The 72,089-nt window shown below is 33.4% G+C and overlaps 1 protein-coding gene and 2 long non-coding RNA genes across 4 annotated transcripts; 1 reads left to right on the plus strand and 2 right to left on the minus strand.

Moving 5' to 3' along the window:
• The first annotated feature begins 25,697 nt into the window (after positions 1-25,697).
• LOC18433372 (ferritin-3, chloroplastic) lies at positions 25,698-28,802 on the plus strand. 2 transcript variants are annotated; one of them, XM_088874331.1, is made up of 8 exons: positions 25,698-26,378; positions 27,364-27,447; positions 27,544-27,604; positions 27,690-27,777; positions 27,925-27,986; positions 28,095-28,160; positions 28,252-28,315; positions 28,488-28,802. In XM_088874331.1, exons 2-8 carry the CDS (start codon positions 27,398-27,400, stop codon positions 28,547-28,549), a joined length of 453 nt encoding a protein of 150 aa, XP_088730457.1. In that variant the 5' UTR covers positions 25,698-26,378; positions 27,364-27,397; the 3' UTR covers positions 28,550-28,802. The 2 variants fall into 2 exon arrangements, with proteins under 2 accessions (XP_088730457.1, XP_006843521.1); XM_006843458.4 differs by having other exon boundaries at positions 25,698-26,299.
• Positions 28,803-51,889: 23,087 nt separating this feature from the next.
• On the minus strand, positions 51,890-52,829 carry LOC148781070 (uncharacterized). Its single transcript, XR_016061146.1, has 2 exons — positions 52,689-52,829; positions 51,890-52,570 (listed from the first exon to the last, which is right to left on the minus strand). It is a non-coding gene; the product is annotated as an uncharacterized LOC148781070 (long non-coding RNA).
• Positions 52,830-57,898: 5,069 nt separating this feature from the next.
• Positions 57,899-61,382, minus strand: LOC148781071 (uncharacterized). Its single transcript, XR_016061147.1, has 2 exons — positions 61,134-61,382; positions 57,899-60,725 (listed from the first exon to the last, which is right to left on the minus strand). It is a non-coding gene; the product is annotated as an uncharacterized LOC148781071 (long non-coding RNA).
• Positions 61,383-72,089: the final 10,707 nt, after the last annotated feature.

Genomic DNA, 72,089 nt, shown 5'->3' on the forward strand with positions numbered 1-72,089 from the left:
AATACAAAAAGAAAAGGAAAAACACTATGAAAAGATGACTTCCCGCCACTTTTTTAAGGACCATATAAACTCTAGGTATTAGAAAAGTTTCCACTCCTAAAGTATAAGAAAAACCAACCTTTAACCGCCACACAATAAATATTAAAAAATTAAAACCCAAATAAAAGATAAAAAATATAATTCTCGAATGTCTTCTTTGATCACTTTCTATATGCCACACTACTACATACACGAAAGCTATATATGCTACCATCTCCCAAGTGTATAATCTGAATGTATGATGGGGATGACTTAATTACATTGTCATGCCTAAGCTTTGTTTTATTTTTAGTTTTTTCTACAAAACATATTGGCACAAAATTTGCCATGCCCTTCTCAAATTGGGCATTATGTCTGGAGCTCACATAAAATAAAAATAATTTAAATAAAATAAAATGATCAAAATGTCCTGAAAGTTTCAAATTGGGCAATTAATATTTGCCAAGCCTAACTTATGGCATTACGTCTGGAGCTAACATAGTCGTCTATTTAGAATGGATAACTAGGAGAGGGGAAACATACATAATTTTCCTATTCTTGGTGGTATACAAAAAGGTTTCCTAATTCCTTGGCTCAATTCGTATTTCATGTTAGGTTTGGTTCGGTAATTTCATGTAAATATTGGGGTAAGAAAAGGCCAAGGGAATGGAGTAAAAGATTTTCCCGGTTTCTTAGGAGTTTAAGGGCCTGTTTGATTACAGGAAGATAAACTTTTTCTGAAAATTAGAAGTTCTTTTTTGTTGAGAAGAAAGAAGATCTCAAATGAGTCATCCCAATATTCCGGGTTCAACTCTTCTCAAGACCTAGACGACTAGAATCTTAGGGCTGTAGCACAACAACAATTGTTTGTTTGATAATATTTTAGAATTTAGATCCATAAGATTCGCCTAGTCTACTTGAACTCGCCCCGATTCTTTTTTCTAAGCCTCTTTTATCAATGTTTGTAGTGTGAAAATATCTTGTCACTACAACAATCATGCAATACTCCTTTTACATGTATGCAGTAAACGGAAATCATGATTCTCGAATTAGATGGTAGTGATGAGAAATTGTCTTTAGCATCTAATCTCCACCATCCAATAAAATATTAAATTGTTCTTGGTGGTGGATTTCTAAGGAGGAAAGAAATAATCAACGAAAGATTAAACTTTGATGATAAAAAATGAGAACCATACCTGAGAAACTTGCAAGTTTCAGGCTCCTGAATACAATGGTGGCTGTTAGTGAATAGCATCCAACCCCTCATTGGCTTTCTGGGAGACTGGGTTAGTGGACTGTTGAACGGGTCATGTGAGCTGGATTGTCTATCATTAAGGATGTGTGCTGGATTGTCTATCATCAAGAGATAATTACACTTGTTCAACGATTTTCTTCCTATTTATACTCCTATATATACGACATATATTTGACTCTTATTTGTAAGGGCGGTGTTGAGAGGAGAATATAATAAAAATGATACAATTCTCCTCACCGTCGTTGTTATGGTTGAGAACTCCTCTAATTACTTTTGAGTAGGGCTATATCCAATGAAAACACACATTTTGAGTAGGCCAGAGAGGGCCTATATCCACGGTGAAGGGAGTTGTATTCTAACTCACATGACCCGTTCAACACTCCCCATCAAGTTGGTGCATAGAAATTGAGGGTGCCCAACTTGCTAAGACTAGAGAGAAACTTGTCTTTCCCGAGAGCTTTGATGAAGATATTTGCAAGCTGATTTTCGCTTTTAACATAAGGGGTACAAATAACTTTGTCTTAAACCTTTTCTCTGACAAAATGACAATCAACTTCAATATGTTTAGTTCTTTCATGAAAATAGAGATCAGTAACTAAATCGGCTTAGTTGTCTTGAAGCCCAAGTATTGGAGAAGAGATTACAACCAAATAAATTCACATGTGATAGAAGCCATGGCACGGTATTCAGCCTCAGCAAGAGATTAGGCCACCATATTTTTTTTTTTTACTTTTCCAAGTAACAAGATTTCTACCAACAAATGTACAAAAACCTGTGTTAGATTTTCTATATGAGGGACTACCTGCCCAATCAGCATCAGTATAACCCTCTATATTTTCATGTCCATTTTTCTTCTTCCATATTCCATGTCCAGGAGTAGATTTTAAATATCTTAAAATTCTGTCAATGGCATGTATGTGAGATGTTCTGGGAGCATGCATGAATTGACTCACCATACTGACAACATAAGTGATATCTGGCATGGTAATAGTTAAATAAATCAATTTTTTAACAATTCTTTGATATTGTCCAATGGCTTGAAGGGGTTCACCATCGTCAGCTGTGATTCTATTGTTTAATTCAACGAGAGTGTCAACCGGTTTGGCACCAATTTTTCTTGTTTCCCTTAAAAGATCTAAAAGGTATTTCCTTTGAGAAAGGAAGATACCTTTGTTAGAATAAGCAATTTCCATTCCTAGAAAGTACCGTAATTTTCCCAAATCCTTGATATCAAACACATGATAAAGATAATTGTTTAATTGAGTGATTCCTTGAACATTGTTTCTGGTGACTATAATGTCGTCAACATGCACTAAAACAGCAACAATTCCAGCTGAGTTTCTTTTAATAAAGAGAGAAGAATCCATTGAACTCCTAATAAAACCATTATGTGATAGAGCAGAGCTCAACTTGACATACCAGGCTCTAGGAGATTGCTTTAGGCCATAGATTGCCTTTTTTAATTTACATACCAGACCAAAATCTTTCCTATGATGTCCTCATGGAATCTCCATATACACTTCTTCTTCAAGATCGCCTCGAAGAAACACATTTTTAACATCAAGTTGAAAAAGAGGCCAATTTTGGTTTGTAGCAATTGACAGTAGAACTCTGATGGAATTCATTTTGGCTACAGGTGCAAAGGTTTCTTTACAGTCTTCACCATAGGTTTGGGTAAATCCCTTTGCAACCAGCCTGGCCTTATGTTTTTCAATAGTTCCATCACTCTTATATTTGATTTTATAAATCCATTGATTAAAAATAACTTTCTTCCCTTGGGGTAACTTGACTAGTTCCCAAATATGATTCTTGTCAAGTGCCATAAGTTCTTCATTTATAGCATTTTCCAAACGGGTATGGAAGAAGCCTCTTGAAAGTTTGCAGGTTCCAGATTAGTAGAAACATAATTGAGAAATGAAAAATATTATTGAGAAACATTTGAATAATCAACAAAATTTTCAATAGGATGAGTGGAAACATGGTAAGTATAGAAATCATCATACTTACTTGGAGGTCGAGTGTTTCGACGAGGTCGGCTAGCAGCTGGGGAAGGAGAAGCCACGAGAGAGTGAATTAGGTGAGGTTCATCTTGAGGTTATTGAGTAATTTCAGCATCTTCACCTTCATTCTCATAAGCAGGATTGTTGTTTTCACCATTATTAAGTACATCAGAACTATCAATAGTGATGTTGGGCAAGATAACATTCTCCCCCTGAACCTGATTTTCCTTATTTTGAGGAAAATAATGTTCATTTTCTCTAAAAAAACATCACTAGAGAATAACTTTTTTATTCACAATATTGTAACATTTGTATGCCTTTTGAGTAGGGCTATATCCAATGAAAACACACCTCTTTGCTCTTGCACTTAATTAATCAACAGTTTGATTATGCACATAACACACACATCCGAATATTTTAAGATGTGCCAAGGAGGGTTTCTTGCCTCTCAAACTCTCCACAGGCGATTTGCTGTTTAAAAATTTATTTGGCCATCAATTAATTAAGTAGCAAGTAGTGAAGACGGCATCTCCCCAAAAGTATATGGGCATATGTGTATGAAACATCAGAGACCGAGTTACCTCAAGTAAATGTCGATTTTTACGTTTAGCAACCCCATTTTGTTGGTGAGTACCAACACAAGAAGTCCGATGAATAATTCCCTTCTCTTTGAGATAAGTGGAGAAAGTACAATTTACATTATCAGAATATATATTCTATTCCATTATCAGAATATATAAGAGCAAAGATGTGTGCTTTCATTGGATATAGCCCTACCTGAAGCAATCTCCTAGAGCATGGTATGCTAAGTTGAGCTTTGCTCTGTCACATAATGGCTTTATTAGAAGTTTGGCAGACTCTTCTTTGTTTATTAAAAGAAACACACTCGGAATAATGGCTTTATTAGGAGTTTAGCAAACTCTTATCTATTTATTAAAAGGAACTCAGCTGGAATTGTTGTTGTTTTAGTATATGTTGATGATATTATAGTCACCAGAAACAATGTTCAAGGGATTACTCAATTAAAAAATTATCTTCATCATGTGTTTGATATCACAAATTTGGGAAAATTGAGGTACTTTCTGGGAATAGAAATTACTTATTCTAAAAAAGGTATCTTCCTTTCTTAAAAAAAATATGCTTTAGATCTCTTAAGGGAAACGAGAAAAATTGGTGCCAAACTGGTTGACACTCCCGTTGAATTAAACAATAGAATCACGGCTGACGATGGTGAACCCCTTCAAGCCATTGGACAATATCAAATAATTGTTGAAAAATTGATTTATTTAACTATTACCAGGCCAGATATCATTTATGTTGTGAGTATGGTGAGTCAATTCATGCATGCTCCCAGAACATCTCACATGCATGACGTTGACAGAATCTTAAGATATTTAAAATCTAATCCTGGACATGGAATATGGATGAAGAAAAATGGGCATGAAAATATAGAGGATTATACTGATGCTAATTGGGCAGGTAATCCCTCAGATTTTTGTACTTTTGTTGGTGGAAATCTTGTTACTTGGAAAAATAAAAAACAAAATGTGGTTGCCAGATCTAGTGTTGAGGCTGAATACCGTGTCATAGCTTCTACTACATGTGAACTTATTTGGTTGAAATCTCTTCTCCAAGACTTTGAGGCATGTGGAATCCCGTATGAATCATCAATGATCACCTTGTAAGGCTAAATACTCTTGGGTGACCGATAGTGAAGTAGTACCATGAGGGAAATGTGAAAAGAAAGTGAAATAGAACATGAAACCGTGAGCTCCCAAGCAGTGGAAGGAGAGTTTGATCTTTGATCACATGCTTGTTGAAGAATGAGCCGACGACTCAAAGGTAGTGGCTTGGTTAAGGGCTTTAAGACAACTAAGCTGATTCAGTCATTTTCAGCTACTATCCACATTGCCACTAATCCCGTTTTCATGAAAGAACCCAACATATTGAAGTTGATTGTCATTTTGTCAAAAAAAAGGTCTAGACAAAATTACTTTTACCCTACAGATATCTTCACCAAAGCTCTTGAGAAAGACAAGTTTCTCTTTGATTTTAGCAAGTTAGGCACCCTCAATCTCTATGCACCAACTTGAGGGGGAATGTTGAACATGTCATTTGAGCTGGATTGCCTATCATCAAGGGTGTGTGCTGGATTGCCTATCATTAAGGGATAATTACACACATTCAAAGATTTCCTTCTTCCTATTTGTACGCTTTTGTAGATTTCCTTCCTATTTATACTCTTTTGTATATGGAGTGTATTATATTTCTATATAGTGTAAGGGAGGTATTGAGAGGAGGATATAATAAAAAAGATACTTCCTTCACCATGGATGTAGGCCCTTTCTGGCCGAACCATGTTAAATCTCTCTCCTTGACTTTCTTCCTCAATCTTTAATATGAACTTGTACTTAAAAGTACCAGCCGTTTTTCACCTTCTTACCCGCATATGGCATCGACAACATATTTCGACTCTAGTCGAATGCTTGTAGGGAGAGAACGGGGGGGGCATGCAATGGTTTTCCAAGAGAAAGACCGCAAGTCTATAAGACCGCTAGAGGTCGGTGATAGCGAGTTTCGCAATCAAATCGGCGCAAAGAGCTCGGCCATTCAATCAGGGTCAGGTCGGTGATAGCGAGTTTCGCAATCAAATCGGCGTAAAGAGCTCGGCCATTCAATCAGGGTCAGAGAACTTAGTTCTGGAGTAGGTCCTTAAAGAACAAGTGATCTTTCTCATTATAAATTGAACTGAGTACTATGTAAGGGAGGACTGCTTATATATTTGATAAGTAGGATGTGAATTTCCTATAAGAAGTCTCTACATTAGGGAATCAAATGTAGAGTAAGTCAAAAAAAATTCCCCTGTTTATGACTACAAAAATGTAAAATTCTTGTTTTCTTTGGGTAATTAAGGGCCAGTTTGGATGTCAAAGAAAAAAATATTCACAACAAAAACAAATGTAAGTTTTTTCCACCTCAATTGAAAAACACTCTCGTCTTATTTTATTATGTTGCTAAATCGTTTGGATGTCTAATTTCATTGATTTGTCAAAAAAAAAAAAGACCCTCTATCCCATCTTGGTTCCCATCTAATCTGAGAATCGTTTCTTCGAGGAATTCCTTTCTCAAGCTACTAAAAGCATGGCAACACTTGTTCCGATAGCCGGAAGAGACCATCCTATTCGCAATTTCATGGAGCTTTGAGACCACTGGACCAAACATCAATGATAAAACTATAACTAGTCAAGCTCATATTCAGCCTCGCTCTCTCTCTCTCTCTCTCAAGCTCATTCTCAATCTCTCACTAACCCATGGAAACTAGCTCTCTCTCTCTAACCCATTCCGACCCACTCTCTCTCTAACAAGGACACCATGGTATAACCTATTGAAGCCACTTTCTCTCTCTAACAGGGACACCATGATATAACCTATTGAAGCCACGTCTCTCTCTCAACTTGTGGAGGTGACAATGGTGGCCATGATTGTTTCCATATGACAATGCCCTAGATGATGCAGAGCAATGTGCCGTCATAGACTCAGCAGTTGTTTCTCACTCCAACTCTAAATCGAGCCAGAGCAAAACCCTAGCTCTGATGGGCAATCCCACTAATTACCATAATCCTACTCCCAAAACCCGCACTATACGTTCAATCCCATATCAATACCAAACGCCTGAGGCCAAAGGCTCAAGGAAATCTAGATTCAACTACACAGTGGAAGAAGATCAGAGAGAAGGTGACGTGCTGCAGGAGCAGTCGATTCCTCATCGGCCTCACAAGATGATGGGATCTGATGCTTATGGAGGGTTTCAAAGCCCTGGGTCATTCAATGGAGGAACCCAAGCGATTTCATGGTGGCAAAGGCTCTGTGATCTGCATTTCTAGAGAGCTTAGGGGTTACAGGGAGGGGAAGGAGAGAGAAAGGGTGGGCAAAGGCTCATGTTTTGAACGGGTGAGAGAAGGCCGCACTTTATGACTTTGAATTTTTTTTTTACCGTAAATTTTGCCTTGATATTAAAGAATTTTTTATTTTAATTTAAAAATATTATAAGTTTAGGTGGTTGTCCAATCGAGTTAAATCTCTTTTATAAGATTTTTGGATATCAATCCAAAAATATTACAATCTTAGATACATCCAAAATGGCCCTAAATATGTAAAATTTTTCCAATAATAAGCATTGAGGGCCATTGAGACCATTCAAATTCAAATATTAGTATTTTTATAATGAAACATGCTTGTACAGTAATGCAAAGAATAAGGGATCGTATTTCTTTCTTTTTTTTTTCTTTTTTTTTATAGAAATCTAAATCATATCATTATCCTCATTATCCAAGCCTTATCCCAACTAAAAATCAACATTAAAAGATGCCACTTGAGAAATTTGATAATTTGTTATAAATTATTTCAAGAATGAGAATTTCAATGAATAAATTAGTCATGTATGTTATAGGGGTCCTTCAAATTTAAGAAAATCTCATAGATGAAATTCATTTATGTTATTAAATTTTAAGAAAATCTCATAGATGAAATTAAAAAAGCGTCTAAAATTCAAAATTAAAAATAATTTTTTAAAACTAGGTCACTATGTTTGTTGTAGATATGGCATACTTTATTTTACTTGTTTCAGAATTTTTAACTGAAATTTATGAAAAGAATAAGTTGTTAGTCACTTCATAGGTGTCAAGAGCAATGAAAAGACCAAATCATGAATGGAATGACGGACATGGATGTGCAGCATCAATTTTATTATTTTTTTAGAAATCTTGAAAATGGAGAAATAGTAAATCAACAGAATCGGCATAATTTTAAATCAACATGCCATTTAAATCAACATTATATTTAAAATTCTAATTGAGAAAATTTGAAATAGGAAAACACAATGGGCATAATTTTAAAATATAATTCTTTGATAAAAACCACAAAATTACTCATACACTATCTTTGAAGGGTAAAAGATTTACCTTTAAAATGGTAAGTTCTGTTAGTGTATAGATATCTCGTGTTAGTATTATATATCAGTATGGATAGGGATATCTCGTATTAGTATTGATATACATCATTATGGATACATAGCAATATAGATATGCATAGATATGTATATGTATGGGTATATATATCTTGATAAGATTATGTGTCATTAGTCCGTCATTATCAATAACTGTTGGTGTCTATCCAGAACTCTTACTAGCCGTATAATTCTCGATGTCTATCAAGAACTGTTACTAGTCGTATAGCCGTATAATTGTTGATGTCTATCAAGAACTGTTACTAGTCGTATATTTATACGGGTCTTGTATTATTAATCAATAAAGAGAGAGTTCTCTATAGTATTTTGAAATAATCTTCCATGGGGGCCCATGGTTAATTTTTTTTTTTTTTTTGGCCAAAAGGATTCCAGCAATGAAAACAAAAAACTCAGGCAAAGATGGAATTAACCTGGCTTTGATACCATGTTAGAAATTGTATTTTTGTTAATTTGGGCCCTTATAAAATATTTTTTCTGAATACCGTAGAAAACTCTCTCTTTATTGATTAATAAAGAATATACAAGACCCCGCATAAATATACGGCTAATAATAGCTCTGGATAAGAGTCAACAGTAACAATTATGGATAAACATCAATAATTATTGATAATTTTTAACTAATCTTACCTAGATACCTAATAATCTTATCAAGAGATATATACCATATAGATACATATCTATACTATGCTATGCTCCTTTGCATCCATAATGATGTATATCAATACTAACCTGAGATATCCATATCCATAAAGATATGTACGAGTAATGATGTATATCATTACTACGATGAGATATCCATACGCTAACAAGTTCTTGAAATTAGAATAGAAAGAAGAAAGAAAAGCTCCGTGCCTTTTTTTTTTTTTTATGGGTATATAAAGGAGTGTATTTGTTTTCAAGCATTGCAAAAATGGAAATAAAAATTGGTAAAAAAAACAGTTTAAAGAGAAAATAATTCATAATTAAAATTTGAAAAGTTAAGAAGTTGATTTTCTAAATTTTTAATTTTTAATATAATTATAAAAACAATAATAGATAATTTTTCAAAACTACCAAACAAAAGAACATTTTTTTAATAATAATAATAATAATAATAAGGCTACTTCATTGAAATATTGTAATAAAGAGTTCCTTTGAGAAGACCACATTGAGGTCACAATAATAAGATAATAATCAAATTTTTAAAAAAATCACCTATTTCATATTAAATCTTTCAGCCAAAGCTTTTGAGAGGATAAACTGTATCTACCTAAACAATATTTATAGATAAACAAAGGTATTTTACTAGATAATAGATTTAACTTTCTACATTAACATACTCCTAAGTAGCTATAGTGCACCATAGTTTTTGTGGCATAAAATAAGACAATCAATCTTGAGCGCAGCTATGAAAGTTGCATACCAGGATGAGAGATATATTGAATATTAGTTAATAGTAGTGGGCATGTCCCAATGAATCCAAAACTGAATGGAGTTATTACCTTCTTGTCACAAAACCCAATTCGAAAAATCGAACCAGACTCAGAAACCGGTAAGGGCCAGGTCCGAGCAACTGGCAAATCGACCGGTTCAATCGGCTTAACTGGACAAGGCCCCGCCAGTTCAAAAAATATTAAAAAAAATAGATAAATAGAAAAATATATTTAAAGCATGATTAAACAAAGCACATCCAAATTAAGTTGAAAAGTAGTAAAAAAAATTGACGTTAAAAAATTGATTTGTGCTCAAGAGTATTTTTGAAAATTTTTTAAAAAATAGGAAAATTTACAAGTAAATATTCACGACCAAAAACACTTTCTAATTTTTTCCAAAACGCTAAAAAAATAATTTTTTTGGATTTTATGTACTGTTTTTAAATACCAGGTCCGACCACCTAAACCGGCCAAAACCGGTTCCAGTTTGACTGGCCGGTTCCAAGTTGAACTGGCCGAGTTTGCAAACACTGATTTGGGCTTCCAATTAGGGCTATGTTTAGAGATAGATAAGCTTCGATTTGAGCAAAAGAATCGATGAAAAAGAACCAAAGAGAGAGAGAAAAAACAAATACAAAAAGAGAGCAAAAGAACCAAGCAGATGGAAGACAAAAGAAAACAATGCAGAGAGAGATGAAAGCATCACCACATAAGATAGAAGAATAAGATATCCAAAAATAAATAAAGAAAGTGTTGAGGAAGATCGTACCGAAAAAGTAAAAGGAGCCTTGAGGAATTGAAGAAGCAACCAGATGATCATAATTGTAACAATGTAATTAGGGCTCTCTTTTTCTCTATAAGTAGGGTGGTTAATGAAGGTCATCGCATGAAAGAGAATTATGAAGCCATGTTTTTAGAAAGATGATTTACTTGATGTTGTTTTCAGAGGGTCTCTTATTTATGGGGTATGCTATCCTATGATACAGAAAAAGCAAATCCCCTCAAATTGAAGATCACGTAAATCTTATAATTATTCTTAATTGGAGTTGGAGAGATGAGTACCACGTAGATGGATCTATCGGTTTCCTCTTTATAAAAGTTAGTTTTTGTTGAAATTTTCTCTTTTTAAAAGTTTTCGAGTAGTTTTTTTATCTAAAATTTGATATAGTTTTTATCTCTAAAATTTTAATATACTCTCTCTAAAATTTAAAAGTTGATGTAGTTTCTCTTTTAAAAGTTTTGAGATATTTCTCTCTCTAAAATTTTTAGATGCTCTCTCCCTCTCTCTCAAACTTTAAATTTGAGATAGTTTATTTTTAAAAAAATTGGAGATAGTTTCTGTCTAGTTTGTCTCTCTAAAATTTTAAGATACTCTCTCTCTAACTTTAAATTTGAGATAGTTTCTTTTTCTAAAAAATTGAGATAGTTTCTATCTTAAAAAAAATTGAGGTACTTTTTCTCTCTAAAATTTGAACATTTCCTTCTTTACTATTTTAATATGCTTTATCACTCTAAAACTTCAATTTTGAGATATTCTATCTCTAAAAAAATTTAGATAGTTTATCTCTCTAAAAAAATTTGAAGTACTTTATCTCTTTAAAATTGATATAGTTTCTTTCTCTAAACTTTTAATATACTTTATCTCTAAAACTTAAAATGTGAGATAGTTTCTCGCTATAAATTTTTTGATATAGTCTCTCTCTCCTTTTTTTAAGAATGTTACACTATTTTGATATAATCTCTCATTTTAAAAAAGTTCAGGGTATTTTCTATCTATAAAATTTGATATAGTTTTTCGTACCTGTCACGTACTAAATGCACGTTTGTTGAGTCATCGGCCCCCAACCCCTGGACTTGGGTTTGCTTAAGCTGGTTTTTTTGGATGATTCTCTCTCACTCTCAATGGACTCCTGGACTTGGGTTTGCTTAAACTGGTTTTTTTGGATGATTCTCTCTTACTCTCAATGGAGTCCTGGTTTTTTTGGATGATTCTCTCTCTCTCAATGGAGTCCTGGACTTGGGTTTGCTTAAGCTAGTTTTTTTTATTGATTCTCTCTCACTTTCAATAGAGTTTTGACCGGTCTTTGTAAAATTGAATTGGAATGTTTAATGAGACATGGGCCTGGAAGCGGTTTAACCGGCCTAACCATCAAACCGACTGATTCAACCGCCTCATTCTGGTAAGTCCCGGGCGATAAAAAAAAAACGTCGAAAAAAATGCAAAAAAAAATCTACTAAAATATGAATAACATATAAAGAATGATTAAAACAAGGCATATTCAAATGAAGTTAAAAATTAATGAAAAAAATGGATTTTAACCCATTTTATATTTTTCAAGATAAATTTTTAAAATTTTCTAAAAAAGAGGAGAAAGTGTAAAAGTAAGTATTAAAGACCAAAACAATTTTTAAAATGTAAATAATATTTAAAAAAGTATTATAAATCAAATTCTTTATTTTTGAGAACTTACAGATATATTTTTTTATTTTTAAAAATACTAATTGATCACCCTAACCGTTTAAAACCGAAACCGATCACTGGCCAGTTCTGATCTAACCAGGCAGATAGCAGTTAGATGGGGTGATTTTGCTAAGAATGGTTTTCACCCAATTTGTGGGTTTGCTTAACTTGCCCAAGAAAAGTTTGTTTCTCTCACGGTCACGTATCAAACCATGAAAGACATCTCCACATTTGCGTGCACTTAAACCATCAAACACATCTCTACATGTGCGTGCACTCACATAAACGAAAATATTCCACAATTTACCATGAAACAAACTGGAAACATAAAACCAACTCAACCACTGAATCTAAACAAAAAAAGTTCGAGAAGTAAAAGAAGAAAGGAAAAACAATAATTTATATTCCTAATTATACAAAGAATAGATAAACAAAAAAATTACGGCAACAAAAATATTGATCGATATTCATAAACAACAAATCATAAACAACAAAAGAAGTAAAATTGTTTTAACTAAGGGTGCGATTTGTATAGAGCCTAGGCTCTGAACAATCAAATTAGAGCCTACCTTCAAATAGTGTCGAGAAATGTGGTTTCAATACTGGATATTTTTTTGATAGCTTTAAAATATATTTTCATATTTATTTATAAAGTTTAAAGCTTCAAAAATAGTGTAGATCAAGAGATCTATGAAAAGTTGGAAATCGTGAAAATTGACGGTCCAAAATCTTGAAATCCAATTTTTTCTAAGGTCCATGCAACTTGATGTCAGATTATCAATGTGAGGATATTTGTGCATCAAAACTACATCTTCTAGTGAAATTTTCAATATAGGCTCTAATGTGATTGTTTAGGGCTTCGGCTCTATATAAAATTTTCCCTTTACCTAAAAGTTGTTGTTTGTATGGAGCCAATGCTCTAACTAATCAAATTAGAGCCTAGCTTCAAATAGTGTCAAGAAATATGGTTTTGTGATAGACTTAAATTATACTTTGTCTTTAGTAATAAAATTTAAAGCTTCAAAAATAGTGTAGATCGAGCAGGTATATGAAAACTTGAAAATCTTGAAAATTGACGGTGCAAAAATGCATTACAAGGTTCACTAAACCTGAAAGGTGTGTCTATGTGGAACTTATTAAATTTTAATTTTTTTTTTTTACTTTTATTCTAAATACCTAAATTCCACATATAGGAGCCACATTAGAATATTACATTAGAAAATTAAAACAGTGCCTTATATAGAGCTTAATATCTTTATTTTTTAATGTCAACAAAAATAAAAACTATTAAAAAACTTTAAACTAGTATTTCATTACAATTTTTAACAAAAAATAAGTTCCTAAAAATTTACAGAATTTAAAAAATAATACTAAAGATAAATAAAAACTAATTGAAAGACTTACCGAAAGATGTCTAGACTTACCTTACCCGAACTTGGTACACCCCAGATCCGATTCCCTCACCAATAGAAAAATAATATATCGTTTCTATTTTCTTTCTTCAAAAATAGATGCATCACCAATGGCGCCGTGATGTCTCTCTAAGCTAAGCTTCTTTTTACTTTCTTCAAAATAGTTGAGAGAGGGTCACTTGCCTCCTATGATTAAAAAGAGGGGGGCACGTGACTTCAAATGGTCTTGGAGTGAGAAGATATTGTGGAGTAGATAGAGATTATTTGGGCGTGAGATAAAGATAATTGCGAGAAAGATCTTGTATAAAGTTTGAAATACGGTTTTTTTATATAAATATAACCATAGAAATCTATCTTTTAATTTGAATAGAATTTCTATCTTGAATAAGATTCCTTAAATAAATCTAGCAACTCCTAATTTGAATATGATTCATTAAGTAAACTCCTATTCAAAATACAAATTAACTCTTAAACTTTATTTAAATTTGAAATTTCATCTTATCTTTAATTTAAAATGTGAACAATAAGATTAAAACATATCAAAGAAAAACAAAGTGGGGCTTGATCCCCTCCTAAAATAATTTTTGTGTGCCAAACTTTCTCCAAAAAATAAGGCATGCCAAAGTTTGTTTTAATAATATGGGGTTCTCCTCAAATATTGGCGTGCTCACCTTTATGGAATAACCATGATTAAAAAAACAAGTATCTTCTTATCTTTTATTCTTAAAATAAAATTTGAAAATATTACTCTTAAGTAAAAAAAATAAAAAATAAAAATCTCTATCTTTTTTATCATACAATTCCCTAGACCTTTTTTATCCTAAATTTTTTATCTCAAAAAACACTAAAATATCAACCTCTCCAAACTTTTTTTTTCTCTCAAAATTCTCTCTCTCAAACCCAAAATTACAAACTATTTTTCTCTTTCAAAATTTTCTCTCTCTAAAACCAAAAGTTAGAAAAAAATTCCCCTCTATTTCATTTCTTTCTCCTTTCTCTCTCTAAAACTTATCTAATGTATTTTCCCTGAAACTACTTTTCTTGTCTGAAATTCCTTAAAACCTCCACCACCTACTCTACTTTCCCCTCTCTCAGCAACTCCATGAAGATTTGATTTTTACAGCACCCAAGTAATTATGATGAATAAAAAAAAATCTTAAATTTCATAGGGACAAACACAGTGGGGGAGAGAGACCTCACAGCCAGCCTCAAGTGCAAGCTTAAAGAAACCCCACGAGGTTGAATGTTTGGAAGCAGATTCAGAGAGCTTGATTTGAGAAACCCAGTAAGAATGTGAGGATAACACATTGAGTTTCTTTCTTGCAATAGGCTTTGAGGCATCAGGGGCAGGGGTGTCGCCCTTTCCTTTATTGGTTGCTGTTTTCTTGGCCCGAGTTTCTGAAATTGGAGTTATTCCACCACCCAATTTTGATAAAGGGCTCGCAATGCTTTTTGAAGGAACAGAGAGCCTCCGAGGTGGTTTTGTAGCCTTTTCTTTGCCTGAAAGGTCGAGCACGCTCACATTTTAGACAGGTTTCTCCCTGAATAAACATTGAAGGAAGAGAGAGCAGTTAGCCTTTTGCTTTGAAGTAAACATATTGAGGGATTATTGTTTCCTTCCTATTTTTCCACTAGATTCAACAACATAAAGATGTGTTTTTAACTGTGTTTCAATTTTGATCAGGAGAAGGGAATCAATGGATACACATATCAGAGAGAGAGAACAAGTCCACATAGGGATAAAAACTGATTCTTGAAACCATGTCAAAATTTTAATGGGCATAATCACGATTTTAATATTAAGTTTAGAAAGTATAGGGATCACCGCTTAGTTGCAGAGGATACTTTAATATCAACCTGTGATTTATCCTCCTTTGCTTTAGTAGCTGAACGCAGTGGATAAAAATTTAAGATAATTTTTTGAGAGACAGAGAGAGGAGGAAGCGATGACGTGGAGAGGGAAATTTTTCGACAGCTTTGGGTTTTAGAGAGAGAAAAAAAAAGTTTGGATAAAGCGTTATTTTACAGTATATTTTTTAGGCCAAAGCTTTAAAGATAAAAAAGTTATAAGTAATATTTTCAATTTTTAAATTTAAGAAGATATATAAATTAAAAATAAGAGGTAAAAGGATATTTTTTTTTAAAAAAAATGAGGTGTGGCCTACTATTGCACTGTCACGTGTTCCCATAGTTACATATGTGGTTATTTTAAGTTCTCAAATTTTTATAAATATTCTTTTGAAGAAAATTACATGCCGACATAAAGTTTTAAAATTCTACACTCAAATATAAAGTTTTATAATTATAAAAAACTATTTAAAAAATAAAAAAAATATTTGTAATACCAAAACAAAATATATTAGTAATGAACTAGTACCAATGGGTCGAAACAAGCGAAACAATTAACCCACATTATATTTGCAAAACTCATGATTGGCTTGTCAAAATTGGTTAATAATCCGTGAGACCATGATTCTGCAATGTAGATTTCGGTTCCCCTTTAAAAGCAAATTTAGCAGTTGTCATCACAGTGCAAAGGGACTCTCTATGCATATGTACACGTTCCTCTATAGGGCAGCTTGTGTATATGTCGTACGAAAGTTTGTTGAGGTTTTAGTCCTTGCTACCACAGTTTTATAATCGAACATATGAGACCACACATGATCTATGGGCATCTCTTTGACCTCAACCAAGCATTACCCACTGCAAACCCTTCTCGATTATGCCACATGCCTAGGGCTAAAGGTTTTGGACATGAACATGGTCATAAATTGCTTAACCCTTAGTCAGTCAACCTACACTCCTACTAAAATGTATATTCCACTATATATACTATTTTTACAAGCTCTCTAGGCTTTTAAAAGGCTACAAATCCAACAAGACCGGTACTTGAACTTCGACCTTTAAAATCTAGGGACATGCTCTGAATGACCTAGGAACCCTTGGCTTCCACAATGTTCATGGGAGCCAATCAGTTCAAGGATCCAGACCTCGAACCGGTTCCTACCCTTCAAAAATTTTTAGAAGTACAATAAAAGATCCATCAAATGTTTGGACATCGATTGAAGAGTAAAAATGGACAAAATAAAAAAAAAAGGCCAAAAACAGTAGCAATCTGATATTTGAAACTCATAAATGTGGACAAATTTTGGAAACCCCATAGTTATCATATTTAAATATGGAAGTATCTACAAAACGCCTATATGTGAAGTTCTACAGTACTTTACGTACACCTTATCATCATCCAAAGTTCATCATACCGTCACAGTTGTCCGGTAGTATTTGAATTTTTATAATTATTGTACTAATCAGATTTATCTAAAATTTGGGTGTGTGTACATATGACCAAGTCGCACTAAAATAAAATATTAAAAAAATAATCGTCATAAACTAAAATGATGAAATTACCCCTGAAACTTTATAGGGGTATTTTGCATAATTTTTATCATTCAAATTATTTGTTTTATATTTTATTCATGTGCATCTCACTAAGGCGCACACACCTACAAAATTTCAGATCATTATGATTTGTAAAAAAAATATATAAAAAATTCAAACACTATCAGACATTTGTGACTGTGTAATGAACTTTGAACGGTGATAAAGTCATAAGTGAAGTACAATAGAACTTCACCTACAGGCGTGTTGTAGTGTTTTCCGTTAAATATTGTATCGACATAAAGTTTCCTTTGTATTTCGGGGCTTTTGGCTCTACGCGATATTCAGGCCACAGCACTCTGACTTGACTGAGTAACGGCCCTTGGCCCAAGGCTGGTTCCCAAACATTGCACTCTATGGGGTATTGGTGGTTAGGGGGGCAAAGGCTCTACATAACTTCTTAGGCTCCATTCCAACGGTTAACTCAAAATTAGTAGTCGTAGGTCCTTTACTTGGACTGGTGCTTTGAATCTTTGGCATGACAACAACTAACTTCGAATGAGCAGTTGCAGTCATTGAAGATTGAACAAATATTCTTTGAAATTGCGTGAAGCATTTGATCAAAGATTTTGTTATTTGATTAGCCATTTTCCGCCCTTTGATTAGCAGCTAGCAATCTAGGGTGGGCAATCACAAGCCTTGGCGGAGCCGCGATTGCTCCCAAATGACAAATTTCGAGTAGGCGACAATAGCCATTCACAAAGTATTGGTAGAGGGGTGCAGGTATGATGAGTTTGGGAGATCGTTTCTCCGCCATGAATGGTTCGAGAGAGACTTCAATTGTCCCGGTAAGAATTGAAGTAGAGGAGAAGGTTCCACAAAGACCATATTTGGCGCAAGAGCAGTGGCGATTTGAATTAAGAGAAAGTTCTTTCCACCCATTAGGATGTTAACTGCTCCTGAAATAGTGCAGGTAACTGCTCCTGAAATAGTTAGTGGAATGATCACAAGGTGAATCAAATATCGTTTGAAATTTTTTCTGCCATTAAGGTTCCCGTAAGTGGGTGTTTTACAAGCTTTTTATAATATCCCTGATAAAATAAAATAGGGTGCACTTGCTCCCTAGAAAATCAAGAGAATTACAATGCCACCAAAACAATGTCAAAACTGAAAAAACATAAATATGCTCTATACTGTCATAATACCAACTACTGGCTATAATCATGTGGTTCTATCACCGTCCAGTCAATTAATTGTCCATTGATGAAGAGAAAGCAGCAACCCAAAATTTATAAATTTAGTTGTTCAGTGAGATCCTCTCACCTACATCACTGTCCAACCTATTGACAAGATGGTGCTAACCTCATGGTCATGTGATTATGATGACCATGTGGACATGGATCATATTACACTCCAAGAAGAAGATCACCACTAATGGATCGAAGTTAAGAAAATTTTGGTCACCTAATGGAACCTTGATATAAGTAAACCTATAATGAATAGACCACCTTAAAAATTGTGAAGCATTTACCACTTATTTGGCAGCATCTCATGCTTTGAAAAGATCCACCAAGCCACAAACAGCTCATCACCCAAAATCTTGCTCGAATTTCGCTCCTGCTCCGACTACGGTTGAGGATGCATCCAGATGAGTCCTTACTTGATAATCCTATATACTGATCAATCCTGCAACCAAGACACAATCTGATCTTTGCGCAAGTAGGATGATATGATACTAACACTGCTAACAATTGAAAGATCTTAATTGGAGTCTAGAGCCTCAAAAAAGAACAATATGCTGGCCACTTTGATTTAGATTCCTCTGAACCAAAGGACATCTTACACCTCAAATTAAAATCACGAATAACATTATGATTTGAGTTCATTTTGGGGAGTCTGTTAGTCTATGTTGGGAAAGGATATGAACTTGACATGCAATTAGTTAAGGTAAGATGATAGAGTCCTATCTAACTTTGGCATGAAAAACAAGATGAGGGGCACGTCTTTATTCCCCCAAAAATCATGATTTGAGTTCATTTTTGGAATTAGCTCAATTATATTTAAATGAAAACAGAGTAGTTGTATGTGGTGGGGCATGTCTGGCTTCCCACATGTATTTTCCGTCGATTTGCAAACCATGTCCCAAACCACAAATCAATTTGAAACCGGTGAGGACACCCTCCCCCTCTCTCTATTCATCCATGGATTCTTGGAGGAAATCTTCAGAAACAGTAGGTACATGATGGGGAAAATGATTTACAAAAGTAGTTATCAAACAGAAGATGCCCAGAAAGAAAATTAAGCTACATATAGCAGATCCCTGTCATTTGCACCATGGTTGCTTATGGAGTTGCAAAAAACCTATCAAGCCAACTTAAATTAGGACTTATGAAAAACTGTAGATGCACCTTTTTAAACATCACACTATGGGGCAATTCTCGTGTGGTTTCTCCGCTAGAATTGCAGAAAAGAGTTATGAAAAAGATGGGAAACAGAGCTCTATGAAAAAAAGCAAAAACTTAAAATGGCATAAGCTACATGGCGTGTATCAATCTTATCAACGTTGCATAGGCCACTGCATTGGTTTGTGGTCTTTTCTAGCCGAAATTGTTCAACCGCCAGCTGAACTAGTTGGATTGGTTTATTTGAAACTGAAGCAAATATAGGAAATAATTACTTAACATTACAAAATAAATTTATGAAGTTGCCCAATATTCTTTAGCCAATTCATCTGGTAAAAAACTGGTGTATTTGAAATTGAAGCAAATATTGGAAACAATTACTTACGTGAGATTAAGGGTTCTCTATCAATGGAAGCCCAAAAATGAAGGCAACCAGATTCGTGAGGTGGAGGAGCAATAGCGTGTGGATCTTAGGTAAGCTCTGATACCATGATAAGTTTGGTAGATCTATGTATATTTTCATTCATTCCAAGAGAGTGATATATACCTGAATACAGTATCATAATCCCTTGATATTTGAGGAATGTATTGCAAGTATTACCATATATGATTTATCCATATCTTTACAACAAGGAAATTATGACAGATATGATGCATACAAATTTGTACAATAAGAAAACTTCTCAAAGGAAACATCATGAGCTAGAAAACCAGAACACCAGCTAACAATAGTTCTTAAATTACACAACTAACTCAATTACTTTTATTTTTACACCCAAAAGGAAAAGTACCTATTTTAAAAGGAAAAGTATACAATGAGACAATTTATTTTTTTTTACAAGGTGGTCATAATTAATCTTGATTATTGGATGTGAAATTGGGTGACTACATTTATTGCATTTATTAAGCTTAAAGTTTAAAAGAAATTTTCTCAAACTTTATGACATATCCAAGCTATCAAATTTCATATCAGATGGTTGTAAGTAATTGTGATCTCTTTGTATAAAAAGTAGTCTCATTGTATACAATCCTTATTTTTAAAAGGGTGCAGTTGGCGTACAGATACATCCATAGGTGTAGAGGTAAGGTGCACTTTCAAATTTTATCATGGTATATAATTTTAATGTAAAATGCTTTCAGGATTATCTTAAAATCTATTTTTATATCTAATTATAAAAATTTAAATTTAAAAAATAGTTAAAATCAAGTAGATCTATAAACATATGAAAATCTTGAAAATAGATGGTGTAGATAATATGTTGTAAAATGCACTATTTTTGAAATGTAAAAATATTTTTATTTTTTATAGTCATACATCTCGATGTCGAGATGACCAATCAAAGAGTTTTTAAACATTAAAACGACCTTTTTCGATAGATTTTTGAGAGGTATACGTAGTTCTACATTATGAGGTTGCATCCTTGTATAAATTTTTTCCTTTTTAAAATACCCCAAATATGCAAACCGACATTCTTTTCCATCAGTCATTTTCTCTCTCAAGGTTTTTAAATATTTAAAGAGTTTATCTCTTTTAAACTTAAAATTTAAATTATTTTTTCTTTCTTAAACGGCATTAAGGAACCATGACCAGAGATCATCGTCCCGGAGGGTATACATATTTTCTCCCATGTGATAAAGGGTGAGATACGTGCAAGCGCTGCTTGTTCGCTCGTGTGGACAAGGATAAGTCAAGAAGCTAAAACTTTAATGCCACGGAAAGGTTATGTCTCTTTCTATTTCAAATCCGAAGCATAAAAGACAAACTAATGACTTGTAAAATTGGGATTGCTCTCCATCATTCGTATGATTCTTTGGGAAGGCCCATGGTCGAGCACGGGTCCGGGACAGCGTGAGGCCCCGAGCTCAAGGAAGGGCTACATCATGAAATATTTTTTATTTGATATATTTAAAAGAGAAATGCTTTTTTGAAATGTTATAAAAAAGTCAAGTCCTACACTCATATGGTAATTTTTTTAGAAATTCGTGTTAATTTTAATGAAAATCATTTGAGATCTTCAAAAGATAACCATTAAAATTAGTACGGATCTCTATAAAAATTATAACATATATATGAGACTTGACTTTTCTATAAATATATGTCAAATTTAATAGTAATCCTTTTGAGTCCTACACACATGAGTGGGGGAGGATCCTCTAAGATCATTACTAAAAAAAAATTCAAGTTTGGCAAAATACAGCTAGCTCATTGTACTCAGAAAATATTTTTAAAAATATTTTGGGTCAAGTCTATAAGACGGGTTGATAATTCAAGATAATTGAGAGATTAAGGACGATATGTCATATAAAATTAGAGCTGGATGAACAAAGAGGAGATGCGCATTTAGAATTTTATATCATCAGTGCATATTATTGATATTGAAGGGAAAGTTCCAAAGGATAGTGATGCCGGGAGAAAATAAATTGGAATGATAACAATAAACAAAACAAAAGTAGAGTTTTATATGATCAGTGCATATTATTGATATTGAAGGGAAAGTTCCAAAGGATAGTGATGCCGAGAGAAAATAAATTGGAATGATAACAATAAACAAAACAAAAGGGTTGAGAGAGTAAACCCTCTCTCAAGGTTTGTAATGGAATCTACCCAAAAAATGATCTTTTCACAATATGAGCTTTACTCAATTCAATATCTTTTCACAATATCAACTTTTTTTAATGCAAATTTTTTCACAAGATCAAATTTACTCAATTATCATTCTTGATATGTTTTACAATGATGTACCTCTTCCCTTTAAATATTCAAATACAATAAATAAATAACAAAAAAAAGAAATAAAAAATTTATATAGAGGCGAAGGCTCTAAACAATCAAATTGGAGCCTACCACAAAAAGTTTACTAGAAGAGCTTGTTTTGATGCCCAAATATCCTAAAATTGCTGATCTTGACATCAAGATTTATGGATATGAGAAAAACATGGATTTCAAGTTTTTTAAATAATGTATTTTGTAACGCATTTATGGACCATCAATTTTCAAGATTTTCAAGTTTTCATAGATATTTCGATCTATTCTATTTTTGACGATTTAAGCTTTATAAATAAAAATAAAAATATATTTTAAAGCAATCACAAAGATTTCCAGTATTAAAACCACATTTCTCAACACTATTTGAAGGTAAGCTCTAATTTGATTGTTTAGAGCCTAGGCTCTATACAAACTGCACCCAAAAAAGAATCCCAAATAAAATAAAGTCTCTAGTATACTTTCCCTATCTTTCTCTCAATCTCTTTTCCCTATTTTTTCCCTCTTCCCTGTTTTCTCTCACTTTTTCTCTCTCTAACGTGCCATCCCTATTTTATCTTTTTCTAACTTTCCCATTTGAGCAAAAGATAATTACGACTTATTATTTCCAAAACAAAAATATTTTTACCTTATATTTATGTTATTCTCTAAAATAAAATGATAGACATTCCCAAAACAAGTCACGTGCCCAACTAGGTCCTCGTAATTTATCTCTTCCTATCTCTAATTAAAAATAAAAATAAATAAACTCCAATTTTTTTTTGCATCAGAAAGTTATAAGGCTAGCCATGCTTTTATGAGATAAAATGTTGGGCCGTCAAGAAACAATATATCCATAAGATAAACACAGTTGAGATGATGATGTTGAGAACTTAGATGAGATGATGATGTTGAGAAAAATAAGTGGTGAGATAAAAAATATTAGAATTTGAAATAAATACATATGAAGGAACTTAGATGTCGCTTCAATAGGTCAGAAGATGAGAGAAAATAGCCTTAAATGGGTTCGTCATATGCAGTGTAAACTTAATACAACACTAGTTAGGAAGTACGATTTGGTTCAAGTCAAAAGCTCTAAAATAACTAATGAGAAGCCAAAAAAGATGAGATAGAAGTAGTGAGAAGAGATATATAGACTTACAATAAAGTGTGACCTTTGATACAGAAAAATAAAAAAACATAATTCATATAATATACCCCAAATAACTCGATAAATCTTAAATAATAATGATAATAACTAAGCTAGGTCTTACTCCAATATTGGACCTCAACATGCTCAACCCAAACATGTCCCGAAAGAGCCCATTTCAAAACCCACACATACAGCGGGCCCATGGCATTAAAAGCCCTGTTTATGTATAGAGATCACCGTGCCTCACTTGTAAAGAGATCCTGGGTTCACTTCATCAACGTAGAGCATTTAAAAAGGGGCATCCTCCTCCCTCCAAAATTGGTATTTTTCTTTTGACCCGACGAGGCGTTTACTGTTGTAATTCACGATAAGGAGATGAGTTTTTTACTAGGTAAGGAAAATGTGTTTTTATTGGTCTCCCATATATGATATTGGGGGAGTATGAGGTCTAGCCAAATCTCAATCTCATCACTTTGACTAGTTTATTATAAGAGCAAAAAATATATTTACCTAAACAAATATTAAGAAAGCAAAAAATATCAATGTTGATCATATTTTATACTAGGGTGCAGTTTGTATAGAGCAGAGATTCTAAACAATCATATTAGAGTCCACCTTCAAATATTGTCAAGAAATGTGGTTTCAATATTGGAAATATTTGTGATAGCTTTAAAATATACTTTCATCTTCAATTATAAACTTTAAAATTTTAAAAATAGTGTAGATTGAGCAGATCTATGAAATTTTGAAAAATATTGAAAATTAGTGGTCAAAAAATGCATTACAATATGCACTATTTTCAAAACTTGAAATCCATTTTTTTCTTATGTCTATGCATCTTCATGTCGAGATGATCAATTTGTAGATATCTAAGCATCAAAACAACCTCTTCTAGTGAAAATTATGAGGTAGGCTCCAATTTAATTATTTAGAGCCTAGGCTCTATATAAATGTTTTTTTTTATACTGAGTGAATATAACATGAAAGCACACAACTCAGTGTCATTAGCAATTTTCACATCCATTATCATCATCATCTTCATCGTCAAAGCCTTTTCCCAATTAATTGGGGTCGACAACACGAATCTTAGTACACAATTATGCTCTATTAAGGGTCATACCCTCAGTGAGACCATTAGTCCTCTTTCTCACTACTCATATCCTTTTGGCCTACCTCTTGCCTTTTTTGAGCCTTCCATTTAAATTAACTAGCACATTTTAACATGTATTGCAATAGATTTGCACCACACATTGCCAGTCCACTTAAGTCTCCTCCCTTACGTTTTATCATCCATTGGTACCACATTTAAATTTTTCCAAATATACTCATTTCGAATTTAACAATTTTCATATCCCATAAACTAATAACATAGAGTAAAATTATTTGAAAAAAAAAAGAACAAATTATTAGTCGAAGCCAACATTGTTTGAGTAAAATGTATTTGCCTAATTAAGAGTGGAAAATGTTTGTGCCTAAAGATTCAAGTATCTAACCTAACAAAATACAAAATAAAGCTCTAATAATGTCCCTCGTTATCAATTTTAACTAAATTTAAATTTGATTTAAATTGAAGAAGCTAAAATCTTGGAATTAAAGTTTTATAAATTTAAAAAGTGTAAAAATTCATGTATCTAACCTAACCAATTACAATATAAAATGGGCAAGCTTTATATGTTTTCTCTACAATATAGAAGTTCTATCCTCCCCTTTATCTAACCGTCGATTTTGAATGGAGGGTTAAGATTGCCTTAATCAGAATGTCATGTTTCTACACTATTTTTTTTTTAGTTTTTTTTATAAACTATTTTGACACCAAATTTTGGACGTCCATTCTTCTATTAAACTTTCATTAGCAAAAAATATATAAAAAATATTTTTAATAAAATAAAATGACCAAAATACCTTTGAAAGGTTCAAAGGATATTTTGGTCATTATATTTTATCGAAAAAATTATTTTTAATATTTTTTATAAGTGCACCATAATGAAAAGATAACATGTGACAAATTTTATATTTATATAATTTTATAAAAAAACTAAAAATAAAATAATTTAAGATGTCATATCTAAATTCAACGATGAGTACCTCTCTTTATCAAAATTGGACGGCTCGATGGTAGGTAGAGGGTAGAACGTTTATGCTTTAGAAAAAGCGTAGAAACGCTTTACATAGAAAACCCTAATAATTTCCCTTGCTGTAAATTTTAAATAAATTTAAATATGGGAATTAAAGTTTAAAAAATTAGAAGTGAAGATATTTTGAGGCATGCCAGCGGCATAAGTGTCAGCGGATAGGGCACGAGCCAACCACGCGCTCAGACCCGCGGCGAAATCCTATCCGCCCACGTGTCGAAGGATGCCCGGTGGAGACGGAGAAGAGGTTCAAGCCTGCGTTTGACAATCTCCCTATATCTATCGTCGCCTCTCCACTCCAATCCACAGGTCACTGTTCTTTCTCCCCCACATAGTTAGGTTTTCCTTCCCTTTCCCTCTCTAGAGCTTTTTTCTCTCTCTTCAATCCCTGTTACAGAGGAATATTCTCTCTCTAGAGTATCGCTGATTATTTTTTCATCTCCGTGAGAGTTCCCTCTCTCTGTAAACGCTTCTTTCTTTAGAAGAAGAACTCGCTCTCTCTCTAAACCCTAGAAACTGAAAATCTCTCTCTATCTCCTTCTATTCAATCTCTCTCTCTCTATCTCTGTTTACGCTGTGTTGAATCCCGAAGAGTAGGATTCATTCACGGGTTTTTTGTGTTATTTTGATCTGGAAAAATGCTTCTTAGAGTTCCTGCTTTTGTTGGGGCAAACCCAAGAACCGAGATTAGTGAGAGGAGGGGGTTTCTTGCTTCTCCTACTTTGAAGAGGGGGGGTTTTGTATGTATGGGGAAGGAAAGCAACAGTCGCCCTTTGACTGGTGTTGTTTTTGAGCCCTTTGAGGAGGTTCAGAAGGAATTGCTAACTCTCGCCAGCACCCCGCAAACTTCCCTTGCGCGCCAGAAGTATGCAGATAACTCTGAGGCCGCCATTAATGAGCAGATTAAGTATGTTTCTCTCTCTTATTCCACTGTTTTTCTAATGGGTTTCTCTCTCGAGCTCTCTTTCTGCTTATGAGCAGATTAAGTATGTTTATCTCTCTTATTTGTTCTTTTGATTGTGGTTTTCTCTCTCTGCATCTGTTTGTGGCTGTTTCCGTTGTTTAATGGGTTGCTTCTTTCTCTCGCCCCTCTTGTGTGTAGGTTGTAAGTTTGCTCTCTTTCTATATTGTGGAATAGTATTTGTTGTTTTATTTTATTCTTCCTCTGTTTTTCTACTGGTTCTCACTATGGCTATTTGATTCGTTCTTTTTCTTGCTGTTTCTTGGGTTTCCCTTTCTATCTTCGTATGTGGCTTTCTATCTTCGTTTGTGGTTATGCGATTTTCTCATCGGGTTGCTTCTCTGTTTTATATGGTTTTCTTACTGTTTCTCTATTTGCTTTATGGTGGCAGTATCTCTCTGTTCTTGCTCAATAACTTCTCTATTTCCAATGGCTTTCTCTCTGTCTCTTTTTTTGGTTATGTGATTTGTTCTCTCTGTTCTTGCTCAATAACTTCTCAATTTCCAACGGCTTTCTCTCTGTCTCTTTTTTGGTTATGTGATTTGTTCTCTCTGTTCTTGCTTAATAACTTCTCAATTTCGAATGGCCTTTCTCTCTCTCTCTCTCTCTTTTTGGTTATGTGATTTGTTCTCTCTGTTCTTGCTCAATAACTTCTCAATTTCCAATGGCTTTCTCTCTCACTTTTTTTGGTTATGTGATTTGTTCTCTCTGTTCTTGCTCAATAACTTCTCAATTTCCAATGGGTTTCTCTCTCTGTGTCTCTTTTTTTGGTTGTGATTTGTTTCCTCCTGAAATGGTCTCTCATTGCTACTTCGTTCTTTATTGTTTAAGAGTTGTTCCATTACCCCTCTTTGCAATGGGTGCTTATGGATCTCTCTCTCTCTCCGTCCCTGTTTCTAAAGTTTCTGCATCCTCTGTTTCTCCCCTCTCTCTATCTAATAATATTGCTATATCCTTCCTCCTATTCTTTTGTTTCTCTCTGCTAAAGATCTTTGTTGGGTGCCTTGCAGTGTGGAGTACAATGTTTCTTATGTGTACCATGCCATGTTTGCCTACTTCGATCGTGACAACGTCGCCCTCAAGGGTCTCGCAAAGTATGTCATCTGACTTAAGCCATTCAATCCATCTTTGATATCTCTCTCTTGCTCTGTCATCCTTAATGCTTGAGGGTTCTTCTCACCCAATCACAGGTATTTCAAGGAAGCAAGTGAGGAAGAGCGGCAACACGCTGAGAAACTAATGGAATATCAGGTAGGTCTTTTATCTTTTCTCATCTTTTTCACCTTTTTTATGTTGAACGTGGAATTTAATGTTATATGTTCTATCCTTTTTCCAGAACAAGAGAGGAGGAAAGGTGAAGTTACAGTCGATACTGATGCCAGTGACTGAGTTTGATCACCCAGAGAAGGGTGACGCCTTGTATGGTGGGCTCTCTCTCTCTCTCTCTCTCTCTCTCTCTCTCTCTCTCTCATTCTTTTCTACTTCTAATCAACTCATTCATTAGGTTTACCATTGTTGTGTGCTCTTCGAAGTAAAGGACTGATGGGATTAACCCATGTTTTGATTTGCAGCTATGGAGCTTGCCCTGTCTTTGGAGAAGCTAACTAATGAGAAATTACTCGCCTTACACAAGGTATTATTAATACGTTTTCATTATTTGGGGCTAAAATTTTCAGAATTAATGCAGCTTTTGTGTTGTAAAAATTCATTGTTCTGATGGGTTGGGTTTTCTGGTCATCAGGCAGCTGAGAAGAGTAATGACCCGCAAATGCTTGATTTTATTGAGAGTGAATACCTTGCTGAACAGGTCCTAGATTTGTTCTCCTTTCTCACTCTCTCTAACTTATTATAGAAAATATGTATTTGTCTATAAAGTCTATGGATTTGGTGCTTTTCAGGTTGATTCAATCAAGCAGATCTCGGAGTATGTCGCACAGCTCCGTAGGATCGGCAAGGGCCATGGTAACAATCCTGTCCTCTCCGTCCTTGTGTTTGCCCTCTCTCTCTCTCTCTTTGGGCGTGGCTCTCCTTAGTTTTGATTTCTCTCTCCCTCGCTCTCTGCTTGTTTTAAGCTTTTCACCCTCCTTTTGTGTGTTTTGAGTCCTGTACTCTCTTAACTGAGTTGAGTTTGCAGGGGTGTGGCACTTTGATCAGATGCTTCTCAATGGAGCGGCAGCCAATGGTTTGGCTGCTTGAGGATGGATCTCTCATGGGTGACTACTCTTGAGGACGAAATAAAGGGGGGGGATAGAATGAAGGATGGTTTGCATATTCATGAGGAGTTTTTTTTCGAGTTGTTTGTAGTTGTAGTGGAGTAAGAGGTTGAGAATTGACGAGAACATATACCCTTACCTTTTACTGTTTTCTCTTTTGGCTTTTTGTTTATGTGTCTCTCATGTTGTAAGGTCCCCAGTCCCCATATTTTAATGAGCATCGACCTTTGCTTCTATTTCGATATCTGATGCTTGTCGCTTTATACAGTGAAGAGAGAAAGGATGCAATATTTTTTGGCAAGGAGATTGGAAAGGGGGGATTCAAAATTTATATGAGGAGGAAGTTAGAGAGAGAGATGTGGGGATTCAATATTTCAAAATGAACGGTGAATTTGCACTGCACCTTACCTTTGGCATTTGGGTGTTGTAGATAGGGAGGGTAAACCTTACATTTCTCCTCATTCCATCATTCCTCGGGATTAATTTATACCGAGAAAACGGATCGAGGGATTGAATTTATGTGGTTGTGTTTTGTGTATGGGTGCGGTCTGTATAGAGCCGAGGCTCTAAATCTAAACAATCAAATCCGAGCCCACCTTCAAATGGTGTTGAGAAATATAATTTTAATATTGGAAAATTTTGTGATAGCTTTAAATTATATTTTTATTTTTAGTTATGTTATGTAAATATTAAAAAATAGTATAGATTGAGCAGATTTATAAAAACTTATAAAGATTTTTGAGAAAAGGTTTAAGGTAAGCTATAATTTGATTGTTTGGAGCCTCGGCTCTATATAAACCTTTCCCTTTATGTAGGGTGTACCCGCTTAGAAGTTCTTAGTTTTGGTTCGAAAGGAAAGGTTTATATAAGGGGTCAAACTTTATACTTTTGGTTTTAAGGAAAGGTTTATATAAGGGGTCAAACTTTATACTTTTGGTTTTAAGAAAAGGTTTATATAAGGGGTCGAACTTTGTACTTTTTGGTTTAAGGAAAGGTTTATATAAGGGGTCGAACTTTAATACTTTTGGTTTTAAGAGAAGGTTTATATAAGGGGTCGAACTTTATACTATGCATTTCAAAAACCTATCAAAAAGGGTTGTTTTATCATCGGTAAAATCTCCAATTTGTCATCACATTGATATATATAGATATGAAAGAAAAAATAAATTTCAAGTCCAAAAAATATTGTATCTTGTAACATATTATCTATACTGTCTATTTTCAAGACTTTTTGAGTGCTTGTAGAGCCGCTTGATTCATTCCAATTTCAAAGCTTTTAAATTTAATATTGGGGATGAAAAATAGATTTTTAGGCTGTAATATGTGTTTTTTACCGAAAATTGAAAGCACACTCACCCAACAAAAATACCTCGTGAACCTTATTATGATTGTTTAAGGTTGACACCTTATACAAACCTAACCCTGGTTTTTAATAATTGTAGCATTGGGATAAAGAGAATTAAGAGTGCATAATCCGGTTGGAAAGTGTGAAGACTTCCCATCAGTGTTGGGTGCTGAATTATACGCCATTCGATGTATCATTTACGTTTTGGTTGTTTAGAAATGAGTAGTGTTCTCAAAATCGGGAGGGTCGACGGCCCAGACCCGGAAAGGTCACCCTGATCTGGCTTTGATCAGTTATGGTGGTCAAGCTAGGAATTTAAAAAACAAATTCAAAAAAATTATAAAAAAATAAAAATAAAAATAATAAATTTTAATAGGTTTTTTAATGTTTTCTATTACTTTGAAAAATATTTAAAAGTATTTTGGTTATAAATATTTTATATTTTTGTTTACTTTTTGGATTGTTTTTTACTGAAATTTGTAAATACCCTCCACCCAAATTAATTTGAATTTCCTAGACAACCTCTTTCTAACCAATTTTTTTTTATAACTTTTATCCCAAATTGTACACTTTTATCCCAAATTGTACCTTTGTAGCAAATAACCCCCTTCCTCCCCGCCCAAGCATAAAGTTGTATTTTTTTGAGAAATTATCGCTAATATACCCATATTTTAAGGAAATTGGAAAAAAAAAACCCCAACTTTTTAAAACGTTGCCCAACCCTTTTCTTTTTATTATGAATTTTGGCTTTTTTTTTGGACAATACTGCTCTTTTTGGTAGTCTTTTTATCGTAAAAAACATTATGGTATTAAAAGTACTTTAATGACTATTACGGTATTATTAGTACCGTAATGCTCTTTAAATACTTTACGGTCATAAAAAAATGGCAATGAAGTTGAATATCATTATGGTACTAAGAGTACCGTACTGCTCTTTTTGATGTGGTGATGTTCCATGACGTCGTTGCTTGAAAGAAGTGCCTATGCAAAGGGTGTCTTCATGGAGGTATCGTAGAAAGAGAGTAAGGATGGATCCTTTTGTACCAACAATTTACCTTTTTCTCTACTAACAACTGCTGCTTCGTTGCCCCAAGGTGCTGATTTCATCATTGGTCTGCAGTTAGATGTGATTGGGAGAACAAGGAATCCTAAGAGATCGATGCTCGTATTGACAACAATGGATGAGTTGGTGAAAATGGCCCAAGCTTCTAAACCTTTGTGGTTGATTGAGGGGGATTGAAGGGGACAAACCTCTTTCTTGATCCACAATCCAAACACTTTTCTTTTATTTTTTTTGTTATCGCTCTCATCATGACTCGGTGGTGCAACTTGTATGCCTTAATCCCCTGCTTTACCCACACTTCTCTGTCTTTCCCGATTCCGCCTCTCTCTCTCTCTTTATTCGTCTACCTCTATCTCCCTTTCTTCATTTAAACCACCTTTATTTTCCTAATCTGCTTGACCTCTCTCCTCTCTTTATTCGTCTACCTCTATCTCCCTTCCACCTGAGATATCTTTTTACTCTCCACCTCTCCTATAATGCTTCATTTGAAATCTTATTTTGTTGGTTGATGTTTCTATATTGGTTTGCAACTAATTCTCCATATTAGTGCTCGAGTAGGCAATGATTCTGAGAATATGAAGAGAAAAAGTAGAATTGTGCAGTGTTTAGCAGAGAAAAAGTAGAATTGTAAGTGTAAAAGGACCCATCCCTATTATCTCTCTACGATGCCTCCATGAAGACACTCCTCGCATGGGCACTTCTTTCAAGCAATGATGTCATAGAACATTTTCATACCAAAAAGAGCATTACGGTACTTTTAGTATTATAATGATATTCAACTCCATTATGGTTTTTTCATGAAAGTAAAGCATTTAAAAAATATTACGGTACTTTTAATACCGTAATGTTTTTTATGGTATAAAGACTACCATAAAGGGTAGTTTTGTCAAAAAAAAGCCAAAATTCATGAAAAATGGTCCGTGTGAGGTTTTGGAAAGTTTGTGGTTTTTTTCCAATTTCCTTAAAATATGGTTATATTAGCGATAATTTCCCTATTTTTTCATATGAAAATCCCTTCCCATATTTTTGTTTATCAAATATTGACGTGGACTATTGGGCTGGGGCTTCAAACTATAGTGCCGGACTGGGAAAAACACGTGCCGGACTGTAAGAACCATTCGTCGGACTGCCTTTTATAGAACCATTCGTCGGACTGCCTTTTACAAAGTACCAGACTGAAGATAATCCAAAACCCATAAACAAACAGTTGGACCCCTATGCCGGATTGCAGAAACAAATTGCTGAACCTCCTATGCCAAACTGGGTTTACAAGCTGCCGGACCGCGGACAAAACTTGCCGAACCGTTATTCAGTTCTGCCATACCACTAAAAGAGGTCATGGGTGGGAAAGAAGAGAGAGATGCGTTTTAACTTAGGGGTGGGTATTTTGGTTTTTTTTTAACTTTTTTTTTTAGCCCGGCCCTCCTTTGTTATTGGGTCGTGTTTTCTAGCGCTGGAATTGAGCGCTTACTTCATGGTGAATGCAGATATGGATAAATATCTTCTCCAGATTTGTCTTCAGGCATATTTTTTTTTGACAATCAAATTAGTATTTGGTATGGAATAACATGAATTTTATCTTTTTCCGCATTCTATGAAAAATATTATATATTGTTTTGTATATATTGTACACCTATATGTTCTTTTTTTGGTAATTTAGTGGAAAGACAAGCTCCTACGTGTTTTTTCAAATAGATTAAGAGTTAGCTTTATGAAGGTATTTGTAGGGTGGCGTTAGGAGTGGGAATACAAACCACAACGTAATGACTAAAGTGTAGGGTACTACGAACACGACCCCAACCCTTTTCCCAATGAGGACTCATGTTATTAATTGAAACTTGCACTGTTCAATGAAACTAAATTGATAAGGCTACACGTTTGGAGGGAATCCCTATCCTGCTTAACAGAAAAGAACAATTAAGTCCAATTGAAAAATAAGTAGCAATATAATACAATTGGGTCATTTTTTAAAGAATGGCAATTTTTTTTTTTGTGAGTCAATGGGGAGTAATTGAGTTTAGAACGTAGTGCTGCAAATCATTAAGCGCTAACCAATTAAACTCAAACCCTTTTATTAAAAAAATGGTATCCATGTAGAGATAAATGAAGGTAAAATAGAAAACGAAAATGAAAATGAAAATGAAAGAGAGCCAACCATGCTTTCCTATAAGATAATGGTGGACATTAAATATCCAATTCCCAATATTGTCTATAAGAAAATTTAGGGGACCAAGATTTCATTATCATTGATCCATAATCCCATTATAAATAATTGCATAAGCACTTAACCTGGGGACCAATAAAATTGTTGGTCCATAAGGCCCATAAAATTGTTAAATTATTAGAAAAGGTATGTCGGTAAAAAATGGACAAAATCCTTGTTGGTCAAATTAATTTCAGGATGTGGACTGAAATTGCTTAGGGCTTTTTGAATGGTAGTAATGGAATGAGTGATTTTTCGTAGGGGGCTATGGAGTGGAGTGGGTGTTCACTTTGGAAGCATTTGATTTTCTCCCGGAGGGGAATTACCCAAGGAAAACTCTTTTAACATTGATCATGTGGGGATTCGGCTTTTAAAAGGCATAGTTTGCTCAAACATCAAAAGTCTCCAGCTAGGGCTGGCAATGGGCTAGGCATGGGATAGGCCAGCCCTGACCCTAGCCCTAGCCTAGCCTAGTCCCCATAAGGCTCGTTCAGTCCAAGCTAGGCCTTGACCGGGCCAGAGAGGCCTTGAAGTGGTGATCATTTAAAGATATTTTTATTACAATATATGTTCTTATCTTAATATATTAATATCATATTCTACTAGTATTGAAATATTTGTATGTTAATAAATTTAAAATATTTATTATTGAAGTAGTGATCATCTAAAGATATTTTATTAAAATATTATGTTATCATCTTAATATACTAATATCACATTCTATTACTATTTAAATGTTTGTATGAGGTATTTTTAATATTATACGAATACTTTATTTTATTAGCATTAATATAAGAAAAAGATTTAAATAAGGTTGCAACCTTAAAATGTAGAATCAAAGATGCACCTAAAAATCCATCATAAAAGGTTGTTTGGATATTGGAAAACCCTCTAATTGATCACCTCGACATCAAGATGTATGAATATGAAAAGAAAAAAAGATTCGAGTATGTGAAATAGTGTATCTTGCAGCACATTATCTGGACCATCCATTTTCAAGCTTTTCATGTGTTCTTAGATCTAATTGATTTGAACCATTTTTTAGATTTTAAAAGTTTTTAATTAGAGATAAAATAGCTACACAAGCCATCCTAAGAATTTTTTATATTAAAATTACATTTATGATAAAATTTAGAGGTACGCCTTAATTGGATTGTTTAATTTGCAACCTTAAATGCAAACCACAACCCTTAATATAATGGATTGTCTACAACGAGGTCATTTATCTTTTGTATGTTGAAGTCATAATCATTCTTACTCATTAGATGTCAAATTGGATGGTTTGAGATGAGTCATAAAGTTTGAGATTTTTTTTTTTTTGAAAACTTTGTGTCTATTTAATGATATTCTTACAACCACCCGGTTTGAAATTAAAAAGAAAAAAAGGATTGTGATTTCTATATACAAAAGATATATGGTCTCTTTGGAGACGATCCCTTAATACAATATTATAACATTAATGATATAATAAAATATACAATATTTTAATGTTCACATAATACGATATTAATATATTATAATAATAATATAATATCGTAATAAACATAATTGTATTATATGTTATGATTAAGGAGGGAGAAAGAAAAAGCAGAGGCACACGCACCTCCAATGCAAAAGCTAGCTTTTTCAAAACCTTGCATTTGCTAATTCTCTTTTTTTTGTAATAAGGAAATGCTGGATATAAAAGATTTCAAGGACGTGGACATCCATGATATGATGTCCAAAACTACACCCAAACGATCTTAAGCCATCAAATCCTCGATCTGCAAGAGAAGGATTTGCACATCCTTGGGTCCCAAATGACCCATTATTTTTTCACTTTTGAAAGTTTTGGAGCTCTGGAATAGCGTGATGGTGGGTCAGCCTTCAGCCTTGTAACAGGAAATGAAGCCATCAAATCCTCGATCTGCAAGAGAAGGATTTGCACATCCTTGGGTCCCAAATGACCCATTATTTTTTCACTTTTGAAAGTTTTGGAGCTCTGGAATAGCGTGATGGTGGGTCAGCCTTCAGCCTTGTAACAGGAAATGACTGTGCTTCCCACTTCGCAACAATTATTTTTTTGAAGGAAAGTTTGTCTAAGTTGCTCGAACATGTGAGTGCAATTCTCATCCATTTGATTTGAATAAATGGCTGGGACAACTTTATTGATAACATTACAAGTTACTGTTTTTTGTCGTTTAATTTTGATGGGATGGTTGAAAGTATTTGTTTTTTTAGCTTGTTTCATAAATCATTTTAAAATAAAATTTGGGACATCCCAACTTTTTACTCCTTACTGGGGTGCTCCTATTAAAGATAATAAAATATATGATAATAAACAGGGAAAATTATGTAAATATCTATTTTAGTTTATATTATTACTAAATACCTAAAACTTTTTGTTATTACACATATGTCTTTTTTTTTAACTACATAATTTTTTTTTTTTAAAATGGATGAAACCACACATTTTCGATTTTTTCAAAAACCGAAAAGGCCATATCCATTTAACACTGCGTGCAACCTTTCAGTTTCCAAACTCTTGCTCTTTGCAAAGTTTTGGATCTCTAATTTCTGCTCTCTACAATTTTCTCTCTCTTTTTTCCTTTCTCTCATAAATTTAACCAGTCCATAAATAAATTTCCCAATAGATTTTCAGAGATAATTTTCCACACTAAAAGTATATATTTTGACACGATCTGGAGGGGAGTCTCAAAGTCCATGGTTTTGAAAGTCTCTCTCTCTCTACCCTTCCATGTATTCTTTCTCCCATAACTATTGCTTAACAAATAGAAATCATTGGGCTGTAATTTTTTTGTTTGCAAGGACAGAGATCAAGAGAGGCAGGGTGATGATCTGGCAATCAAATTAAAAAGCAAAGAAGAAAGGAAATGGCTCAATCATGTCCACCAAGGCCATCTGTGGAGTTCTAATATATTATTCCTCTGGCAGCACTGCAGTGTTGCGTGTGTGTGGCTATTAAAAGCTTTATGAGTGTTTGTAAAACAATTATGTAGCGGAACATGAATTCAGTGGGAGTGTGGTCTCGTGTGGACCACATTAAGCAAACGATGTTTGCTGATACTGGACTGTGCTTAACGTGCTTGGTTAGTTTGATTCGAAAAAACCCATATTACTTGGGCATATAAACAAATCGATGAAGGTTACACAAATTATCTCTTGATGAGGTCAGAGTATGCCCAGAAAAGTAAGCCGAATAACTGTTTGACCCTTGTGTGTGATGGAGGTCTTCTGAAACGAGCCAAAGCCTCATCGTTTCCTGGACCCCTTCAGTGCTTGGATCCCTGATTTGAGAGATGAGACTGTTTGATTTGATGGCCTTTGAAGCATTGAATGGATTTTCAAAAACAAGTTACAAGATAGACCTTTTTTAAGATTCAAATTTTTTTTGAATACATGGAAGGGTAAAGAGAGAGAGAGAGTGAGTCTAAAATACTGAAAAAAAATATAAATTCAGTTTTTCAAAAACAAAAATTTTAAAATTTTTGGTTTTTGGAAAAAACCGAAATTAAAAACTTTCGATTGTTCAAAAACCGAAAATGGATAGTTTCGTCTTTTTTTTTTATAAAAAAAAGTGTTATGAAGTTGAAAAACGTACATCTGTGTAATAACAGAAAGTTTCAGATATTTTTGTAATAACGATAAATATAATGGATATTTACGTTAATTTTTCCCAATAAAAAAGATCATAATAACCATATAAATTGTAGTTGCATTTAAGTCATTATTTTATCAAAATGTTTTTTTTATATTTTTGTTGCTTGCACCCTTGCAAATAGTAAGCATGACCCAAATTTCTTGCAAATATCATTTGTAGAAAAAATGTTTGCCCACATTTTCAAACCATCAATTTTTGGTCCATTGTTCCAAAAACCAGACATGGATTGGCACAAACTAAAAAGGAAGAAAGACGTATACCCGTAAACCCCAATCCCTGAATTTTTTCGATCAAATATACAACATTGTGTCTATAGAAATGCCATCAACCTTCGAAAATATAAAAATCTAAGTCAATAACCCTTTGCATAATATTTTTTCCTTTTTCTAAAAAGGTGTATTTCTTTTTTATTTTTACCCTACTAGTCCAAAACTAAAAAGAATAACACCCATTTTCACTCTTTTACAACCACTCCTGGGAACCTTTCTCATAGAAGATAAAACACGCCATTCCCCTCTCTCTCATTCGCTCTTGTGAACCCCTTTCACCCCCCCCTTTTGCCACATCTCAAACCCTATGGTTTCAGATTAGTGGGAAATAAATATAAAAGAAAAAAGTACTTTTATAAAATGAATAAATATAAAAGAATATGGTGTTTTTAATAAAAAAATGAAAAAAAGGTATTTTTACAAAAATAATGTCTATAATGAGATCATTTATCTTTTTTACAAGGAGGTCACAATTATTTATAGCCATTAGATGTCAAATTAGATGGCTTGGAGTGTGTCATAAAATTCAAGTAATTTCTTTGTTAAACTTTGAGTCTACTCAATTATACACTCACGTCCACCAAATTTAAAATCTAATAGACTAGAGTGATTGTGACCTCCTTATTTTAAAACTTAATGGTCTGTTTGTATACATTCCTTTGTACAAAAGCAAAAAGGAAAAAAAAAAAATGTTATGAACGGAATATTTGTCTTACGCTGTATATACTTCAGGCTGGTCCAAGGCTTCCTCCGGACCCAAGCATATATATGAGATGAAAAAATTCAGAAAGCCAACTATACATTTTTTCCCCAAATCTAGTGTTTTAAAACCTAAATAGGTGGGGCGGATCATTCAACCAAAATCCATGTCAGATTGTTAGATTGGTTGTATGGATCACAGTCCAAATAGCTGATTCAAATAATATTTATATATATGTAAAATCAATTAAATATAATAATAATAATAATGATTTAGGGATTTTAAAAAACTCAAGAAAACATGAAACTTATATATAAATAAAATAAAAATAAAAATAGGTATTTGAGGATTTTATAAAACTCAAAAAAACATTAGACAAGCTTAAAACGGAAAAAGAATATCAGAGGCTGGCTTTAGGGGAATTTGTCTGAGAACCATACCATCCCAGATCCGATTTGGTTCCAACATATTTCCTATTGGATCGGCAATCCAGATTGAAAGCATCTCATCCACGTCATTGGACGGATGCACAAAATTGAATCAGGCCACTTTCAAGGGCCAAAATTACATTCCATTTTTTATTTTTATTTATAAATTCTTATGCATCTGAGATTTTTTTATACAAAGTATTTTAGTCAAAATATTCATTCAAGGATTTTTTGGTCAAATTTTTTGTTCGATATTTTTTTTAATAAATTTTATTGAGTGTACCCTATATTGATTTATGGGATTGTCTACAAAGAGAAAATTTATCTTTTGTACTGGATGTCACAATCATTCTTGTCCCTTAAATTTCAAAATTGGTGGTTGTAAGAGTATCATTGAGTAGGTACAAAGTTCCAAAAAAAATTCTCCCAAGCCATCCAATTTGACATCTAATGAGTGACCTTTGCGTACAAAATTCTCCCAAGCCCTCCAATTTTAATCAAGTTAGCACAGTATTCTCAAAATCGAACCAGGTTAACCGAACATGGGGCTGCGAGCGGTGTGAACCGGAACTGGATTAACCGGGGCGTTTAACTAGACTAATCGGTCAAGTAGAGTTTTTTTAAAAAAGCGAATGGGTAAAAAATCCCTCCAAAAAATAAAAAAAATTAGAAATACTTAGTTTAAGTGTAGAATATTTTATTACATACTTTTATCTTACAAAAAATTAAAACAAAATTTTATAAATTAATATTTGAATACTATGGCTCTGTTCATGATCCCAAGCAGGTCTTCCTAGATTAGGATATTCTTTGAAGATATTTTTGTCATGGAACATCTTATTTCAAGAATTAACATATTCATCCCAAACCTTCCATGAAAAACTTTCTACTTTTTTTTTTTGTACAAAAATCGCTCACATTAGGAATAAACGTTTATGCACTTTTTTGCAAATAACAAAAGTAGCTTGATGCTATTAAACCAAATAAAACCGCCAACTAATAAGAAAATAGTACGAAGGAACTGAGCATTATTTATCCTAAATAAATCAAGAATCCAAGACAGTTATTTTAAAGTAAGATTAAATTTTTTTGATAACAAAAAAGTTTGAAATTGTGAATGTCTTTGCCAACACAATTATAATCCCATTTCCATTACACAATTACAATCTCTGTTCCATTATTACAACAATTATAATTCCATTTCCATTATTACAAATATAATTATATCATGCACTTAAAAAAAAAAAAAAAAAATTGAAGCAAAAGTAAGACCAACGTTATCATGCACTTATTTTTTGTTTGTTAGAAAAAAGAAATATAACATTTTAAAAAGAAGAATCGATTTTTATCATATTCATCAAAAAATAGATTTTTATCATAAAATCATAATTTTATCAAAAAATATAATTTTAGTAAGCAAAATAGAAAAACTCTTTCCATATTCATCATAAAAAAAATCATTTTATTGAGTTAATAATATAAAGTAAAATTAATTTTGTTTAAAAAAATCGGTTTCTTAGAAACCCCTAAAATCTAGCAATATTTCGAGCAAAAATGACCCTCAATGTTTGGAAAATCGAACAAATCAATACAACAGCTTTCTAAATGCTTCCATCATCTTTTAAAAGCACCAAATCCAATAATATAATATTTGATCTTTCTATTTAATTTTAAAAAATCATAGAAATTTTAGACCTATGAAATTTTCATGACATCAAGCAAGAAATAAATTCGTATAAAAAGTTTTTCTCAATTATAAATCAACATACCTATTTTATATGATAGATGAAGCCTTGATAATCAACTCCATAAAAAAGACAAGTAAATTGATCTAAAATCTATATTTTGGATCTAACACAAGTTCTTCGAGCAGAAAATTTTGAGGCCAAAATCAACCCCAAATATCTTTTTTTGAACAAATTAAAATATGGATATGGTAACCAATTCAATTATGATTCAAAACCCTCAAACTTTCATCAATAATATTTACCTATTAAAGAAGAACTTAACGAAATGGCGTATCTATTTTTGAGCCAAAATCAACCACCTATATCTTGTTTGTTGAACAAATTGAAACATGGATATGGTAACCAATTCGTTTATGATTCAAAACCTCAAGTTTCATCAATAATCGTTACCTATTCAAGATGAAATTAATGAAATGACAGATCAAATTAGGGTTCTTCGAGCAACTTGAACACATGTTCTTTGAGTAATGTTTCGGGCCAAAATCTACCCCCTATATATTGTTTGTTGAACAAATTGAAATAGGGATATGGTAGCCAATTCGATAATGATTCAAAAGCATCAAATTTAATCAATAATCGTAACTTATTGAAGACAAAATTGATTGAATGGCAGAAATTTCCAAAGGTTAGAAATTCTGCACTTCAATACACAAGAACTATTGTTTTTTTTAATCTTTGATTCAAATTTTGTTGTTTTATAGACAATCAATAAGTTTACAATACTAAATCACCAAAAATGCCAACAAAGGGCAAGGAAATCGAATAAAAAAAAGCAAGAAAATTTGAGTTGCTGCAAATAATGTGCTCCGTTTAAAAAAACGACCGTTATTTCATTTTGCCCGTTTTTCCCAAAAAAACACCGTTTAACATAAAACCGGTCCCGTTAGATCAAAACCGGCTGGTTAGACATAAATATAGCTGGTTCGACCCTAAATCGGCTGGTTTTGGACCTGATTTTTTTATGAGAGAAAGGTCTAGGTATTGGTACTCCAAAATTGGCCCTAACCGGAGTCGAAACCCTGGCGGTTCCGATCTAACCGACCAATTCCGATTCTAATCAGCCGGTTTTGCGAACACTGAGTTAGCATGAAAAAATTGTTGGGTTTCTGTGGCGATTAAAAGCTTTATGAGAGCAAAGTAATCAATTTTTGATATAGTGGAACATAAACACAGTGGGAGTGTGGTCATTTGTGGCCCATATTAGGCTAATGCTATTTGTTGATACTCAGACTTGGCTTGACGTGCTAGACCAGTTGAGTTGGAAAACCCATAGTACGTGTGGATAAAACTAAACCGATAAGGATTTTGTGAGTTATCACTTGATGTGGTCGGAGTTGCTCGAATGAATGAGCTAAGGGACTGTGTGACCCCTGTGTGTGATGGTTGACATTTAGATACGAAGGCTAAAACCTCATCCTAGAACCATCACACGGCATGCACATCTGATAGCCTTATCGAGAAAGAAAATCATTTTTCAGGGTGAAGCGTGTACATGTGTGAGAGATTACCCCTATGCATCTTAGAGTTGTGGTTGCAGCAGGTTCAGGTGACAATGGTTCGTCTTTAGGGGAGAACCTCTAGTCTATAGATTAGGATCTTGTCTTTTTATATATTAGTTGAATTATTTGATATTATATGATTTTTAGATTAATTATTTGAATTTTTTTGAATTTCGGAATATTTTATATTTACAAATTGTACTTATAAATCTAGAGATAATCTTTCTTTTGTATTTAAATATTTAGAGTAAAATAAAGTTTATTTTTAATATTTTAAATAATTTTAATAATTTTATAATTTATAAATATTTGAGACGGCCCATGAGAGCCCACCAAGTCCACCATTGTGATGTGTGTGGGGCCCACATAAAGGCCCCATGGGTGGCACACGCACTTAGTGAGGGTACTTAATCTTAATTTCTAGCTTTATGAATCAAGGCAATCAAATAAGAGAAAATTTATAGAAAGTGTTTTATATAGATTTTGATTGAAACAAAAAAAAAGTTTTGAAAATTAAGATCTTGTTTTCAAGTTAAAGTATCTGTAAGAAGATTATGGAAAATAAGAGAAAGTATCATATAAATTTCCATGTTTTATTATTTGATGGGAATTATGTTTAGGAAGCTGAAGGATATGGTTCTAGCACATTCTTCTTAATCATGATGGCTGGTCTAAAGAATGGATGACTCATATCTCTCACCCCACAGGTTTCCTATGATCAATGGTCTGAATCAAATCTCACTAAGGATGGTTACCCTAAGGAAACCCTAATCCTAGATAAAGTTTATAAATATGAGCTAAATCTATAAATATGAGCTAAATCTCTACACTTTCTCTACATGTCTCTCTGTCTCTCTCTCTCTCTCTTCTCTCTACTGTTTTCTCTCTCCCTCTCTAGCCTCTCTAAGATAGAGCTATATTTAAGAAAAAAAAAAGAGGGTCATGCCCCAAGCCTAGGTATTGAGACCTAGTCAATCATTCTAGATATTGAGACCTGGCCAATAGTTCTACTATTAAATGCTTTCCCATACTTCAAATATTTGAGATAGACCATTCGATCATACTAGATATTGAGACCTAGCCAATCACTATTGAATGCTTTCCCATACTTCAATATTTGAGATAGGTCATTAATCCCGTGCGCCATATATTTGAGATAGACCATTCAATCATACTAGATATTGAGACATAGCCAATAGTTTCACTATTGAATGCTTTCTTATACTTCAAAGATTTGAGATGGACACGGTGTGGGGTGGACTAAGTCCGGTTGAGGTAATATCTGACATTTTCTTTTTACGCTTTCTAGTGATCCTTATTCCTATGTTTATTATTTGCTCCATGATCCCAATATCAAGTTTATGCAATTTCATTTGTACAATAAAAGCGTTGTTAAATTGGGAGTAAGTGAGAGTCATTAGGATTCTTTATGTTTTTATTATTTTTCATCATGTATTTGGACATCTATAAGTAATCCGGGTGGTAAAAAGAAAAAAAAAGCTTAATCGGTATACATTTGCCTAGGTTACATAGTCCAACTTTCAAAAATCACATTCTAAAGAAACGATACTAAAAAATAACACGAAAGTTTGAATATACTAGGTAAGGGCATGCTACTCTAGCTGATATTTTCTTTTCTTTCTAATGATATTTTACTACAGCTGATAACTTAGATATTTTTTAATTATTTAAACTAAATAAGACATTGTCTTTTTTTATTTTTTATTTATTTTCTCAATTCAGCCGTATGTCTAGAGTTAGTAAACCTTTATATTTAATTATTTCAAGTTTAATTTTATTTTTAAAATTTCCATAAATTTGAATTTTCTTATCATGTGGACACCTATTTTGATGTGAAAAGCGAGTGTAGTTATTAAGAAATATATATAATAAGATCATTTAGTTTTGTAAAGCTTTTAATATGCCATTAGATATAGGGAATTTATATATGCTAGCCCTCTCCCAGCTATCCGATCTAAATGGATAGCTAAGATGACCATATTCACAATCTCACTATATATATATATATATATATATATATATATATATATTTATTTATTTATTTATTTTTATTTTTTTTCTTCTATGCAAATCATCGTGACACCAAATTTGGGGCAGCAAACCACCTGCATGGACCAGGTGAGTAGGGATGCAGCTACGTCGACCGCTCGAATCAAGGGCAAGCGGGAGGTAGCTCGTCCCCGTCGAAAGCCTCCTACCCCCTGTGCGCCTTCAATTTCTACCGCACCGCTACCCATTTTGATTTCGAGGAAGGTTGTCCACTCATCAAGGGCTATCTATCAGTAGATTAAACAACCTCTCTCTCCGTAACCACCCAATAGGGTATTGGCACCAACCAACAATCTCTAATGGAGGGACTTGCTTGGTAAATATATATATTTAAAAAATATGCCTCTAAAACATTTAGGCATAATTTGGTTATTTTATTTTTATGAAAATATTGTTTAAATGCCGTTTTTTTAGGTGCATCCATTTAGATGATCACATGTACCAAATTTCATATCTATCTGGATTGTATAAAAAAATTAAAATAAAATACTCAAAGTCATCAGCTCTAGATCAAACGGTTAAGGCTCATTTATGATATTATGGCTGAAGCTATCCTAGCCATTCATTCAGATACGACGACTAAGAGACAAATTTCATGCACCTAGTGGCATATAAAAAGCTTTATGTTTAGTTTTTGGTAGAAAGAAGTTGCAATATCAACTAGTACAAGCCAAATTGAGTGGCTGGAAGTTGCTCGAACTGTGTCACACATTTTAAGCTATTCGCTTTTACATCTAATGGTTAAGGGTAATTTATCTTATCTGAATAAAAATAAATTTGAGACAAGAAATAAGAAGGAGATAAGTGAAAAAATTGTACAACCCTAAAATTATCAAAAATAATAGTTATGTATTATACAAGAGTGTGGGAGGGCTCACATGGGTGTGGGAGGGTCCACTGTCATTTCTCATTATACAATATAAGTTTCCTTTTAAGGCAACTTTAACCTTTAGAAAGGAAGTTGCGGCAATGCAATCATCGACAGCTTATCAATGAAGACCAGGCAAGTGTTCCATGCTAAGACTAGACTGACATTATTTTTTCACTTGTGTCCTTTCTCTTTAGTGTCTAAATTTTATTTTTGTTCAAAAATACATTTAGATTATAAAAATAAAGAAAATCATAAAACCTCCTTGGACCATAATTTCTTGACATGCTCCACTAGTGCTTTTTAAACCACATCATTAAGGAAAATGATTTAATAGGGCCGCGGCTCTCTTAAAATAACTAAAGCCTCACCTCATACCTTATCGAAAATTGCAATTCAAGTATTGGAAAACCTTTAAATTGATTATCTTGGCTTGAATCACATGGTTGTGAAAAAAAATAAATAAGATTTCAAGTTTTAAAAATAGTGTATATTATAACAAATTATCTAGGCCGTTCATTGCACCTTAAAAATAAGTGTTCAAAGATCCTCAAAGATCTGCAACATTTTTTTAGTTTCAAATTTTATTGTTGGTGTTAAAAATTGATTTTAGAGCCATTATAGAGATTTTTGTTGCCAAATGTGCTTTACGGATAAGGATTTGAGGTGAGGTTTTATTTTGATTTCATAAAATCTAGGGTTTATAGAAACTTCATCCCATCATTAACTCCAGTACCATTTATTTTTAGAAAATATTTTTATAGGGTAGCAACCCAATCAAAATAAGTAAATACTCACCTCAAAACTCATAAAAAATTATAGTTTTGACATCGAAAAACCTTCAAATTGATAATTTCGGCCTTGACCATGTGGTTGTGAAAAGGAAAAAATTACTTCAGGACCTTAAAGGCACATTTGTTTTTCTGAAAGATATATTCTGAAAAGTTGAATGTTTTGTTTTGGAAGATTTAACTAAGTTATAGGTACTTTGTTTGATAACTTGTTGGATGTTAAGAAAGCTATGGGTACGGTATTTGATAACATATATATATATATATATATATATATATATATATATATATATATATATATATATATATATATCAACCATATAAATATAAATATATAATATAGAATATAATGTATTTTATATTATTGATGTATATTTCTATTATATACAACATGTAATATGATATTTATTATAATATAATATAATATAATATATTTATATATTATACATAATATATAGTATAATATAAGATACTTATCTAATAAATTATATATAATATAAATAATATAATATATATTAGTATATTATTAGAGCCTACCTTCAAATAGTGTCGAGAAATGTGGTTTCAATATTGGAAATCTTTTTGATAGCCTTAAAATATATTTTTATCTTTATTTATAAAGTTTAAAGCTTAAAAAATAGTGTAGATTGAGAGATCTATGAAAACTTGAAAATTGACAATCCAAAAATGTGTTATAAAATACATTATTTCCAAAACTTGAAATCCATTTTTTTCTCATGTCCATGCATCTTGATGTCGAGATGATCAACTTGAAGATATTTGGGCATGAAAAGAACCTCTTCTAGTGAAATTTTTGTGGTAAGCTCTAATTTGATTGTTTAGGGCTTCGGCTCTATATAAACTTTTTCCATATTATATATATTTATTATATTAAATAAGTAATACTATATATTACATATAATATATAATCAATATATACTATATAATATAAATTACATTAATAAAATAAGATTAAACGTTCCAATAGCTCAGCAGCTATAATGAATAGTAATGTAGGTAAAATCCCAGCCAATGGTTTAAAAAACGGATAGGTGACCCGGATCGGGCTCCCAAAAAACTGATCCGGATCGGCGAATCGGTGATCCGAATCGGGAATAGGGTGAATCGGTCAGAATAAAGCTTCAAAAAAATCCGAAAAAATTATTAGAATTCATTATAAATATTGTTTTTTAGGAATTCAATAAGAAATGAGGGTACTCCATTAAGAATTTTCATGTTTTTGAATGAATATACGAATATTGATATGTTCTTTCCCTGCATGAACCGCCATTCAACATTTAATTTACATCACACAAAAGGATAAACATAGAATTATCATGGAATAAGTATATCAACATACATGGACTACAATAAAGCATAAAATTAGTAACATACGATCTAAAAATAAAATGATAGACGACGTTGTTGTTCTTCTTGGTCACGCTGGTGCCATTGATTGAATTCGTTTGACAATTCATGGATTACAAAAAAAAAAAAAACATAAAAAAACAAAAAATTCGACCGTGGATTACAAGAACAGAAAAAAACAATTCGATCATGGATTACAAAAAATTCAATCATAGGTTACAAAAAAAAAAAAAAAAAAATTCGATCATGGATTACAAGAAAAAAAAACAAACATTTCGATCATGGATTACAAAAAAGTCAATCATGGATTACAGAAAATTCTATCATGGATTACATAAAATTCGATCATGGATTACATAAAATTCGATCATGGATTACAAAAAAAAAAAAGAAAAAAAAACAAAAAATTCGATCGTGGATTACAAAAAAAGAAAAAAACAATTAGATCATGGATTACAAAAAATTCAATCATGGATTACAAAAAACTCTATCATGGGTTACATAAAAAACAAAAAACAAAAAATTCGATCATGGATTACAAAAAAAGAAACAAACATTTCGATCATGGATTACAAAAAAAACAAACAAACATGTCGATCATGGATTACAAAACATTCGATCATGGATTACAAAAAGTTCTATCATGGGTTACAAAAATAAAAAATAAAAAATAAAATTTGATCATGGATTACAAGAAAAAAAAACAAACATTTCGATCATGGATTACAAAAAATTCGATCATGGATTACAAAAAATTCTATCATGGGTTACAAAAAAAAAAAAAGAACAAAAAATTCGATCATGGATTACAAAAAAAAAAAAAAAAAAATTCGATCATTGATTACAAAAAAATCGATCAAGTATTACAAAACATTCGATCATGGATTACAAAAAAAAAAAAAAAAAAAAAAATTGTTCTTCACATAAGCAATTTTAACTCAAAAATCCACCTCTAAGTGAATAAATTACATCCAATTGAGTATATTTTCTGATAAACAACAATATAAGGAATCAAAACCCTAAATTTTTAACACATTATTTCCAATATATCATGAAAACAAAATTAAAAGGCGGAAAAAAAAAAAAAAAAACAGTGGAATTTTGGTTCTGCAGACATGTCAGTGTTCATCTCAAATTTCATGCTGTAATTGACCAGATTACGTAAAATTAAAAATTTTAAATCATACTAGACACAATAAAGATTAAAAACCCTAATTATTGAACTCATTATGTTCAAAATATGCCGTGAAATAAATCAAATGGCGGAAAAAAAAAAAAAACCCAAACTTCTTACTTGATTTTGTGAACCGAAGCCTTCAATCTCCAAAAAACTCTGTTTTTCTCAACGATTATCACAAATTAGTAACAAAAGGTTTTGATTTACAGCTTTACGATCAAAATGCCTACAAATTTTGAAAGATTCATGCCCTATTTGGCATGAAACTTTCAGAAAAGGCGGAAACCCTAAAAAAGCAAGTTTCGTGATCCAAAAACACCAAATTTTTCAACCATTTAATCCTTGAAAAAGCTGAATAAAGCTCTTTACAGCCTGCAAATTAGATCACATGCCACAAAAAACAAGAAAAATGATAAAAAAATGACAAATTTCAAAGAATCCCGTGAAGAACACTGTACAACCCGTGTTCTTCACGGACTCGTCGATTCCGCAGAATCGTCCGGTTCTCTCTAGAACCGGACGATTTTCGATGTTTTAGCCGATACGATCCCCTTTTTACGATTTTCGAGTCGAACCGGGGGAGTCCGGTTTGACTCGGCGTTTTTTAGAACACTGATCTCAGCTGTAAATCTTCATCATGTGGTTCAAAATGCATACTATATAAATTTTAATTTTATTTTTTATAAATCTGATTAAGATGAAAATTTGGGTGTATTTACCCAATACTAATGTGCACTATATAAAAATATATAAAATATATATATTTTCAATAATATAAAATGACCAAATTATCCCCATCTTTTTTCAGGGGTATTTCGATCATTTTACAATTTGGGAAATATTTTTTTATATATTTTTTAATTGTGCGCCGTATTTTATAGTACACGTCTAAAAAGTTCATAGTGATTCGATTTCTAGAAAAAAATACTAAAATTCATATGTGATATGCATTTTGAACCACATTATGAAGATTTAACGGCTGTGATTCCATATATATTACTATTCATTATAACTGCCCAACTATTGTTAGCTTTTTTCATAAAATAAATATACATGTAAAATGTAATATATAATATATAATATTATAAAATTATAATATTAATTATATCATATTAATAATACTAATGTTATATATTTATATTCTGCATAGCGAATAGTGATCAACAAAAAAAGTATGAAAGATTAAGTTCCTACCCCTCCCCCCCCCCCCCCCCCCCCCCCTCTTTTAGGGACTTATTCTTTTACTTTTTAATAAAAGAATGGAAACTTTGGTTTAAAGATTAGTTTTCGAACTTTAGATGAAAAGTGTGAAATAAAAGCGAAACTTTTTAAAAATCTAAAAGAATACTTTCCACAATAATATTTTCAGAAAAACAAATACGTCCTAAAAGTGTACATTGTAACACATTATTTGAACCATCCATTTCTTCTTAAAAATAAGTGTTTATGGATCCACAAGATCTGTACCTTTTTTTAGCTTTAAATTTCACAGTTAATGTTGGAAATTGAGTTTAGAGCCATCATGAAGATTTTTTATGCCCAAAGTACTTCTCAGATGAGATCTGATGTGAGGCTTTACTTGGGGTGGATGCAAAAATAACTATTACGGTTAATGGTGTGATTTTAAAGTGTTGGATAGGCATGTGTAGGAATCCAAGAACATTATTTTTCTTTAGTTAGTGGGTATGGTTTCTATAAAGTTGCAACCTTAAACAATTTAATCAAGGCGCACCGCCAAATTTTATTGTAACATGCAATTTTACATAAAAAATTCTTAAAATCTATTTTCATCTCTAATTATAAATTTTAAACTTAAAAAATGGTTAAAATCAAATAGATCTATAAATATATAAAAATCTTGAAAATGGACAGTCTAGATAATGTGTTGCAAGATGCACTATTTGTGGGACTCAAATTTTTTTTTTCTCCATATTTATACATCTAGATGTCAAGATGATCAATTAAAGGTTTTTCAAAATTAAGACAACCTTTTTTGATGGATTTTCTAGGTGCATTTTGTAATTCTATATTTTAAGGTTGCAGCCTTTAAAATAGAGAGATTTTAAAGGAGCAATGTTCCATGACTTGGCGAAGTCCACTTGCCTCGTCTTAGTGGCGAGGCAGGTTCTGGGTGAATTGGGTGCCCAACTTGCTCCCCATAAAAAAAACCCTTAAAAATTATTTAAAAAAAACGGAGTGATTTCATGTTACCGTATCGTTGTACTTGTAACATAATGAAACCTTACTTCTAGAAAATTATGTTTGTGGCATCGATATGACACCAAAAATTGTACACCCTCTCTCCATACCAATAATCAGCCCCCAAAAAACTAAAATTAAATTTTCACCACTATGATTAAAATGAATTCCTCTCAAATAATGAATCTAGACCATCCATTTGGTGAGTTTCCAGGTCTTTACGAATTCAAAATTATATTTTTTCTTTTTTAACATTACTCATCTAAATGTATCCAAGAAAAACATTGTTCTTCTAATGTTAATAAAGCCATAAAAAAAAATTGAAAAGTCCATCTAAGGCCCGGATATAAGCATCTCATCAAACTGGATTGCCTATGTCGACTGGGTTAAAAAATTACTTTCTAGTGTGGGCTTTCAAATTTTGCTTCTTTTTTTTTGTGATTGATTATTAGAATGAAAAGAGTGTATATATATAACCGAGGCTCTAAATTACAAAATAGAGCACACCTTCAAATAGTGTCGAGAAATGTGGTTTCAATGCTAAAAATCTTTGAGATAAGCTTAAAATATATTTTCATCCCTAATTATAAAATTTAAAGCTTAAAAAATAGTGTAGATTGAGCAGATCTATGAAAATCTTGAAAATTAACAATCCAAAAATGTATTACAAGATACACTATTTCCAAAACTTGACATCCATTTTTTTGTCATGTCTATACATCTTGATGTGGAGATTATCAATTTGATGATATTTGGATATCAAAACCACCTCTTGTAGTGAAATTTTTGATGTGGCTCTAATTTGATTGGTTAGAGCTTAGGCTCTATATATACTTTTTCCATATTTAAAAATTAGGATAAAAACAAATGGCTCTATCCTCATTGTCGAAGAATATTTCATTAAATTACTATTGTATGACTCCCCACAAAAATTTATTAAAAAATCTAAAAAATAAGATATGACCGATTATTGCTTGGAAATTATATTTTAGATGCCTTTGATGGTTTTTGGGATGATTTGGGATCTTTTTATTTTATTTTTTAAAATATTGAGGTGTAAATCAAAATTCATTTTCCATATTTTATATTTTTCATCGTCTTTAAACCTTCTAATGATTTCTGTTAACTCTAATTACTTTTCTAATTTCTAATTATTTTATAAAAAAAATTACCTTTTTTTTTTACATTATAAAAAGAGTGTGCATGGCCGAGTTACTCGCCTTGGCCAATGGTAGAGTACCATAGATGAGTCACGGAACATGGTTTAGGAGAGAAGCTTATCATAAAGAACCAAAACTTGAGAGCGAAAGAGATAGATTTTAAGACAAGGGGCAAGCTTTCTATGCTTCTCTACAACATAAAACTTATATGCTTCTCCTTATCCAACCGTCTATTCTAAATGGAGGGTTAAGATTGCCCCAATCACAATGTTACATCTCCGCACTATTTTATTTTTATTTTTTTATATAAAATATTTTGACACTAAATTTTGGACGTCTAATCCTCTATTAAACTCACACTTGTAAAAAATATAAAAACAATATTCCCAATAAAACAAAATGACCAAAAGACCTTTGATAGTTTCAAGGGGTATTTTGATCATTATATTTTATCGAAAAAATATTTTTAATATTTTTTATAAGGTGTGCCCCAATGAGAAGGTGGCACATACCAAATTTCATATTCATACAATTTGTATTAAAAAAATTAAAAATAAAAACCTCTGAGGCATGGATGTAGGATCAAATAGTGAGTGACTCACTTAATCAAAATTGGGTGGCTGTATGGTAGGAAAAGCGTATATCTTAAGAAAATATACCAACCTTTCCCTAACACAATAGGAAAAGTATAGAAACCTTTCCCTTAAACCGATAGGAGCTGAGAGAAATTAATTTGGAAATCAAGCACTTGTTGTTGTCCTCTGAATATACAGATTTTCAAAGCCAAATGATTAATATTTTATTGACCAGCATTAATTCGACCAAAATCGAGCTCTAATTAGAAACAATTTATATGCAGTCAAACAATCTAGTACTATATTCGTCCAAAATGATTTAGGACTATGTCCTACATTTTTGTAATCTTTGACCATTTTCTTATATTTGTTGATGCATTATCCCTTTCGGATTCTTGGGTCCCCTTTCTATCAACCTCAAATTGTTGAGAAAAGGTTAAGATGATGGTGACAATGATACATATTCTCGATTTCCTACCAACTCAAGGTTTACCAATAAAATCTCTTTCTCTCTCTAATGTGCTCTTGCCCTCTGGAGTTTGCAAAAAGAGCGAGTTGAAGTGGATGAAGATGTTGTGCACAGAAGCTCCAAAAACACTATGCGATTAGGTGGTGGCTCAAAGGGACAAAACCTAAAAAAAGCATTTCAGATTTTTCCAATATGTTTTCGAATTGGTAGCGAATATGGAATTAAGCTTTTTCTCCAACTTCAATCGGACGGTCAGAAACAGATCATCCAAAAAGCTCTACCCCTCCTGCGACTAGGATGATGATGATAACGCAGAAGAGTGAAGGAGATCCCACATAACTTGTATATCTGGGTACCCCCCATTGCACGTCTCTTCTTCATATACTCTCACCAGAACTTCTGCTCTCTTCTCTGCACACAGAGTAAAAACATACAATTTAAGAGAGAGAAAGAAAGGATTAGAGAGAAGGGGGGATTAGAGGTAGAGAGCTACCTGAAGTTAGAGAGAGAGAGAGAGAGAGAGATATACCTTTGGACTTTGGGAAGCGCGCCACAGTCTTCCACCAGCGGTGCATCCAACCCATCTCCTGTTCCCTGCAGACTAAGTGGGCTTCAGCACCTCTCCTTTTAAATTGAAGCTTTACTCCCATTTTTCTGAATAATAACTTTTTTTCTGAATAATAACTTTTTTTTATAACGAACCCAAAGCTCACAGCTACCCAACAGAAGGGTCGCGACAAATATTTCATGACTGCGTGATATTTCCCCCCCTCCTCAAATAAACCACCCACCCAGAGAGGGGGAAACTATAGTTTTTAGCGATGAATTAAATTTAAAAAACAACATGATTAAGTTATAATTAGATGGAATCACCTGTCTGACCCAAAAATTGGTCACCTCTCTCTAATTGTGCGTATATATGAAAAAACGGCTGAATCTATAAGAGAACTAGCAGTTCTGTACAGTAAAACGGTGATTTAGACCGCCGATTCGTCGATATGTATAAGGTTTTTGCCAATTCACTGTTCTTTCACTTAGCATTTTCGTCGATTCTTTTCTGCACAGTAAAATGGAAATGCCGATCTGGATCATCGATTCAGCAATCCAAACCGGGGCACTGATCCATTTTTTAAATCACTTTTTAGAAGAAAAGGATGGGCGTTGCGGTGCATCATATGGGGAGGGAGTGGGGACATGGGTGGGCGTTGTCTTTGGACTTTGTGATCCTCTCTTCTTCTAAATCTTCATTCCCACTCCTCAAGATTCCTCTCTCACTCGAACCTTCCAAATTATACAAAACCAGAGGATGATGGGCCCTTGGTCAAGAGGCAGTTGTTGTTATGTATTCAGGTGAGTCCTCGGATTCCTCCAACTAACCATCATTGGTTCTAGAGCCTTAATCCTTACTCCCTCCCTTGCCTTGTTCAATGAATCTTTTCTCTCTCTCTCTTGTATTTTTCTCTTTTGGTGAACGCATTTCATGTACCCTCTTTTTGAAAGTTGGAACCAATATCTATAAATGTTTTGCAAGATAAATAAATTTGAACTATATTTTCAATTAGACATTTCCAAATACTTGTTTCATTGGGTCTCCTTATTTACTTTGCCAAAAGTTTTTATGCTCAAGCGGTCGTATATTTTTCATATTCTCTACGGGAAAACCATTTTAGAAGTAACTTTAGGGTCCCAAAGTTTAGGGATGTAAACTCTTGAACTAGACTATCATAAAAATAAAAAATAAAAAACTTCCAAATCATACTCTCTATGCACTTGAAAAAGATAATGTCTCAAAATTGAAGGAAGACAGTCTAATTCTTTAGAATGAGATTTAAGTATGGAAAAAGTTATATAGAGCCGAGGCTCCAAACAATCAAATTAGAGGGCATCTCAAAAATTTCACTAAAAGAGATTTTTTTGATGCCTAGATATTCTCAAATTGATCATCTCGACATCGAGATGCATGGAAATGAGAAAAACATAGATTTCCAGTTTTGGAAATACAGCATGTTGTAATGCATTTTCAAACTGTCAATTCTCAAGATTTTCAAGTTTTCATAGATCTACTCGATGTTTTCATAGTTTTCCATGATTCTTAAGGAGTTCCCAAAAATTTTAGATTCAAATCCTCCTAAGTCGATATTTTCCCCGTGGGAATAGATGGACAACATATGCTCCACAGGGAGCATAATACACATGATCATTTTCTTTTTCTTTTAGAATTAGGCGAGGTTTGTGTAAGGTGTCAACCAATTACAATTACATTATTGAAGTGAGGAGCATCTATAAAAAATATGGTAAGCCTTGTGATGGCATGAAAATCTATTGTCATTTCTAACTATGAACTTTAAAGCTAAAAGATTGAAGCCGCTTGAGTAGATCTATAATCGGTTAATTTTTTTGAAAATAGACAGACCAGATAATGCATACAAGAATTTTTTGAAAATAGACTACCAGATAATGCATACAAGATGCACTATTTTAATGAGTTGTGATTTTTTTTTTTTTCTTTTTTTTTTAAAGTTAAGCTGATCAATTTGAGAGTTTTTTTTTTATCGTATTCTTTTCCTATAGGTTTTTATCTTGTGAAATCTTATTATAACCGGATTTGGGCCTATTTGCATAGCACACCATACGGGTTGTCTTGCTCTTTAGCATGTATGTGTTGTCTCACTCTCTCAACCACTTTGTTTTATTGCCTTTGGTTTTATGTGTAACTTGATATCTACCCCCTTGTCCTAATTTGTTGTGTCCAGGGACCAACGGTTAGAAGGAGCCCTCACCCGAAAGAGACTTCCCAAATTAAAATTTGAGACAATATATACAATCTAATGTATTTACATAAGGAAAAAGTTCATATAAGTGTGAGGCTCTGAACAATCAAATTAAGGAGCATATAAAAAATTTCACTAGAAGATGTTGTTTTTATGTCATCTCAACCTCAAGATGCATGGACATGAGAAAAAAATAGATTTCAAGTTTTAAAAATAGCGCATCTTGTAATGCATTTTTGGACAGTCAATTTTCAAGATGTTCAAGTTTTCATATATCTGCTCGACACTATTTTTGAAGTTTTAAATTTTATAATTAAAAATAAAAATATATTTCAAGTCTATCACAAAGATTTTTAGTATTGAAACCACATTTCTCAACACTATTTGAAGGTGCGCTTCATTTTGATTGTTTAGAGCCTCGGCCTTAGACACACTGCACCTTTTGGTTTACATAAGGTGTCGACCTTACATAATCAAAGCCACAAATTCTATTGATAGATGCAATTTAGGTGCCGAAAACCCTTGGATAGTACGAAAATCTATTTCCTTGCTAATTATAAAATTTAAAGCTTAAAAAATAGTGTGCAATGAGCGCAACCATAAATACTTAAAAATCTTGAAAATAGATAGTCTAAATAATGTATTACAAGATGCAATACTTTTAAAACTTCAAAGGCATTTTTTTTCTATATCTTACATTTTGAAGTCGAGACGATCAATTTGAAGTTTTTTTTTTGGCATTGGAGCAATTTTATAATGGTTTTTGGAGTGCACATTATTTCTATAACGTGGTTGCCTTTTATAAACTCCTTCTTGTATGAAGTCTTTATGGAGATGCAGTTTCACTAAGGCCTTGCTTTATGAAAACAAAGTAACCTCAAATCCTCCTATGAAAAGCACTTTGGGGCTGAAAATCTTCATGATGGCTCTAAAATCAATTTTCAATCCCAACTGTGAAATTTGAAATTCAAAAAATGGTACACGTATTGCGGATCCATGTACATTTAATTTTAGGTCAAAATGAGCCGTCTAAAATCTAGATAATGTGTTAAAATATACTGTTTTTTTAGGCTTGAAATCCTAATTTTTCACAACCACAGTGATCAAGGCCAAGAAGGCTTTCGGATTCCAGAACTGCGATTTTCAATGACTTTTGAGGTGAGACTTTACTTGTTTTGGTAGGGCTGCAGCCCTATATAGTGAAACCATTGTCTGTTTTCATCTGTAAATGTAGTCCATTTCTCCATTTTCTGATATTTTCTTTTCCACCCATTTTAGATTGATTCTATTCGTAATTGTTTTCGTTCAGTTTTCACAATACCATCAACCCCTTCTTTAATGAAGGTTTCGTTTCACAACAATACGTAAGTTGAGATTATTGTACTTGTTATACTTCTTGCTAAAGATAAATGCTACTTAATGGCTGGCTTGGTGCAATTAGGTTTCACTTTTGGATTACGCTACATTTCTAGGGTTCTTGAAATAAATTTTCGAAATCTAGCTCATGAACATATCTACATGTTTTGCTTAAAAATGGCAAACTGATATTTGGAAAGGTTACTGCTTTAGGAGGAAATTTTCATGAAGTAAAATAATAAGCTTAGGGCTTGTAATTTCTTCCATTTGGGATGTGCTTTTATGTGCAAAGTTACTAATATTGCGCTTCACTACATTCTAATGGGCATAATATACGGAATAGCCTCAAGGCTAGGTGGTCAGAGCGGCAAGGCATACAACATCATATCTTGAGCGCCATTCCTACCATATTTTGAGCGACATTCCTACCACAAGCTGAGACACCTTCTCTACTAAACGCCCCAAAAAAATTAATAGGTTAATTGAAGGTGCTCCACATATAATTTATCCGATGCAAATCAAGGAGTAAAGATGCTTTACGAATCATATTTGTTTTCAATGCAAATCAATGGTTATGTACAATCAATTGGAATCGGACCCCGTGGGAGTCAATGTTCCCAGAGAACTAGGGCATGGCAGGAGGCAACAAATTTCTAATAGCACAAGATCTTAGTCATTCATCCAAGTTCACTCCAACAGTTAATATAAATTAGTTGATTATTTATATGAGAAAAATCTTTGTGAGACCTCGTTTAAAGTATCTGGTCCACAACACAGATCCAGGGGTAAGAGGGGGTAAGGTTTGCCAAGAAGCTTCAATTACTCAAGGGGAAAATCAGAGTGGAAGCAAAATACAGTTGGAAACTTGTCAGCCAAAATTGAAACTTTAAACTGATGATGTCCAAGCTTATAATTGAGCAACTAATTCCAAGGATGACTTCCTCCCAAACTTAGAAGAGTGCTGAACTCAGAGCATCATTGATTGATTGTCTCAGGCTCGAAGAGACCTATTGGTACCAGAGGTCGAGGTTTAAGAGGCTCAAGGATGACAACAAGAGAACAAATTTTTTTCACGCTCTAGCTAATGCTAGGAGAAGAGCCAGTAATTTTGGAAGTCTTATGGTCCTTGAAGGAGATGAAGATGACATTAAGGCAATCGAGGAGGCTGTTGTCAAAGACTTCAAGTGCAAAGAAGTCCTAAGGGCTGGCTGAAATGGCCATTAGCATTGGATGAAACAAAAGAGTCAGTGTTTGGAATGCCAAGTGATAACTCCAGGGGCCTAATGGGTTTCTATTGGCCTCTTCCAAATTGCTTTCGGGACATAATCAAAGAAAATATCATGATGGTGTCTGAAGAGTTCCACTCGAGACAATAAAATTAACAGTGTCATGAATGTCACCTTTATAGCTTTGCGACTGATAAGGGACTCGATTGATCCTTGAATCACATCAGGCCCATTAGTCTTCTTTGGAGTCTTTGTAAGATTGTGCCAAATGCGTTGAAAGCAATGAGTGAAGTCCATAGGCAATACTAAATCTGTCTGCAAGGAGGGCCGCGCATCCATCAGTGAACCTTAGAACCTATGCTTGAGTACTTTGGCAGACACTCATGTTTGATATAATCCTGATAAGTGAGTTATAAGATATCAATTTTAAGGACTACAAAATATCTGGAATGCCTATTGATACTAAAGTAATTATGTGGATTATTCCCTAGTTTCTGAGATGCCTTAACATATAAGATAATCCACAAGTCATTGATACCAAACTTCATCAGATCAGCTAGTTACATTTGCTGATTATTCTTGCTCTAGAACAAGGGTACTATGAGCGAGGATTGTGGTTCACCACCTCCCAAGTCAAGGAATTGGCCAAGCTCCAATCTTACAAAGAAATCAGCAAGCATAATGCTTCAAAAGTCTTCCTTGTTGTATGCCTAGAGATAATACTCTCCTTGATCTGCTTTTAACAGGCACTGTGCGAGTCACCATGCCGCAAAATCGGAAATCCTGCTATAGTGTGCTCCTTCCATGTACCCCAGTAGATGGAAAGAGCACTTACTGCTCAAGGATGATCACATTTGGACTTGCATGTTGCTTTCGCATGGAATAAATTGCCCTACCAAACATCAATCTTTTGGTAGATCACACTGCAAAATTGAAACTGTTGTCCTTTGTCAATAGAATCCTGGAAAGCACGGCTATTTTCTTCTTGTCACCATCCAAAATGCTTTGCACACTGTTTGTGCCATGTTTCATCTGTTGCTTGCCTTTATGGGCAGAGTATCACCCCAAGTATTGTATCTTCCAACCTTTGTTCTACTAGTTCCTTCGATTAATTATCTTTGTTCTCCTGACAAAGCATAGTTACTCGTTTATGTTTCAGTGGTCCAAACATGCTCAGAACCTCTATTTAGATTCTGCTTCCCTTCTGCTGGTGAGAATTTGCATTCCTTTCTATGCTGTCATTTTCTTGTTCCATGTTCTTCAAATATTTAAGTTTTAGATGGTCAGGGACCAGAGGTGCTTCATGGACTTGAATGGGGAGAGTAAGACTTGCTGCCTTCCATCTAGGCCAGATGAGTACCCAAATTCTCCTAGAAACGAAGAACCTTTCCCCTCGAGAAATTTGAGGAAGCTTGCCCTTAAGCATCCCAGCATCGCATCGACAGTTACTTTCTATCTAAACTACAAAGATTTACAAAGACTTAGTAGCTTACCATGACTTACAAGCATTGCATTGCCAGTTTGAAAATTAGCATTTGACTCCATGGATCACCAATAATCCATGCACGAGCAAGAACCATCTATGAAGTGGTGGAGTCGCACTCGATCTCTAACAATAATTTCCCTATCAAAGATCCTAGAGATCGTTTTCATGGTCGAATTGCAATCTCCACATATGTGATGGTTTTTCACAACATAAATCTTATCCCAACTTCTTGTAGCGATTAGACCAAAAGCAATGGCCAACTTCTGACTATGGTAATGCAATGCATCTTCTTTCTCCTCTTCTCCCACATCATGCAACACATTCTTAGTATCTGGTGAGTGCCCTTCCAATCTCAATCTCCTAATAATCTTTTCTAACATTGCATAAATCTCTTTACTCCTAGAATGAGATCTATCGCCCACTAAGAATTGGTGAACTATTCCCTCAATTTCTATTGAACTCCAACCTAGCAAAATCTTGATCCCTTTATCTCTCGTGTCTTTCTCACCTTCTTGACCTGACCCCATCTCCCTGCCCCTGCATATATGTTCGAAATCAACACATAGGTAGCAACATATCGAGGTTCCAACTCAAGCACACGATTCACTATCTTTTTTCCAAGCTCAAGTTCACCATGAAGCTTACAGGCACCACCCAAAACTCCCCAAACAATAGTGTCAGGCTTCATGCGCATGCTCTCTATCAACTGTTGGGCCTCAAGTAGGAGGCCAACATGGCCTAGGAGATCAACCATGAACCCATAGTGCTCGATTTTGGGCGTAATATTGTACTCTTTGGTCATGCGACGGTAGTAACTATTCCCCTCTTACACCAACCCTGAATGGCTACATGCACTTAAAATGCCTATGAAAGTGATATCGTCGGGTTGGATACCTGAGCTTTTCATATTATAAAAGCAATCCATTGCCTTTGCACCAAGAGCATGCATTGCAAGGACCGAAATTATGGCATTCCACGAATCCATATTTTTGTCAGGCATCGTATTGAAAACTTCAAATGACACTTCTAATCTAGCACACTTTGCATATATGTGAATCAATGCAGTACCAATATTACCACTCAAACATTTGTTATTTCTATCTATGTATCAATAAACCAACTTTCCCTGGTCAAACGCCCCCAAATTTGCAGAGACCGATAATACAGTAACAAGTATGCCCTCATTGGGTGCAACCACATTTGCCTGCATCTCACAAAACAAGTCTAGGGCTTCCTTGCATTGGTCACTGTAGGCATAACCTGCAATCATAGTGCTCCATGAAACCACATTTCTATCAGGAATTTCATTGCAAAGTTTATGCACAAATTCCAAATTGCCACATTTTGCATACATATTATCAAAAGCAGTGCTCAAATGTACACTCGGCTCTACTCCAAGCCTCTCTATACTGGCATGTATTTGCTTTCCTCTCTCTCAATCTCCCGAATGGGAACAAGCAAATAATGCACAGGAATTTGCATCATTGGGTTCAGTCCCTGCAAAACCCATTCGATCAATAACCCTTAAAGCTTTGTCGAAGTGGCAAATTTGCACGTAACCTGCCAGTAATGATTCCCAAGTAACCGCATATCTCTCAGGCATTTCATTGAACAATTGTTCCGCAACCCATCTCCCCACTCATTGCATAAGTATTTATGATTGAATTCCACGAATCCGAATCAATGCAAGACCCACCATCAAAAACCCACCTCGCGAATCCACCTCCCTGCAACATGCATAGAGATTGATGAGTGAATTACTCACGAAAATGTCCAAGTCAAACCCTAATTTAAGAGCAAAGCCATGGCAGCTCTGCCCTAATTGAAGAGCGAGCATCCTAGTACAGGCAGTGATAGAAAATGTGAAAGTGAAATTATCCATGCCTATCCCTTTGTCGACCATCCCCTTAAATAAGGGTAGAGCTTTAGAGGGAGAGGAGCTATTGCCATGGTATTCAGAGCAAAGGTTTTATGGTTCGACATTTGAGTACAGAGTAAGGAAGCAAAGTTTAAGCAGCCATTGGAGGAGAGTGAGCAGAATAATATCGGTGTGGCATATCAAACGAGTGGTAACCATGTGAGAATGAATCTGTTTGAGCATTTCTTAAGGAGGAGGAGGATGGTTCTGGGTTTACCTATCCATATTTATGGTTTTAGGTTTAGGATTTATTGATGCTAGTGTGGTGAAGGAGATGCAGGAGAAGAGAGTGAAGAGACATGGCGGAGATTTGAGCATTTGAGAAGGAAGTCTCCTCATCCCTTCATTTTGATTTTGAAAACCCAGAAATTAGCCGTTGCATAATTGTTGACTACGTCTTTAGCTCAGGGCATATAAACGATGGTGCAAGTAACATACAAATTTCATGATACATGCGTTTTACTTATGGGTATTTAGCTCGGGGGCATGTATACGATGTTACAAATAGCATACAAATACATGGTTTTTGATTAATTGGAAAAAGGTTTTAACAATGATGTTAGTGTGTTATCAATTATCTAACGGTTTATCTGTTAAGTAGAATAGACGGTTGATATGACAACCTTTTCCTCCACACATGTTTGTCAAATGTCGAGGAGTGGGTTCACTTCAACTATTCTTATATATGTAAAGCACTGATTCAAACAATACCGTGACGGTACATAATCGTCCAATTCGACTTAAGAATCGATCACCCTGTGTCGATTCTATCAATATATAGGACATCATTCCGGTTTAGAAGAGAACCGATGATTTGCTACAGTAAAACAATATTTTGCTACAGTAAAAATGCCATTTTGCTACAGTAAAAGCACCGGTTCACCAATCCCGACCAATTTTGGCCGATTCGCTATTTTTACATGTGTTTTTTTGTGGGTTTATTATTTTCTCATATAATAAAATCGCAATCTAGACCACCGATTCACTCATCAAGGCCGATTTTTGCGATGCCCGATTCGGGCCATCGATCCATTTTTTAAATCACGGCTGAAAACTGAAAAGTGAAACAAAGTTACATGTAGTGGACTGTTTTGCATACTCTTATGTATTTACCACACAAAATCCGTACTCAAGTAAATTAGTGTTTAAAGTATCGGATCGTGACTCACTAGTTCCCAGTTGACCTAGTGAACTGGCTGACTCGGATCTATTTGACCTTACAGGTTTAAAAAAATAACAATTTTTAAAATCAAAATGAATTGATCTATAAAAAATTGATAAATTTGTTAGATAATTTGACCAAATTATCCAAAAAGGTGAGAAACCGAGAGTGTGGATCATGTGCGGTATAGTCATTTTACAATCTAAAATGTTAAATCTCAAAAAAATAAGAAAAATTGCAATAAAATTGAGATAAAATTGCAATAAAATTGATCTATAAAAAATTGATAAATTGATCAATAAAAAATTGCAATAAAATTGATCTATAAAAAATTGATAAATTTGTTAGATAATTTGACCAAATTATTCAAAAAGGTGAGAAACCGAGAGTGTGGATCATGTGCGGTATAGTCATATTACAATCTAAAATGTTAAATCTCAAAAAAGAAAGAAAAATTGCAATAAAATTACGAGAAAATCTAAACCTTACCTAAAAAAAATACAATTGCAATAAAATCTAAACCCTAACAAACCAGAAATATTTAAAATAGTATATATAAGAAATTGAATTTTCTAAAAACTAGTAAAAAAAAAAACCTAAATAGAGACCAAAAAATTAACATTACAAATATTATTATAAAGTTAACAAAGAACCTACATAAGGGAGGCTAGGAAAAAACTTTATCATAATACTTAAAAAAATTCAGATTTTCTCAAACATTTTCAGAAAAGCCTATGTCGAGACCAAAAACAATTGAATTCAAATAATTACTCAAAAACTATCTAAAACCCCATCCAACACAACTTAGAACGTTTAGAAAAAAGAAAGAAATCTAACTTTCTAATTTACAAAAAAGTGTTTTTTTTTTTTTTTTCAAAAATAAAATAAATGCAAATATTACTGAAAACTATCTAATGTTACTTAAGTCAATGTAGAACGAAAACAATGGCATAAGAAATTTGTCAGTGTGTTGATGCCAAATGGATTTAAAAGAAACGAGGGTGATAAATGTGTGTATAGCAAGTAAATAAATTTTTTATATGTCATAATATATATGTATATAGACAACGTACTTATTTTTTGCATTAATCTAAAAATTGTGGAGGAAACAGAGAGATTCCTCATATTTAACTTTGATATGAAAGATTTGGGAGAGGCTAATGTGATACTTAGTATCAAAATCGTGAGGGAAAAAAAAAATATTGACTCAATCTTACTACATTAAGAAAATATTACATAAGTTTGAGCATACTGGAAGTATGCCAGTTTCTACCCCCATAGATCATCATATTAAGTTAAAGAAAAATGATGGGAAATGCATATCTCAAATTGAATTTGCTAGGGTAATTGGTAGTTTAATGCATGGAATGAGCAACATGAGGCTTGGCATTGTATATGCAAAGGGCAAACTTAGTAGATATACAAGTTGCTATGGTAGATCTTTGAGATGCTATATATTGAATACTAAAACACTTGCAATGAATTATCAATTATGGCGTATACTTTGTGGGTTATTTTAGGAGTGTTCGAATGGTATAATGATGCTAATTGGAACAAATAAATACAATATTCACTACCACCATTCGGATGAATTTTTACACTAGCAGGTGGTGCGATATCATAAGGGAAAAATAAACTAATAAGTATTTCACACTCTACTATGGAGTCCGAAGTTATTGCTTTAAACTATGCCGATAAAGTGACAAAATGATTAAAGGATTTCTTAACTGACATTACATATACGACCAAAACTAATACCTGCAATCACAATATATTGTGATAATAAAGTTACTATTGCGAGAGCTTGTAATAACATACATAATGAAATATCTACACATATTGCGCGAAGGCATAATTCCAATAAAACGTTAATTGAAGGCGGAGTGATTAGTATAGAATATATAAGATCAATAAATTGTTAATTAGAAATGGAATGATTATTATAAAATATATAAGATCAAAAAAAAAATGGTTGATCTTTCGACAAAAGGCCTTGCAAGGGATGACATTAGTAAGGTGTTAAAAAAAATGAGGGCTAGAGTACATTAAGTAATCATCTACAGTGGGAACCCAATCCAGTATTTTGTAACATCAAAATGCTACGTGCAATGTGGTAAAAACAAGTTGTCGATTAGTTTGGTCACTAGACGTTTTTAAGTTGGAGTGTTTTATATACGAAAAAGTATTTGGTTAGTCGGCCGACTCACACTATTCATGTGCGGTCTCCCTACAAAATATATCTCAAAGATGTATTTTTTATCTAAAATTTTGGAGTTCAATAATCTCAACCATGACAATGATCTAAATTTTTAATTTTCTATTTTAGAAAATATAGATGTTATTTTTTGAATTCCTTTCTTCACTAGCCATTCTAAACTTTTAGTAGATATAATATTTTTTGACATCCATCTCTAAGACGGACCTTAAATAGACAATGGACCACACGGTAATGCATGAGTTGGCTAACTCACCAAAATCGTGTCCTTTATATACAGGGGCACTCTTAATAGACATAACCAATGGTTTAAAAAACGGATCGGTGACTCGGATCGGGCATCCCAAAAACCAGGGTTTTAAAAAACGTCGAGTCAAGCCGGACTCGCCCTGTTCGACTCGGGAATCGCCACAGAATGAGCAGGTTCCACACATAAAACGGGAACCGTCCGTGTTTAGAGAGAACCGGGCGGTTTTAAACAGTAAACCGCCTGATGACATCATCAACCGGCGGTTATGACGTCACCACTCCGACACGTGCAACAAGCGGACACGTGCACACGGACACGTGCGACAAGCGGACATGTGCGACAAAATCACGTGTGAGGTTGCCCCAATGTTTCCGCGCGAATACCTTAGTTCATATTATATAGATATTTATATACCAAAGTTGAACACCTATCTTTCGATGTGGGATAATTCCCAAACATCATTAAACGAAAACAGAATGTAAATATATTCTATTAATCAGCACTTTATAATCACATGCGGTGAGACAGCGGGATGGTTATGACCTTTGTTACTTCACTTGATGTCCCAAGGTCGTATCCCCTTGGGCGTTGCATTTTAATTGTATTGTAGTTTTTGTTGTATATAGTGGTATAAATATTTTTGTAAATAATATAAAAGGCATAAAAAAATGAAAAATAAAAAAATTTAATTTTTTTTATAGCAGTTAATTTTTGTTGTATATAGTGGTATAATTATTTTTTTAAATAATATGAAAGGCATAAAAAAATAAAAAGTTGAAAGTTTATTCTATTTGAAATAGAAAGTTTATTCTATTTGAAATCTCCATCTTTCTACTAACAATCTCTTTCACTAAATTTATTATAGAAACCTAAAAAAATAATTTTTTAAAAAATTGAAGTGTTATTTCCAAAATTTGTACGCATTTTATTAATTTTTACATTGATAACCAAATCTTTTTATTTTATTTATTAAATTTTACATTATAAGTCATGTAATGTACTATTTTTCTTATAGTTGTCAATAATACATTTTAAATTAGATAATATTATAAAATATTTTTAATTTATTACTATTTGTCTAATAAAATAATTATAAAATATAAACTAATAATTATAATTTCAGTATATAATATTATAATTAGTTAGGTTGTAATAATTTTGGATTATAGTTAATTAGGCTGTAATAATTTGGGGATTAGGGTTTTTCGCCAAAACGAGATTTTAATGGTCATTCTTTCATTGATTTAGTCTACTCTTTATTATAGTCCATGTATAATTATATATTTTATCCATGATAATTCTATTATTTTTCTTTTATGTGATGCAAATTTAATACTTAAGTTTATACAAGAGCATCTCAATATTCACAAATTGATGAAAAAAATGAAAGTTAATAATGTAGTACCCTCGTTTCTTATCGGATTCCTAAAAAACAACATTTATAATAAATTTTAATAATTTTTTCGGATTTTTTTGAAGCTTTAATTCGACTGATTCAACCGATTCCCGATCCGAATCGCCGATTCACCGATTCAAATCGGTTTTTGAAGTGCCCGATCCGGTCACCTATCCGTTTTTTAAACCATTGCCAAAAACAGATCTAGATCGCCCAATCAGCGATCCGGATCAGGAATCGAGCCGAATAGTTCAGATTAAGCCTAAAAAAATTCAAAAAAATGATTAAAATTCATTATAAATGTTGTTTTTTAGGAAATCCAATAAGAAATGGGGTACAACATTATTAACTTTCATTGTTTTCATCAATTTATGAATATTGAGATGTTTTTTCCCAGTATGAACTTATGATGACCATTAAATTTACATCACACAAAAGAAATAATAGAATTATCATGGATGAATTATATCATCATATATGGACTACAATAAAGAGTTGACTAAATCGATGAAAAATTGGCCACTAAAATCTCGAATTGGCAGAAAACCCTAATCCGCTAAAAAACCCAAATTATTATAACCTAACTAACTATATATACCAACAATATTTTATATTTATTTTATTACATAAATAATAATAAATCCAAAATATTTTATAATATCATCTAATTTAAAATGTATTATTGACATCTGTAAGAAAAATAGTACACTACAAGATTTATAATACAGAAATTAATAAATAAAATAAAAGATTTGGTTATCAATGTAGAAATTATTAGAATGCGTACCAATTTTCTTTAATTTTTTAGGTTTCTAGAATAAATTAGTTGAAGAGATTGTTAGTAGAAAGAGAGAGATTTCAAATGGCCTCATTGTATGAATCCTATCTTTAAATTAATATTACTAAATTTATGTTAAAGGCTATCATGTTATAAAAATAAAAAATATAATTAGGCCATTTATTCCTAAGTTGTATTAAGAAATACCTTTTATTTTTTTGACAAGAAATACTTATTGTGTTATCTTTTATTTTTTTTTACAAGAAAAATATGATACTTGTTGATTATCTTTTTTTTTTTTTTTTGACAAAGAAAAAGATGTTGTACTACAATTTTTTTTGCTTGTTGTATTACGTTTCATTTTATTTTACAAGAAACATAAAAAAATGATGCTGCCAAAGTACATTTTCTATTTTTATGCCTTTTGTTTTATTTTTTTGCAAGAAATACTTGTTATATTACCTTGTATTTTTTTTACAAGAAAAATAAAAAAATATTATATTATCTTTTTTATCTTTATGTTGAAAAACCTTTTATTTTTTATTTTTTTTATTTTTTACAACAGTATTTTCTGCCTTTGTTTATTTTTTTGACAACAAAAATAAATGACGACGCGCACTAAGGGGTTCGAACTCTAGACGTCCACCGAAAAATTAGAGATGTCAACCAACACCGCCATGTCGCCTAATGTGATTTTATTAGCTTCTATAATAATATATATTCAATTGTCTTGCTTTAATGATTTTTTATGGGAATTATCCCACATCGAAAGATGAGCGTCGCTTTGTTATCTATAAAGTCTTGTGTAATAGATATTCTATTGCGCGTGTAGAAAAGCGAGGGGGCAGACATGTGAGCTGAGTTACCACATGTGAAGGATTTTTAGGTGCCACGTGTTGCTCCGGTGAGGCGGCCACGCGTAAACCCAAAAATTAGTAGAATGCTCAGGTTTTTTCGGTGAGACTCGCGATTCACTATTGAGAATCGCCCGGTTCTCTCTAGACACAAGCGATTTCTAGTTTTTTCGTAGAACCTGCTTGGTAGCAGACGATTTCAAGTCGAACCAGACGAGTCCGGCTCTACTCGGCGAGTTTTCAAACCCTGGACACAACTATGTAAGTGTGGCAGTGCGATCACTTCCTATGAGATGAGACTTGTCTCTAAAGCAATTATGAAAGCGGGATATAAGTAAAATACCCAAAATATGCTAGTAGCAAATAGACACCAGAGTTGAGTATTATTTGTGAATTACACTACCAATTATAGATAAACAACCTGGCTCAAAACTATATTATTCTATAGTACTTGATAGATTTTCTAGTGTGCAATTTAAGTGAAGGTTCAAATCGAAAAATACCTTCATGGTCTACAAATAACATGTTTACCTATATTTTTCATGTTATTTTGAAATAGTGAAGGAAATGTTAGCATTTTTTGTTTTAAAAAATACTTGTGTGTATTTCAAAATAACACTATGATTTTGTATATTTTCCTAAGTTTTATTTTGTAGAGAGAGAGGTGCGGGTCTTTAGTCCCACACTAAAGAGGAGAGTATGGATTGAGTGATATTTAAGTGTGATTTTTTCATGTTTTATTCTTTTATAGCAAAGGTAGAACGATGGTGGACATGCACACCAACCTGGGCGAAGGCATGGGCGCTTGATGACACTTTGCACTTTGCATCAGTGCATGAGGCGCCCCTCCCCCGAGAACATGCACAAGTTGGGCTCGAGGCTTTGCGAGCGTGACATGTGCGTAAATCCAATGGTCTCTACTTGATAAGGCCTCAAGGCACCTGAAATTGATAGCAACCTTTGTTGTGTGATCACTGAATAAGATCACTTGAATAGTAAATTCGCAGCCACCAAGCACTTTATATATAAGGGATTATCTTTCTCATTCTCTACATGATGTTTTTAGGGAGAATTATAGATACCCTTCCAAATTCAACTTTCTAGACATCCTACATTCCAAACCTTTTTGTATCCCACCCTAAACCCTAATATTGTTTTTCCTTATATTTAACCCCAAATAAAAAAAGTTAATGGATTTAGGATAAAAATACTATTATTTTCTCTCTTCTCCTCTATTTTGGGGACATATGACTTTCTCTCTCTTCCAAAGTAAAAACCCATTCTTTTTCTCTCTTATTCTCTCTTTCTCTCTCATTATTTGGTAATGTGGTGTTGGACTGGAATTTTTTTGCAGTCTGGCACAAAATAGTGCCAAACTGCAAAAAACTTTTCGGAGCCGGACCGCATTGAGTTCCAGTAATGTGGCTTAACTCAAATTCTAAGCGATTCGGCACACTGGGTGTGGATTGCATTACAAGCCACGTTACTGGAGCTCAATGTGGTTTGGTACATAGGGTGTTAGACTGAATTTTTTTTTGTGGTCCGGCGCATTATCAGAGAATCAAGCCACATTACTGGAACTCAATGCGGTGCGACACGTAGGGTGCCAGACAAATTTTTTTTTGTGATCCGGCATATTACTAGAAAATGAAAGAGAGAAAGAGAGAGAAAATAGGTTTTTACTTTGTGGAGAGAGAGAGTTACGTGACCCAAAATAGAGGAGAAGAGAGCAAGTAAGTATATTTTTGTCCTAAGTTCATTGACTTTTTGATTTGGGGGGTAAATATAAGAAAAAACGTGTTTAGGGTGGGATAAAATGTTGGGGTGATTACCTTGTGGTGTCCAGCCCCATAAGAAGTGAAAGAAAAAAAAAACTCCAACAAAATAAGAAAGAGTTAGAGAGAGAGAGGTTTTTAAAGAGAGAGAGCATAGAGGGTATTTTAAAAGACAAAACAAATGGGGTTTTCTTAGAGACACCATTTGCAAGCAAAGATAGGGTTTTTTGAAGGCTCTTGGAGAGAAAAAAGTGCAAGTTTGTAGCAAGGTTTCTATCACCATTATCAGGCCATCTAGATGTCATTTTTGTTATCTCTCATGCTTAACACTCAGCTGGAAAACCGAAATAGCTCGTGTGCTCTCCAGTTGTTTATCTAAGCTATTGGAAGACCATCTTTGGGGCTTTTTTTGAAGTGGAAAAGAGATGATCTTGTTGATGTTTGTGAGGTAACTTTGTATCTTCTCCAAGTTATTGTTGTTCTCTCATTTGATTGTAAGCCTCAAGTTTTGGCCAAAAACTTGAGAAGAAACTATATTGTAACTCTCGTTTGATTTTAGTAGATTCCTCTCTCGGATTTTCCCCGTGGTTTTTCCTTTCACATAGAAGTTTCTACGTTAAACCTTGTGTTGTGATTGTGTTGGTGGAACTTTTCTTTTTGTGATTTGTGATTTCTATTTTCTTGGCACTTAGCAAATTACCCTTTTTTTTCGGTATTTGCACAAACATACATTGTGGGATGTTATTACCTTTGATTCACATATAGAAGGGAAGAGCATTGGTTCCCGACAACTGGTATCAGAGCATTTGCACATCAAGTGTTTGTTTTTATTCGTGTGTGAATCAAAGATGGATGCAAATACCTTTACACAAATGATTAGTTTGAATGGGGGTAATTGGTCAATTTGGAAGGCCAAGATGGAAGACCTTCTATATTCTAGAGACCTCTATTTGTCAATTGAGGGGATCGAGAAGAAGCCAGAAACCATCACCGATGATGATTGGAAGAATTTAGACCGGAAAGCAATTGCTTGCATCCGGCAATGGTTGGATTATACTGTGTTCCACTATGTATCAATAAAAACTAGTGCAATTTCATTATAGAAGAAATTGCATGATTTGGATGAGAGAAAAACGGCCGGAAATAAGGCATTTTTAATTACAAAACTTGTAAACTTGAATTTTAAGGAGAACGGATCGGTTGCGGAGCACTTGGATGAAATGCAAAGCATTATAAATCAGTTGGCGGCTATGAAGATGATGCTAGATGATGAGTTGCAAGCACTGCTGTTGTTGAGCTCATTGCCTATCACTTGGGAGACCCTTGTTGTATCCCTTAGCAACTCGGCACCCAATGAGATTATTACCATGAGCCAAGTTACAAGTAGTTTGTTGAATGAAGAAGTGAGAAGAAAATCTTCAGATTCCTCCCACTCACACGTATTAGTAACTGAAGAACGGGGGAAACCGAAGAATAGAGAACATCATAACCGAAGCAAATCAACAGGGAGATCCAAGTCGAGAAAATGTGTGACTTATTATTGCAAGAAGCCCGGACGTATGAAGAATGAGTGTCAAAAGTTCAAAAGAGATAAAAAAGAAGGAAAACGTGGTGATGGGAACAAAGAATATCAGGAAACCACTGCAATTTCATTCGATGACATTATAATCTTCTCGACGTGTGGTGAAGGTTGTGTTTGTGCAGGATGCGAAGATCCAAATTGGATGATTGATACAGAAGCGTCCTTCCTTACTACTTCACACAGAGATTTCTTTACCATATACAAGTTGGGATACTTTTGTTCGGTAAGGATGGGAAATAATAGAGTATCTAAAATTATTGGAATGGGTGATATTTGCATTACTACCAATACCGGCTACAAGTTGGTCCGCAAGGATGTGAGACATGTTTCAGACCTTAGATTGAATCTCATCTCAACATGAATGATTGATGATGGATGGTATGAGTCACAAATTGGCAATGGAGTATGGAAGTTGAAAAATGGCTCTCTTATTGTAGCAAGAAGCAAGAAGTGCTGCTCTTTCTACAAGACCGAAGCTCAGTTATCCAAAGGTGAGGTAACCATTACTTTTGAAGAATCTCTATCTGACTTGTGGCATCGGTGACTTGGTCACATGAGTGAGAAATGTTTGGAGATTTTGGTGAAGAGAAATTTTATTCCAAGTCTCAAAGGTACGCCATTAACTCCTTGTGATCATTATTAAGTAGGAAAACACCATCTAGTTTCTTTTTCACATGCTAAAACTAAACGAGATACTGAAATACTTGATTTAGTTTACTCTGATATATGTGGCCCTATGATTGTGAAAACTTTTGGTGGTGCTTTGTATTTTGTCACTTTTATTGATGATGCATCCAGGTAGGTTTGGAGCTTTGCCATGAAGAGCAAATACCAAGTATTTGAAATTTTTCAAAAGTTCCATGTTATGATTGAAAGACAAACATCAAACTCCTTGAAATGCCTTCGTATAGATAATGGTGAAAAGTACACATCAAGGAAGTTTGAGGACTATTGTGTCAAGCATGCAATATGACATGAGCAGACTGTTCCCTCCACACCGCAATATAATGATGTTGCAGAAAGAATGAATCATACCATAATGGAAAGGGTTAAAAGCATGCTTTCTTCAGCTAAGTTATCAAAAGAGTTTTGGGGTGACGCTATGAATACGACGTGCTACTTGATAAATCTATCTCCTTCGACTCCATTGGAAGGGGATGT

The sequence above is a fragment of the Amborella trichopoda genome, chromosome 8 (assembly GCF_054954075.1).
Source record: "Amborella trichopoda isolate Santa Cruz 75 chromosome 8, AtrichopodaSantaCruz75HAP2 v2.0, whole genome shotgun sequence".
Classification (NCBI taxonomy): Eukaryota; Viridiplantae; Streptophyta; class Magnoliopsida; order Amborellales; family Amborellaceae; genus Amborella; species Amborella trichopoda.

What these genes read in the sequence shown, in the direction of transcription:
- LOC18433372 (XM_006843458.4), top strand. Translation starts at nt 26,031, where the DNA reads ATGCTTCTTAGAGTTCCTGCTTTTGTTGGGGCAAACCCAAGAACCGAG. An exon ending in GCCATTAATGAGCAGATTAA is followed by an intron (nt 26,300 to 27,363) that starts GTATGTTTCTCT and finishes GGTGCCTTGCAG; the next exon opens with TGTGGAGTACAATGTTTCTT. An exon ending in GTGAATACCTTGCTGAACAG is followed by an intron (nt 28,161 to 28,251) that starts GTCCTAGATTTG and finishes GGTGCTTTTCAG; the next exon opens with GTTGATTCAATCAAGCAGAT.